The sequence below is a fragment of the Neovison vison genome, chromosome 1 (genome assembly GCF_020171115.1).
Source record: "Neovison vison isolate M4711 chromosome 1, ASM_NN_V1, whole genome shotgun sequence".
Lineage (NCBI taxonomy): Eukaryota > Metazoa > Chordata > Mammalia > Carnivora > Mustelidae > Neogale > Neogale vison.
This window is the reverse complement of record NC_058091.1, coordinates 273,426,494-273,498,582: the sequence shown is the minus strand read 5'-3', so window position 1 is coordinate 273,498,582 and position 72,089 is coordinate 273,426,494.

Genomic DNA, 72,089 nt, shown 5'->3' with positions numbered 1-72,089 from the left:
TATCTCAATAAATCTGCTTAAAAAGAGCCAAATTGCGAACAACAACAAAAAAAGACCCTTAATTGTACAGAACAAACTGGTGCTTATCGGAGGGGGGGTGGTTAAATGGGTGATGGGGATTAAGGAGTATGCTTGTTGTGATGAGCACTAGGTGGTATATGAAAGTGTTGAAACACTATATCATACACCTGAAACTAATATTACACTGTATATTAACAAACTGGAATTTAAGCACATTTTTTAAAGAAAATAAAAAGAGCCAAACTGAGACACAGAGTGATTCGTGCCACCAGAGACATAAATTCAGGGTGCTATGGGAACTCTTAAGAGGCACACTAATTCAAAGAGACAAAGGGCCTCTAGAAGAAGTGATATCTAAACAGAGACCTAGGAATGAAAAAGGGATACCTAGGCAAGGAGCAGGGAAAGATTGATCTGAGCAACAAGAAGAACATGCATAAACATCTGGGGGTAAGTAAGAGCATTCAGGGTCTATATACTGCAAGACATAGAGTGGTTTAGCTTTGCTAAAGCTCAGCTTATGAGGGGGACTAATGAGAATTGAGGTTGGAAGGATGAGCAGGAGTTAAGCATTATGATCTTCTATACCATGAAGAAGAATTTGGTATTTTATTTATTTATTTAGATTTTATTTATTTATTTGAGAGAGAGAGAGAGAACATGAGAAGGGAGAAGGTCAGAGGGAGAAGCAGACTTCCCAAGAAGCAGGGAGCCTGATGCAAGACTGGATCCCGGGACTCCAGGATCATGACCTTAGCCGAAGGCAGTCGCTTAACCAACTGAGCCACCCAGGCGCCCTTGAAGTCTATTTTAAAAGCAGTTGGAGCGCGCTGGCGGCTTAGGGACCAAGAGCGGTTTATCAGACACATGAAAAAATGTTCATCATCATTAGCCCTCAGGGAGATTCAAATTAAAACCACATTGAGATATCACCTTACACCAGTTAGAATGGCCAAAATTAACAAAACAGGAAACAACATGTGTTGGAGAGGATGTGGAGAAAGGGGAACCCTCTTACACTGTTGGTGGGAATGCAAGTTGGTGCAGCCTCTTTGGAGAACAGTGTGGAGATTCCTCAAGAAATTAAAAATAGAGCTTCCCTATGACCCTGCAATTGCACTCCTGGGTATTTACCCCAAAGATACAGATGTCGTGAAAAGAAGGGCCATCTGTACCCCAATGTTTATAGCAGCAATGGCCACGGTCACCAAACTATGGAAAGAACCAAGATGCCCTTCAATGGATGAATGGATAAGGAAGATGTGGTCCATATACACTATGGAGTATTATGCCTCCATCAGAAAGGACGAATACCCAACTTTTGTAGCAACATGGACGGGACTGGAAGAGATTATGCTGAGTGAAATAAGTCAAGCAGAGAGAGTCAATTATCATATGGTTTCACTTATTTGTGGAGCATAACAAATAGCATGGAGGACAAGGGGCGTTAGAGAGGAGTAGGGAATTTGGGTAAATTGGAAGGGGAGATGAACCATGATAGACTATGGACTCTGAAAAACAATCTGAGGGGTTTGAAGTGGCGGGGGTGTGGGAGGTTGGGGTACCAGGTGGTGGGTATTATAGAGGGCACGGCTTGCATGGAGCACTGGGTGTGGTGAAAAAATAATGAATACTGTTTTTCTGAAAATAAATAAATTGGAAAAAAAATTTAAAAAAGCAGTTGGAGCTGTAAAATTTTCAAGGCATGGAAATGTCATGAATAAATTTGTGCTTTGGACAATCAGTCTAGCTGTAGTGAGGACACTTGCTTAGGCAGAGAAAGTATAGAGATAAGATCAGCAATGCAGATAATTTCATAAACTTCATGAGTGGATTTGAACTAACTAGATGAATTTAAGAAAAGGTAGAATTAGAAAGACTTTATGACAAGTTAAATGTAGAAAGGGAGGAGCCTGAAGATGTTGAGGAAGATTCTAGTTTGTATTTGGGTGGCTACAGAGTTGAAATTGCTATTCACTGAAAGGATGAATGCTGGGTGTAGATCAAACTTGGAAAATGTAGAAGGTAATGAATTCAGCTTTGGGCGCTTTAAAATTTAGGTGTTTGTAGGATATCTATCTATCTACCATCTATCTATCTACGGAGAGTGAGTTTCAGGACACAGATTTTTGTGGTTACTAGCACGTATGTGATAACTTAAGTCAGGTGGTTGAATGAGGTTTCTTAGAAAAATATAAACAATACAATATAGCAAGAAGAGAAGAGGCTGAGGATAAAACACAAATGGACATGAAAATTCACTGTGTGGGCAGAGGAAGAAGAAACTTAGAGGGAGTTTTGGAGGAAATATATGGATAACAAGGGAATTATAATGTCATAGATCTAAAAAAAAAAAGCCACTCAAGGATGAACAAATGTTCAATATTGCAGAGATATTAAGGATTGATCTTAGAAATGCTCTAAAATTTGTCCTTTGGATTTAGTAGCGAAGACCATTTGTACCGTTGACAGGTAGTTTCAATAGAGTAGTGGGGGGAAAAGACCATGTTACAAGATGATGAGGAGTGGGTGGGAGAATAGGAAGTTAAAGAATAAAGGTAGATAGTGTAGACGAATCCTTGCCTCCAAAAGAGAAGGGAGAAATAAAATGTTTGATATGGGAGGATAGATTTTTGTTTATTTTTAAAAATAAGACTGGAGAGATTTTTATGTCTAAATGCAGCTAGAATGGATCTAGGAGACTGGAGGTGATAATACCAAAAAGAGAGAGGGGTTACTCAATAGAAAGGGAGGAGAGCATGGAATCCAGAGGCCTCCATTGTCTCTGTGATAGGTGATACAATTGTCTACTTTGAGTGAGGGTCAGGAAGAATGATGGGGTAGGTGGTTTGAGAGGTCAAAGGAGGTTTGAAACATCATCTGCATTAAATAGGAAAGAATATTGAACAAGTGAGTTGGGGGAAATTGGAGGAGACGAACCATGAGAGACTATGGACTCTGAGAAACAAACTGAGGGTTTTGGAGGGGAGAGGGATGGGAGGTTGGGTGAGCCTGGTGGTGGGTGTTAAAGAGGGCACGTATTGCATGGAGCACTGGGTGTGGTGCATAAACAATGAATTTTGGAACACTGAAAATAAATAAATAAAGAAAGAAAGAATACTGAACAAGGAAACAGAAGAATTGCAGACAGCTCTAGGGACAGTGGATTTATTAGTGATTCTAAACTGGAATTTTTTTCTAATAGAGCTTCCTGGATATAGTAGGAGGGCAGGCCAACTGTTGGATTGTTCAAGTTTGAGGATGTGGGATAAGCAAAGATAATTCAGAATCTTGGTCGAAAATCAAGGTTTAAGTGAAGAATCAAAGTCATCATTGGGTATATATAGAGGAAGATATAGGAAGAGACTGGCAGAGGGGATTCCAAGGGCCAGACATTTCAGGAGGAGGAAAAACAGGTATGGATGGAGGCCATGGGGGAACTTGGGGGATCTAGGCATAATGAGGAATGATTGAATTTAATATCATTGTTGAAGCAGTTATAGGAGACAATGCTGGCATGGCTAGAAGTATATGGCTGAAGGAGGGGAAATGAAAGTCATTGTACTTAAGGAGAAAAACACATTAAGAAGGCAGATTATTGGATTATAGTCCAAGTTCTGACCCTTTCCATGTTATCTAAACCAAGGCAGTCAATCAACATGTATGACTTTTTGTCCACTCTGTGCAAGCACTGTGGGTGCAGCATTGCAGAAGATAGAGGCACTGTCCTCAAGGTGTTTACATTCCAGTGAGCAGAAATTTAAAAATATAAACCTATAAATGAGTGAGACATGTCTGGTACTGTTGTGGGCTTTGAAGAAAGTACCATCAATAAATAACATGGAGAGGAGCTACTTGAGTTAAGGTGGTAAGGGAAGGCCTCTCCTCAGAGAAGATAATGTTGAACAAGGTGGCAGCCATGTCAGGAACTGGGGAAATAGTGTGCCAAGCAAAAGAATAGTAAGTGCACATTCTCTACTTCAGGGCTGAGTTCAGTTTGTTTCAGTGACAGGAAGACCAGCATGGCTGAGCTGTAGTAAATGGTAGGAAGAGTGTTGGGCCTTGAGTCAGAGATTGGTTGATTGTGTCATACAGGTGTTTTAATGGCCGTTCCAGGGATTTACATTTTGTTCTATGTGCTATAGGAAGCCACAGGCATGTTCTAATGGGGGATGTGCTGGTTTATGCTGCTGTGAGAAGGATAAACTATAGGGTGCCCAGAGAGGAGAGATAGAGACCGATGAAGAGAAGATTGCAGTTTCTGATGCAAGAGATGATGGTGACCTGCGCCAGGTTGATAACTTGGGAGGTGGTGAGAGAGGGTGAGGTTCAGGATAGATTCTGGAGATGTCACTGATGAAGTTTGCTAATGAATGGGATCAGAGCAATGAAGGATGACTCCTCAGTTGTTGACCTGAGAAATGAATGGATAGAAAGATGGGGGGCAAAATCCCTAATTCTGTTTTAGCCATGTTAAATGTGAGATGTCCATAATCTCCTCATGTGCCTGTAGAGTAGGTAGTTAAATATTTAAGTCTGGATTAAAAGGAAATAGTTACAAAAACTAGAGTTGCAGATTTGAGTATCTTGGAACATTAGATAGTTTTTAAAGTCATGGCACTGGGTAATGTATGAAAATGTTGAATCACTAGATTGTACAACTGAAACTAATATAACACTATGTTAACTAACAGGAATTTAAACAGCAACTTAAAAAATAAAAAATAAATTAAAAACACATATCTTCAAAAAAAAATAAATAAAGTCATTGTACTGGCTAGTTTCACATAGGGAGTGAGAATAGGGAGAAATAAAGAAAGGTCTGATGACTGAATCTTAAAGTACTACATTTAGAAATTAGAAGAGAAGGAAGATCATCAAAGGAGACCTAGAACAGCAAGTGAGTCTGGAAGAAACCAAGGAACATGCAGTATCCCAGAAGCCAAGGGAAGAAAATGTTTCACAACTCTACAAATGAGGTTAATTGTTTGTCCTCTCTGGTTGGAATGGAGGTACAGGTTATGCAGAAAATCAGGGATTTGGGGCTTTCCTCCCTTGTATATTTTTCTGCATTCTCTGTGAACCTGTTCAGCTTAATAGCCAAGGCAGTTAAGAGTAAGCCATAGCCCTCACCTTTAGGAAGAAGATCAACATATATCAAGAATATCTTATGTAGACATACAGAAATAATTCAAAGTGGAAAGTAATGTATCATCAAAGAGCTTCAGATGAAGCACAGTGGGGTTTTGTATTGTCTTTCTGAAAGGAAAGTTAAGGAAATCTTCATGAAGGAGGTTATGCTTGTGTGTACATAGACCTATAGAAGCGGGGTCTCAAGCATATGGAAATCTGTGGGAAAGGTGTCTTAGCCAGAGGGACTAGCGTAAGTAGGCCAGAGAGGAAGAAACTTGTAGCCTATGTGTCAAGGATCCCAGTCAGTTCAGTTTGTTTGGCTCAGAAATTGGTTGGTTGATTGATTCTGTGCTCCACCCATGCCTAGGGCTCACATGGGAGAAGTGCAGTGCCATGTTTCTTTGCCACAGATGAAAACAGGCAGAGAGCCAGAAACTCAAAAGATTATCTTTCGGTTTCTACACTCCTCCACTGGCATTGTTCCCCCTCCGACCTTTTAATCCAAGTTTTTAAAAATCTCTGAAACATCCCTGAAACTTCCCTGGTCTCCAAAGGGGGAGGATAGCAATGAGATTGTATTGAAGTTCTAAATCCCCAATGGCCCAGCTTAATCGAATGGACATATTTCATTAAACAAATGTCTTTGCCATCTGCTATATTCCAATTAGGAATGCATGAGGAACATATTTCTCAATTATGTTGGAGAAGATGTCTGAGCTCAGAGGCCCTGGCAAACAGCCTTTTTGCAGGCTCAATGGGGAGAGCTGCCTCCAACTTGTAGTGGCCCTCGTGTTTTTTTCATGTCTTTTCTCAATTCCACCAGTAACTTTGTATTATGACATTCCCTTCTGGGTTACAATTGATCAGATCCAACACCCCCAAACATGCCGCATGCTGGTTTCAAATCATTGCATTTATTATAACAAATAACACTTGTTGAGATTTTTGTTATGACCAGGGTCTGTGCTCAACATTTTGCATGGATTATTTTATTTAAATCTTAAAACTTCTCTATTAAGTAAGTAGGATCCCCCTTCTATCAATGAGGAAATGAAGGCTTAGTTAGCAGTCTTAAATAATTTTGCCAAAGTTCCACAGATTGTGAATGGTAGAGCTGGGGTTCGAATGACACCAGAGTTCATGTTCTTAGCAGTGAGTGTTACTCACTCACAACGGACAACATGCAGAGTGGGGTGTGGATATTGTCCTACTTCCACGGAGCTCAGAGTCTGATGTGGAGGAAACGAGGAGATTAATCAGGATGGGTGGTGTCAAAGGAAGAGCTGAGTATAAGCGGAAGTGGAAGAAGTTACTCCCAGGACCAGGTCAAAACTCTGGCACAGTATATTCACAGTTTCACATCCTAACCTAGAATTGTTGATGCAGGGCAACTACCACATCCATTTATCCACTTACTTCCTCAACTCCCATGCCTGTTTGTTACTTAACCAGTCAACAGTGCTAACTCTTAGGCCTGGGTCATGCCACTGGGGCTGATGATGATAGAGGAGAAAAATTATATAACACTGTGATTTTCTAGTTCTACACATTTATGGGTACCCATCTCATACTACACAGTGATCCTTCTACATGTCCCTTGTCCCTCACTGCTCAGAGAAAAATAGAAGCCATCATATGGTGCTGTTTCTAGGTATGGGTACTTCTTTTTTTTTTTTTTTTTTAAGATTTTACTTATTTATTTGACAGACAGAGATCACAAGCAGGCAGAGAGGCAGGCAGTCGGGGGTGGGGTGGGAAGCAGGCTCCCTGCTGAGCAGAGAATCTGATGTGGGGCTCCATCCCAGAACTCTGGGATCATGACTTGAACTGAAGGCAGAGGCTTTAACCCACTGAGCCACCCAGGTGCCCCTAGGTATGGGTACTTCTGACCAGCTTCTACTCCTACATTCCCTGCCATCTCTGAGGAATAAAAATTAACCTTTGACATTTATTTAGCATATTTTATAAATTGGAAACTACTGAATGTTTGCATGTATTAGGTCATTCAGTCCTCATCTCCAAACAGTTTGAATCTTCATTTTACAGACAAGAATGGTGAGGCTCAGAAAGGTTAGGTCAACGTTCCTCAGGATTACGTTCTTGTAGCTTTTGTCTTCTCCTTGTATATATTGTCCCAACAAAACTGCATCTTTTTCTATGATGTCTGTCACCATCTATATACTCATGACCAAATCTACATTTCAGGTCTAGAATTCTCCTTGAGCTCCTGTTTACTGAGCTGGTCCAGAGATGTCCACTGACATCTCAAAAGGACATTTACTTCCATTGCCATTATCACCCATCACTGGAATTATTCATTTTACTACATTTCCTATCTTCGTGGATAATACCACTGTTAGAGATCATGGTGAGATTAAGAAAATAATATGATGTTGTTTGATTATGTGGGTAAAGAAGAATCTTACTTTTCAGTGGGCCACCAGTCCTTACAAGATCCTCAAAGGAGATTTATGCAAAGCAAAAGGAATAATCTGATTATTACCTGTGGTTTTGGACCCCATACCTGGCCTAGAACTGAAGGTGAATCAAGCTGGAGTTGTGGAGGATTTGTTTCTCCATCTGATGAATTTGAGTAGTCTTGAAACAAGGTAGTTTGAAAGGTTTGTTCAATTTCTAGCCCTGAGGCCAAGCTGGAATCCCTGTTCTCATATGACAACCCATATATATGGTAGCACAGAAAGCTAGAGAGCGTGTGTAAAAATGTGTGGTTACTTGCCCAGTGCTCTTATAGGCTAGATCCCAGATGTTCTAGATACAAAGGAAGAAAAAAAATACTAATCTGGATTTTCTTCTAGAATAGTCTTCAATAGATATTCCTTTCTGAAGGCTTTTGGGCAAAAATGGATTATCCAGACTCTGGCTGTGTGGAAGGAGATAGAAGGAGAAAGAGTCCATTTGTTTATATAGCAGCCTATCCTATCATTTTGCAAGCTGATACTGGAGAACCATAGGATGTCCTGGAATTCAGCAGTGCAGACCAACATGCCTCCTCTTTGGGGAGGAATTAGCTCATTCCTGATCTCAACCCTATAGAAGTAAGGTGGAGGTTTATGTGAGGAATTGTACGAGACTTGGAATTCCTTCTTTTAGAAATCTTTTTTTTTATTAGTTCTGCAACCTGTTTTTTGTTGTTGTTGTTTTGTTTCTTAATTTCCCCAAGCCTATTTCTTCATCTGTAAGATGGGGATAGTGACTCCACTTGGTGCATAGTAAACCATCAGTAAATGGAACATGTGGTGGTGTGACGGAGTGGGAATGAGACTGTTGGAGCACTGACAGCAAGAGGGGCAGGTATGGTTGTAGTCAGGGTATTGTAGGTGAGATGGTGGTCACAGTGGCGACAGTGATGGTCCTTGTGGTGGGTGATAATCATCTACTGGTTAGAATATGGAACTGTCAGATTTTTTCTCCTCCCTCTTGTTTATCACATTTAACCCATCAACATCTATAAATATTATTTTATGAATTTATTTTAGGCCTCATAGTCATCATCCCAGTTGGAAGCCATGTCATCAATTCTTTTGGCCCAACAGGTGAAATGACTTTCGCAGGGTCACACAGTGAAGATCCAGGGTTGGTATAAGGTCTTCTTTCATACTCTTTCCCCAGGATGACTGGGTTTAATTGTGGTTCCTACTCTATTATCTGGGCAAGTTACTTACCCTTTCTACCCATCAGCAAAGTAGGCAAAGATAGGAACACCTACCATGAAGGGTCGTTAGGAGGATTAAATATGGTAATGGATTTGAAGTATGCATTAGCTTCCCAAGGCTACTGTAACAAAGCACTGTAAGCGAGGTGGCTCAAAACAAGAGACATTTATTATGTCACAGTCCTGGAGGCTTGAAGTACAGAACAAGGTGTTAGCAGAACTATGCTCCTTCCGATGCCTCTCAGGGAGAATCCGTTTTTGCCTCGTATAACTCTTGCTGTTGCCAGCAATCCTTGTCATTCCTTGGCTTATGGATGTCACATAACTGTCCTCTCCCTCTGTATCTGTATGTCATTGTCCCTTCGTTTGCATCTGTCTCTGGGTTCAAATTCTATTTTTTATAAAGTTTACCAGTCATCTCGAATTCAGATCCGCCCTAATTATCTCATTTTTACTTGATCTCCTCTGTAAAGACCCTACTTCCAAATGAGATCACATTCTGAGGCACTGGGATTTAGGACTTCAACTTATCTTTTTTAGGGGGACACAGTTCAGCCCATAACAGTACGTTAACCAGTCTTGGAGTAAATCCTCAATAGATGTTTTTTTTTTTTTTTTCTCTTCTCGCCAAGGAGCCTCTTCTGTCAGAGGAGCGGTCTGTGCTGAGGAACAAGACTGACAGCTTTGGCTCAGCACCTGCCCGCATTACACAATTACACATTCAGCTCTGGAGGCAGAGGGAACAGGCGGGCGGGCGGCCCCTGTGTTCCCAGGAAACATTATCAATATTGTGACACTGCGACATGTGTTAGCCACGGGGTTCTCCAGGTCTCCTTTTTGGGGAATTCTTACAGAGATGGAAACTTAGCCTCCAGTCTTGGGCAGTGTGAGTGATGGCCCACTCAGAGGCAGGAGGGTGAGAGGCTCAGAATGTCAGAACTGCCTGAGACCTTAGATCCAGCGGACCCAACCCCCTCAGTTGAATGATGAGGAACCAGCAGCCCCTCCTTCCCCCACACCCAACCCCCTGGAAAGAGACACTTGCCAAGACCAGAGCCCCTGTCTCCTAATTTCCACTCCATGCTCTTTCAACAAATCCATACCCCACTGTTAGTACTGTCTTTTTATTGAGTGGTTTACTTTGTACGAAAATTCTGAATTTCTCCATCTATGCAATGCGAGAGTTGCTCTAGGCCAGCCCCGTCTAACAGAGATACAAAGTGAGCCTCATAAGTGATTTTAAATTTTCTAGTGATTACATTAAAAAAGTAAAACAGGAGAACTTAAGTTTAATAAGTTGTTTAACCAACAGTATATCCAAAATATTATTTTAATCCACAATCACTGTATGATAATTAATGATACCTTTCACACTTTTGTCTTACTGACTCTTTGTAATCTCATGTACCTTATGGCACCTCTTAATTTCAGCTTGCCATGTTTCAAGTGCTCAGTGGCCACATAGCCAGTGGCTATGGTACTGGAGAGCGGGACTCCAGGACACTGGTTTCCAGTGCTGATTGGAGAGCGGGGCTCTAGGTCACTGGTTTCCAGTGCTTGTTGGCCCATCTATGGTGAAAATGTTAGTGTGAATGGCTAGATGGAATGATCAGGAGGAGCAGAAGGAGGGTACCAGGTACAGGTAAAATGTCTGTGTCTTTGCAGACTAGGAACTGAAAGCAAAAGTACCAAGAAAGATCTACTTGGCTTTGGTTTTGTCAATTGTCGAGCATTTGGACTTTACAGCACTGAATTGAGTGTATTTAAAGGCTCTTACTAGGGCGCCTGGGTGGCTCAGTGGGTTAAGCCGCTGCCTTCGGCTCAGGTCATGATCTCAGGGTCCTGGGATCGAGTCCCGCATCGGGCTCTCTGCTCAGCAGGGAGCCTGCTTCCCTCTCTCTCTCTCTGCCTGCCTCTCCGTCTACTTGTGATTTCTCTCTGTCAAATAAATAAGTAAAATCTTTTAAAAAAAATTATAAAGGCTCTTACTAGGTCAAGCCATCACACTGGACACTGGTTTTCTCTAGCTCTAGGAATGATAATGAAGGGGTACTGAGAAATTCTTTCTCTCTTTCTTTCTTTCTCTCTCTACCTTCCCTCCCTGTCCCTCCTTCCTTCTTTCCTTCCTTTCTTTCTTTAGAGAAATGATCTCTTCTATATTTTATCCTTGAGCACATGAACTCTGGTGCCTTCTGATCACTCCCTGGGGAATGCACCTGATGTGGCTCAGGGGTTGGCTCACCCAGGTATTTCCATATGGGATGAGAGGACTGATGTTCCTTGGGAAGGCATAGTCATGATTAAAGCCTCAATTCTTTCCTGTTAGCTTCTCAGTCGTGCAAACTCTGTGTTCTTCCTCATTGTCATCTCCTCTCTCCATACCTCTACCCTGTTCTCTATTCATGAAGGTATGCTTTGAATTTGTTAAGTTTTCCATGCTTCTTCATGTCTCAGGGTCTTTGTACACATTGTTCCCTCTGCCTAGAAAGCCCTTTCCTCCCAGCTGACCTCTCTGGGCCCATCTTCAGTGTTACTTCCTCAGGGAAGCCCACTTTTATCCTCCAGACTTGGGCAGGTCTCCTGTTACAAACTCCCTTAGCTCCTATACTTTTCAGCATCTAGCCCAATTATAGTTCAATAATTATTTGTGATTGTCTACTTGATGTCTGCCTCTTTGACCAGACTATAAGGTCCAAGGGAAGCTTTTGTTCAGAGAAGTTTGTCTGGCACCTAACTCCATCCTCGATTCAATAAACACTCAATAAATAAATACTGGTCGAAGAAGTGTAGGAATGTTCTCCATGTAGCATTTAATTTGAGGGTAGTCATTTCACATACTGTGAAAGGAACATTACCTTGGACGGCTCCTACTAGGCCAGTCCTGGCCTCTTGGGGTTGTGCACCTTTGGTATTTGGAAGCTCTAGAAGATTCTATGTACTTTCTTCTGGGCATATTTAACAAAGAAGCTGTCAGGTGAGTCTGCCATTATCCTAACACTAGGAATCAACATGGTGTGTCCTGGTCACACCTGCACCACTCATTAGCTAAGAAATCTCGGGAAAGCCACTTCAATTTCAACTCAGTAGACTCATCAGTTCCAGGTTATATTTCCATTTGGTGGCTTCAGCCTGAAATAGGTTTGTCAGAATCTGTCAGAAGTGGAAGGCCCAGATCTGTTCTCTCTGGAGGGCTCATACAGACTTTGGACAATGGGGAAATCTTGTCAGAAACTGTGTTGCTTGTGACTCTGGGTTCTGAGAAATAGAAACTTGTCAGGGGAATAAAGATTACCTCTCTTTTGTCCAAGGTCGTCAGTGAGTCACTGACTGTGCCCAGAATAGCAACTGGCTCAGGAACACAGTTCTGATAATTTTTGAATATCACCCAGATATTTGCTAGACGATAAATATTTTTTCCCATGTTATTATTTTTTAAAAAAATGGATATGGACTACTGGCAGTGAGGAAAGAGGACCAAACCATTGGGGAAGAAGAATCCAAACAAAACTTAAGAGCATCTTGCTGGTCTCTAGTCCCTCTGTCAGGTGAACCAAGCGAGAATGAAGGGAGCCCTGGAATGGGGGCCAGAAAGCCTGCGTTTTTGTTCCAGTCCTAATGCTGATGAAATGTGAGGCCTAAGCTATCTGGGCCCTATCCTCCTTTCCTGCAAAGTGGAAAGAGTCCACTTGAATCACCTTAGTGGAATGCTGCAAAGTTTCAAGTGTTTGTGTTAATTTATTTCATAAACACAAAGTCCTCTACAAACAGAAGGATTCCAGTGATTGTTTTTGTTGCCCTTGAGGCTATCCTACACATTAGATGGAGCCATGTATGCTGTGAAGCCTCTCGGCTTAATCTTTCACAGTGAAGAACAATTCATTCACTTTTCTGAAACTCAGCTTTCCTCTCTGTGAAATGGGACAAACAAATCTTTCTCTGCAGGCTCACCGAGTTGCTACGAAAATGAAATAAGCAAAATGTGTACACTCTGAGAAGTGTAAAGCCATTCTTCTCTTGCTTTCTAATCCTTTGCATTCCTTCCTTTTCTCTCTCCCTGCTACCATCTTTACTGGACATCTGCTGTGTTTCAGGCACAGTATTAGTTATGGAGGACACGTGTGTAAGATGCATGACTCATATCATGCCTTCCAGGGATATTTGAATTTATTTAGAGAGATATGGACATACAGGAGCATAATACAGTGTTTTGTAACAACAGTGAATGAACAATTACTATGTGTAAGGCACTGCTGAAAGCACTTCCAATAAATCTAATCCTCACACTAGCTCAGTAGTACTTAAAGGTCCTAAGAGTTTCCCCAGGTTTGAAGAGGAGGAAACCAATGCTTAGAGAAGATGGGTATCTTCTAGTTCAAGGATACAGAACTACTGTGACTCAGGTGCGCTGCCTCTAGAGCTGGTGTCCTTACCCATCAAGCACAAAATGTACCCAAGTATAGTAGAAGCAAGAAAGAAGAGGGACGTTAGTTGAAAGCTAGAGAATCAGGGGAAGCTTTACAGAGGAAATTACAAAACACAAGTTTTCTAAGTGGCAGGAATGGGAAGGGCATTCCAGGCAGATGGAAAAGCTAAAGCAAAGCCACGGAGGTGTGAAATAACCTGAGAAGCCATGAGACCCTCTGTGGTTTGTCTTCTACCAGCCTTTCTGATCTCCTTATTTCTGCCCTACCAATTCTGCTGTAGCCACACTGTCCCTGCTGGTCCTACTCTGCCAGACTTTTCTTGTTCCATGTCTTTCTGTTTGCTCTTCTTTGCTAGGACTCTCTTCCCCTTCCTTGCATGGCTGTTCTCCTGATGCAGATGTCATCTCCTTGGAGGGCCTCCCCTGACCACCCTGCCGATTACAGTTCATTCCCTTCCCTTGGCTGGCAGCTTTTCCTGCTAACATAATATTACCTGAAATAATCTATTTATGAGTTCACTTTATCTTTGCCTGCCTTTCCTGACTTCGTTAGAACGTCCACAAGGGTGGGAGCATTGTCTTTCCTGCTCACTGGTGTGTCTTTAGCACTTAGAATAGTGGCTGGCACAGGGTGATATCTCGGTGAGTGTCTGTGGAGTCAGGAAGGTAGAGTAGGACACGGGGTATGATGCGATAAGGCTATTCCCATGCACAGGGGCCCTGTGAGGAAGATCTTGAACAGCTCATAGACCATTCTTATGCCTGCTGTCCTGGCAGGGTTCTTCCAGTGCATTACTGCCCTTCCCCACTGGGGGCTTCTGGAGCTGTTGGGGCCATTTGGATGGTCACAACAGATGGGGATGCTGTTGACATTTAGTAGACAAGCGGTCAGTGATGCCATTTTCCTGTAATCTATGGAATAATCCTGCCCTGACAACAACAATAACAAGTTCCATCCAGAAGGACAATACCCCCAACCATTAAGAAACACAATGAATATTTAGTAAGAGTGGCCCTTAGGGGTCTGAGCAAGAGCACCACTCTAGTCTTCATCTTTTAGCAAAAAGAAAGGTGTGAAGTGGAGTTCAGGTTTATTCATCTGTAAAGTACAAGTCTTTTCTTTGTCACTGGGTTACCTGTGCTAATGAAGGAGAGAGAGCATCAGGAATTACAGCATGTTTTGTTTTTCAGTTAATTAGGGTCTCCTATGAAGCGTCTCTTCACAAGTATAAAGTTTATTATTATTACTAGTTCCATGAAAAACATCTCAGCTGTGATTTCATTTGAATCTGATTATTTCTGCTGTGAAGTAGGGGGATGATAAGATAAAACGCATTATGTATCTGTAGGTCTGTTTCCTTCCTCCCTCTCTCTCTTCTCCTTCCTCCCTTCCCCACTTTCTCCCTTCCTCTCACTCCTCCTCCCCTTCCTTCCCCTCCTTCCCCCTCTCCCCCTCCTCCCCCTTTTCCCCTTCCTTCCCATTTGATTTTCATTAGTGCTCTTCCAACCTTGCAACCTTCCCCCCACTTCCCTCCCTCTTTCCCTCCCCCCTTCCCTAATTGCCATGATGAAAATAAAACAGGAGCTGGTGTCTATGTGTGTCAGGGAAGGAAGGACAGTTTTAGATGAATAGAACCCATGCACAGGTAGTTGATGATATGGGCCTAGGAAAAGAAGTTTATTCATTTCAAAGAACAATTTAGATGCTAGCAGGGAAAATAGATAAATGCTATATATATTTTTATTCCAGCTAGGCCTTGGATGGGTAGAGCTTGCACACTGAATTGAAGGTGGCCATAACATTTCTCCACAGACAAGAGAATCATGACATTCATTCAGGATTTCAACAGGCTGTGGGTGAGATGTTTTTAATGAGTGAGGACCATGTAATGGGCGCTACACTGCATGGTGGGAGCAGAGTGGCCTGCAGCACAGAATGTGGCATTTTCCCTGCCCCACCTCCAGCCCCTCTTTCTGCTCTGCAGTGCAGTGCGTGGAATTCCATCATCAGTGCTGCAAGGTTAGACTCGTGGCCAGGATTCCATGCAGTTCTTTTTGTTTTATTTTAAATGTCATCAGATGATTTGAGATTCTCTCTCTCTTTCTCAGCTGAAGAGAGTGCTCCTCCGAGGAGCTAGCATTTTCATTTAAGGGATTGGAAGGGTCAGGGCTTTGAGTTAGATGAACCTGGTTTAAACCTGGGTCTGCTGCTTAAGTCAGGCACTTCACCTTCTAGGAAATCCGTTTCAGTGTCTGTTAAATGAGGCTAATTTGACCTCTGCTTTGGGTTCCAGGAAGAATGAGTGAGAGGACACACTGAACGGTCTTGTGCTATGTCTGACAGAGGAAGGGTGACCAACCTTCCCAGTTTGTTCAGGACTATCTTGGTTTTGGTGGTGAAAGTCAGACATCTCAGAAACTCCCTAGTACCGGGCAATCTGGAACAATGGGTTATCCTAGAGCAAGCAAGTTTTCCAGAAGTGGTAGTTATTAATAGCAACCACAGTAATAATTTCTCTCCTAGTAATGGGGCTGAAATCTATGAGGCCCTTGTTCTCTGTTTCCTCACCTCCCACGGATGGCCAGTGCTCTCATACTCATTTGAGGCATGTTTCTTCTAAAATTTCTGTTCCAGAGCTGGTAAATGAGTTCTGATACCTTCATAATACTGACACATTGGGCAGAAATCATGTCTCTTGTTACGATAGCATTTACAGCTTTTTGATTTAGGCTAACAGCAACATTAGACCCATCTCAACCTTTACTTTGGCTCTAATTTAAGCCTCTGTAGCTTTGGTTTCATCTGTAAAATGAGACTAAGATCCCTGTCTTTGCAGGTTGCAAGGGTACTAGTGAAAATCTAATGAGATCGTAGGAGTGAGTCTGCAGAGTAAATTGAAAAGCATATTATAAAAATAAAGAATTATTTAGCTGTGAATTTGAGGACCAGGACAGAGTCTCTGTATTCCTGGGCGCCAGCACAGCCCTGTCTACAGGAGGTCCTCATTGTGCTTACTTGGTAAATGAATGAATGAGTGAGCGTGCGTAGGTGTGAGCCCACACATGAGTCTCCTCTGGTGTGAGCTGCTCCCTAATCCCAGCTGTCAGACACCAGTCTCACCATGGCCCTGCCTCCCAACCAGAAACAAGTGTGCATCTCTGTGACCTGTTTGTCCCAGGGTGGGCAGAGGCAAAATCTCCTGACGGTTAAAGCTGGGTTAACAGCCCATGAACGTTTTATTTCTCTGCTGGCTGAGCACAGTAACAATTGATGGTAATATCATGTTCTTTCTCATTGAGGGGAGAGTGAGAGAAACAAGAGAGGAAGGATAGACCTTTTAGCTCTGAAAAAAAGAATAATGGGGAAACGGTGGTCCATTGCACATGCGCACTCATACAGTTGGCAACATTTCTGGGGTAAACTTCACTTACTTGATCAAGGGTTTTTTACCTTTTCTGGACTATGGAGATTCTTAGAAGAGTCTAATTAAAAACTCTGGGGCTCTCCCCAGGAAAACACATATGTACACATATATATTAAGTTTGTCATATGATGTCATGGAACTCTTAGACCCACTGAAGAGTTTTTCTAAACTCAGTAAAGACATTTTTAATTTAGTTTGCAGATGTATCTTGTTGGCTTAAAGGTGACTTAAATTGTACTGAATTAGTTGCCAACAGCTAAAATCAGTTTTCCACATAAAAATCCAGGTGTCTCTCTGTGTCTGTCTTCTCTTAAAAAGCCAAAACGTCTGTCATTCTTGGGCTGATGTGGTAGCTATCAGCTGGGCTGAGCTGGGATGGGGTGTTTTTTGTTTTTTGTTTTTTTTAAACAGGGAAAAAGACTTTCTAGTTATTGACAGTCCTTTCTTCTTCCCTTTTTAGCCCTTTGAGTTTTGTTCCCTACTCTAGGAGGGGTTAAGGTCAGAACACCTGTCTCTTTTTTTTTTTTTTTTTTTAAAGATTTTATTTATTTATTTGACAGAGACAGATCACAAGTAGGCAGAGAGGCAGGCAGAGAGAGAGAGGAGGAAGCAGGCTCCCTGCCGAGCAGAGAGCCCAATGCGGGAGTCGATCCCAGGACCCTGAGATCATGACCTGAGCCAAAGGCAGCGGCTTAACCCACTGAGCCACCCAGGCACCCCCAGAACACCTGTCTCTTAAAGGTTCATCTTTTGGCTTCCAGAAAGAGAGCTCTTCAGGAAACCATGAAGTCAAGTATTCTTGGAACCTGCCCTCAGAAGAAATTCTACCCAGTGTATAAAACCAATAAAGGAGAGGGTGGTCTGTTTAAATGGGGGCAGGTGGGCCCTATCTTCTGTCAGTTAGTTTGGCCTCTTCCAGCCTTATGTCACGGGTTCCCAAGGCACCACTTGGGAGCATCCAGGACTCCACAGGGTGAGTTTGAGAACTTCTTTGTATTAGTCAGAATTCCTTCAGTTGCATCTGACACAAACTTGAACTAGATTAGCTGAAAAGATAAATTATGGGCTTAGACAAATTTGGGTGTTTGTCCTCAGACAGGGCTGGGTCCAGAAACCCAGATGGTGTTAATCAGGGATCCCTCATTATTCTTTGCTTTCCTCTGAATTGGTGCCATTCTCAGGAAGCCTCTTCACATATGGGAGACAGAGGGCTACCAGGAAGACTCAAGATTTGTATTATCGAAATGTTTTACAATCCTGTTAGGAAAAAAGCTTCTTTCTAAGAGTTACAGCAGAATCTGGGATATGGTTTCAATGAGCCATTTTGGGTGAGTCAATTGCTAGGCCAGAAAAATGGAACCAGCTCTGGTCAGGCCTTGATGACATGTTCCTGGGATCATGGAGGTTCAGGGACTGGGGTTAGTGTCACGTGAGCCACATGGATGAGTACTAGGGTAGAGCTAATTCTCGAAATAGTAGTGGAGTGTCATCACAGAAAGATGCTAGAGAGGCATAAACATCAAAAGTCTATTCCACAATGATTTAGCCCAAATTTCTTTATACTCCTGAGGATGTGGAGACTTGGAAAGCACAAGGCCTATGGGGCGGCAGAGCTGAGATGCAAACCCAGAACTTTTGTCTCTAATCCTAGTGCTCCTTTCATTTTAGGCGCTGGTCTTTCTTACCTATTTTTCTGTGATCCTGACTGTGATATGTTGTGTGGTAATCATATTTGACAATAAATCAATCCTTGAACTATAGAATTTCAGTGATAAAAGGGGCCTGAGTGGGTTTATTACTTAAATAAGAAAACAGGCCCAGAGAGACTAACTGACCTATACAAGGTCAACTGACAATTTATATAAGACTATCAAAGTGTTCTCACATCTCTTATCTCATTTGACAGTAAGAATGATCCTATGACATGTTGAACGTGGGTTTCTTTTTTTCAAGTATTTTCTCATCAATGAGATCATTTTATCTCCACAACAATCCTGTAAAGTTGGAGAGGATAAGAATTATTCACCTATGTTCATAAAAGGCACAAAGTCATAGAAGGTACTAGCCCAAGGTCCTACAGACATGTAAGGGGAAGACCCAGTTCTTGAATTCATTTGTCTGGCTCTAGGTACTTTTTCTTTGTGACACGTGAACCGAATAGAGAATTTATACTCAAGGACCTTCTACTTAAGATTTAATCTAAAGCAATTGGACAGACTGATCACTGTTAAGGTTTTCAAATCTTACTACTATAAGTTATATTTGTCCTATACCAAAGACAAATATGAGGGCCAAAGTGCTTTAATTCACAAGAATAAAATTTAAATAAAAGAATTTGGGAAAAGTAATATAAATGACAAGATGAGATTAAATTTAGAGAATTTTAGATCTGGAAGGGCTTATAGAATAAAAGAAAGAATAGTTCTCTTCTTTATAGATAAAGAGAGTGTGGCTTAGAGGCACCTGGCTGGTTTAGTTGGTAGAGCAGGTGACTCTTGATCTCAGGGTGGTGAGTTCAAACCCCATGTTGGGCATAGAGATAATGTTTAGAAAAAAAAAAAAAAGGAAAGAAACTGAGGTTCAGAAAGTTGATATAATTTGCCTTAGAGCCTATTTCTGGTGCATGGTAGAGACGAGACAACAATATGGGTCTCCCAACTTCCTATCACCCTGAGGACTTTGGTCATGGTGATGCAGAGGGAATGTATCATTTGTAGGACACTGTACGACTATCTACAAGATTCTGTAGCATTTGAATGTGTGAGGAGCACCAGCCACTGGTGACACTCAAGGTGAATTTTGGTGTCACCCAGACATGGAATTAGGTAACATTGATTTGAGCTCCAAAAAATAATTCTCTTTAGTTTTCTTTCATTCTTCTGATTCCATTAAAGGAAAAGTATCTGTTGGATTCTGATTTGACCTTAACACCTCTCTAACACTGGCTTGGGTCCCTTTTTTAGTAGAATGTACGGGTCTCAGTGTCAGAGTTTTTGGTAGGCAAGAGTCCCTGGCCAGGACTTAATGACACTGTGTTACTTTCCTTGTCTATATTTTGCCCATATGACAAATGATACTCATTTTCAATTCATGAATTGATCTAAAGTTTCTTCAAAATTTTATTTCAATTCTATTTAAAATTTACTTAAAAAATGAGTTGATTTATAAAAGGAATCTTACATATGTAATAGTGCAGACTATGGTAATGGTACACAGACCCAGCAAAATCAAGATGACATTAAGTAAATGAAGTTGGAGAAATACCGCTGCTGTCCTGGGCCTGTTGAAGAGTGAGCCGTCTAGACCTTAGAGGAACACAGATTGACTCCTAGTCCTACCACCAAAGCAAGCTGTGTGACCTTGGGTTAGACACTTCGTATCTCTGAGTCTTACTTAGAGGGTCAAAGTAAACAACAGTGCTTGCTTAGCAAAGCTATCATGAAGGTGAAGAAATGCATATGACTAGTACCAAGCACAGTGCCCAACACTTGGTAGGTGCTAAAGGAATGAGAGCTTTGAGGAGCCCTGTGCTTTAGGTCATAGTGAATGAAAGAGGAGAAAGGGAAAGGATGGGGGAGGGGATAAAGCAGCAAATCCTGTCTTGATTTGAACCTCCCACCTCCTCTTTTGCTTCTCAAGAGGCCAGGCAACATCACAGCTGGTTAAGGACATCTTTGCTCCAGGAGGTCTGTTTTGTCACTTTCTGAAAAGGCAAACTCTAATCCCCAGGCTGCTTTATCACTGGAAGACTGACGGCAAGTTTGCTTGATGGAAAAGCAGCCTTCAGGGTGTGCTGGGAGGTGGATTCATTTGTTATTCCCGCGTAGGAGGCCTTAGCTTCTGGGTTGTTAAAGAACAAACAAAAATATCCCTTAAAAAAATAGGCTATGGTTTGGTGAAGCTTGAAATGTAATCCCGTGCTTCAGCCCTAAGAGAAAATCTTCATTAAGCTTTTTGAGGTTTGCTCTGGTGGACTCTGGTTTCCTGTGTGGGCTGCAGTTTACTAATTTGATTTCTGAAAATACCACATGAAGATATTGTTTGTCTTGCTTACTGGTTTTCCGCCTCTTCATCAGATAGGGCCCCTAAGGCAAGTGCCTCACCTTCTTCGGCCTGGTCCTAGCCCTGTTTCCAGTTCCACCACTGCCAACGGCCCCCCTGCCATGAAGAAGAGAGTGTAGCATGACACTGTGAGGTCCCCTGGTAGGCTTAAATGTAAATATTAGAGAAAGGGATTTTTTTTTTTTTTGTTCAACACAAGCTGGACAACAATGAAATAGTGTGCCTGATGAAATGATGATTGTCCTAATGTAGTGAAAGTACCACCCAGATCAGGCAACTTCATACAAGACAGCTAAGAGTGGAGGGGTTTTTATGCATTGAATGGGCAGTTAGAATGGAAGACCTTCACTTGTAATCCTGATAGTGCCTGAATTGAATCCATTTATTCTTTCATTCAACAAATATAACTTGGAGTATCAGCACCATGCTAGACACTGAACGTGAATACAAATGTAAAGAGACCAGGGTGCCTGGTCTTACGGGCTCAGTCCCTTAAGCATCCACTTTCATTCAGGGTCCTGGGATCGAGCCCCACAGGGCTCTCTGCTGAGCGGGGAGTCTGCCTCCCTCTCTATCTGCCTCTCCCACGGCTCATGCTCTCTCTGGCTCTCAAACAAATAAATAAAATCTTAAAAAACAAAACAAAAAGCAACACAAAACAAATGAAAAGAGATCATGTCACTATCCCAGGAGGTTCCATTTCTCTGCTGTGAATGTGGCAGGGATAGACAACTCTAGTAAAGCAGCTAGTGTAAACTGAACGATAACTATGTCCAAAGCATAGTTGCTGGGTTTTCTACTGGATATTCTACTGGTTTTCTACTGCATATTATATATTTGTTATGGAAATACAACGTACATATAGTGAAACCCCCACATCATATGTGTACAGTTTGATGATTTGCTAAATATATATGTATATATACCCATATATACCGATGTAACATGATCCCAGTCAAGAAATAGAAAACATTTCCATCACCCCAGTAGGTTCCTGTGTGCCACATGCCAGAGAGTCTCCGTGTTCTCAGACTCAGCCTCTACTTCACTCTCTAATACCGTATGATAGTTTTGCCTGTTCAAAAACTAAATCAATGTGAAATCATAGAGTGTTTTAGAATTTGAGTCTGGCTTTATTAAATTAGCATCTATTTTAAAGATTTATTTTAGAGAGTGCAAACAGGAGGAGGGGCAGAGGAGAGGGAAAGGAACATGTTGCCCACTGAGCTTGGAGTCCAATGTGGGGCTCCATCCAATGGCCCTGAGATCATGACCTGAGCCAAAATCAAGAGTTGGATGCTTAACCAACTGAGCCACCCAGGCACCCCTTAAATCAACATGTTTTTAAAGATTCATCCATATTATTGTAAATTTTAATATCTTTATCTTGCTGAGTAGTATTCCATTGTATGAATATGCTACTTTTTTTTAACTGTTCACCTGTTGATAGATAGTTGTTTGCAGTTTTGAGGTATTAGAAATAAAGTTGCTTTGAAGATTATATCTATCTATCTATATCTATGTCTATGTCTATATCTATATCTATATCTATCTATATTTTCATTCTTACCGGGTTTCTTTTCTGCTGAGTCTGGAGGTGAGACTATGTTTAACTTTTTAAGAAAGTGTTGAATAATTCTCCAGAGTGTTTGGACCATCTTATCCTCCCAGCAACAGTACACGAGAATTTCACTGGTTTACATCATTGCCAATATTGGTTGGCGATGAGATTTTTAATTTTAGCCATGCTAGTAGGTATGTACTGGTATCTGTGTTTTTTTCTTTTTTTTTAAATTAGGTTTTAAAGCCACCTGTAATAAAGCTGACTTTTTTCTAGTATATAGTTTCTATGAATTTTTAACTACTATAGATTTGTGTAACCAGCCCCTAATCAGGGTATAGGACAGTTCCATCACCTGAAAAAACTTCCTCTTGCAGTCTTAGAGCTAAATCCCCCTCTCACTCTAACCCTGGCAGCTACTGATGTGTTCTCTCTCCTTATAGCTTTGCCTTTTCCAGAATGTTATATAAATGGAATTATATATTTGATTTTTAAGACCAGCTTTTCTCCTTGTGCAAAATACCTTTGACATCCATCCATATTACTGCATCAAGAGTTTTGCTTATTATGAATAAAGTTACTGTAAGCATTTCCATAGAGGTGTTGTATCTACATAAATATTCATTCTCTTGGGTGACTAAGAGTGGGGTTGCTAGAGTCATATGGTAAGTGTATACCTAGCTTTATAAGAAACTCCCAAATTGTGTCCCCCAAAAGATATGTTAACATCCTAACTCCTGGTACTGATGAACATGACCTTATTTGGAAATAAGGTCTTTGCAGATGCAATGAATTTCAGATGAGGTCAGATTGGAATAGAGTGAGCCCTAAATCCAATGACCGGTATCCTTATAAGGAATGATTTGGAGACACACAAATAGAAGGAAGACACTCATGTGAAGATGTAGGTAGAGCTTGGAGTCATGCAGTGACAAGCGAAGAACACCAAGAATTGTCAGCAATGATCAGAAATTAGGGAGAGGCAAGGCAGAATTCTTCCTGAGAATCCTCAGAAGGGTCATATCTCTGTTAACACCTTGATTTGGGACTTCTAGCCTCCAGACTGTGAGGGAACAGATTCCTGTGTTTTAAACCACCAAGTTTGTAGTAATCTGTTACAGCAGTCCAAGAGAATTAATATACTCCGCATCCTCTCCAGCACTTGCCTCCTTCCCGCACCACCCTCCCGCCCCGCGCCACCCCTAGGGAAAGGTATCATTCTAACAGATGTGTAGTAGAATCTTCCTCTAGTTTTAACTTACATTTCCTTAGTGGCTAATGATGTTGAGCCTGTTTTCATGTGCTTAGTTGTCATCCATATGTCTTCTTGGTTGAAATATCTACTGAAATATTTTGCTCAATTAAAAAAATTTGGCTTGTTTACTTTTATTGAAGTTTGAAGGTTCTTTGTATACTCAGGACAAAGTCTCCTGTCTGGCATGTATTTTACAAAATTTCACTGTCTGCCTTCTTTCATTCTCTTGCCAGTGTCTTTTACAGAGGAGACATTTTGAATTTTGATGAAGTCCAATTTATATATTTTTTTCTTTTACAGATCATATTTTTCTTGCTGTAGCTAAGAAGTCTTTTCCTAGCTCAAGTCGCAAAGAATTTTTCCAATATTGTAGTTTCAAATGTAAATCATCAATTCATCAATTTTCTTTTTAAAAAAATTAGAAGATAAGCTCTTGAATTTTATTTTGACCCACATATTTACCAGTCTGGTATTCCATATTTCTGTAAATCTAAGGTTTCTTCCAGTCTTCATATCCTCTGTCTTCAGCCTGAAAAAATTTCTTTACCACTTGTATGTGAAGATGTACTAGCAATTAAATCTTTCAAATTTATTTATCTGAATAATGTATTTTATTTTGCCTTTAGTTTTGAATGATGTTTTCATAGAATATAGATTTATACGTTAGCCATTTTATTTTTCTCAACTTTAAAGATGCCATCCCATTGGCTTATAGTGCTTCTATTCTCTCTGATGAGAAATCCACCATCATAATATTTTTATCTTCGTATGTAATGGATCTTTTGTCTTTGTTTGCTTTTAAGATTTTTCTCTTTATATATTGATAATACTTGGAGTTTACTGTGGGTTTTGTTTTTCTTTTTTTTTTTTTTTTAAAGATTTTATTTATTTATTTGAGAGAGAGAGACAGTGAGAGAGAGCATGAGCGAGGAGAAGGTCAGAGAGCAAAGCAGACTCCCCATGGACCTGGGAGCCTGATGTGGGACTCGATCCCGGGACTCCAAGATCACGCCCTGAGCCGGAGGCAGTTGTCCAACCAACTGAGCCACCCAGGCGTCCCTTGTTTTTCTTTTTTATCCCTGATCTTTTTTTTCACAGTATCTGGGAAGTTTTCAACCATATTACTTTAATTACATTTTCCTCATATTTCTCTTTCATCTCCTTCTGAGTCTCTAATTATACACATTAAGCAGGCTGCTAAGATCACTGAGACTTTGTTCAGACTTTTTCCAATACTCTTCTCTCTGTCTTTAAAATAAATAATTTCTATTGATCTCCTTCCAAGTTTGTAAACCCCTTTGCCTATAGTTTTCATTCTGCTGATAATTTCATTTAGTGAATATTTCATATTTAATATCACATGTGTTTTTGTTAGAATTATCACTTGGTTCTTTTCTTTAACTTAAATTTGCCTTTTGATAATTCCCTCTCTTTATTCATTATGACTATATTTTTTCATATAAGTTTTTGAACATATTTCTAATATTTGCATTAAAGTTCTTGTCTATTAATTACATCAAGGGCACTCTCGGGGTCTACTTCTATTACTTGCCTTTTCCCTTGATTTTAGATCATGTTTTTCTCTTCTTACATTAGATAATATTAATATTTAAAAAATTTTCCCCGACTAGGAAGTTACTGAGTGATCATGTTGAATTTGAGAAGGATTGGTTTTATATATCTTTAGAGTACATATGTTTCTTTGGTCTTAATCCTTGTAAGAATCCCTTAATTCTGAGTCTTTACCACATATTATAGCTCTTTTGGAGCATTAATGGAAAGACCAAGGCATTTATTTATTTTATGCATTTATTTTTTGTTAAATATTTTATTTACTTAGAGAGAGAGAGATAGAGAGCGAGCACACACACAAGCAGGGAAGCAGCAGACAGAGGGAAAAGCAGGCTTTTTGCTGAGCAAGGACCCCAATGTGGGACTTGATCCCAGAACCCTGGGATCATGATCTGAGCCGAAGGCAGATGCTTAACTGACAAGCCACCCAGGCATCTCCCCAAGGTACTTATTAAGCATTTCTTTTTTTAAAAAAGATTTTATTTATTCATTTGACAGAGAGAGATCACAAGTAAGCAGAGAGGCAGGCAGAGAGAGAGGAGGAAGCAGGCTCCCTGCTGAGCAGAGAGCCCGATGCAGGACTTGATCCCCGGACCCTGAGATCATGACCTGAGCCGAAGGCAGAGGCTTAACCCACTGAGCCACCCAGGCTCCCCTTATTAAGCATTTATGACATGGTTAAACCCTCAAGCACTCTCTCCATATGACGTGAGCACTAGCTGAAATATCACTTTTGGCTGTTGCCTTTCACTATTGATTTCAGCTGGGTTCACTGAGCTGTTTATGTTCAGTGAACATTATGAACAGCCTCACATGTTCTATTCTGGGGTTGGCCAAAGATTGGAGAGGTGTTTGTACTAAGGTTTCATTGCTTCCCACTCTATAGGTTTCTTCTCTCCTGAATCTTTTCCATCAGTTTCCACTGAAATCCTCTGGCACATTTAGCCAATAAGACTCCAGTTTTCTGCTAGACTACTAGAATCTGCACTGTGTGAACCAGAGATGCCCTCAGGAAAAAAGCTAAATAAACATGGATCTTACCCCTGTAGTTTCCTTCTTTCATGGATTGAATACACTCCAGTTACTGCCTGCTTTCGATCACTCTCAATACCTTAAGAAAGTTATGTTTTTAAAGAAATATTTCACTCCCTTTATTATTATTATCTGTAGCTGGGATAGTCCAATACAATCACTCTATTATTACTGGGATTAGAACTTCTCTTTACTCTATGAATTGTTATATTTTTCCTCATAATAGAATAATAATTAGCGGTTATTGTTGCCACCATTTTCCTGTTGAGCAAAAAAAGCTAAGAGATTAAATGACTTTCTCAAAGTTACACAACTTACAAGTGGTAGAGTCTGACTTTAAGCCCTTTGGTTTTAGTTACAAATCTATGGTAATGCAAATTTATAGGAATTTAGGGTAGAGAAGGAAAACAAAAATCATATGACCTTAGGGGAAAACTCAGTTTGTTGGTAGTAGGCACATTCTGTGCTTATTTAGTCCATACCTATCCAAAGAAGGAAGTTATTTTAATGAACCAGGTATTTTACTCATGTCAGTATTAATAAAACATGCACAGCTTGAAGACCTGGTGTCTTCCTGATTTCACTTACCTGAAAGTGTTAAACCACTGATTCCTCTCTCAGAAATAGGACTGCTTACTAGGCAGATGAGCTAGCAATAGGTGACCCAGAGGTAGAATGGCATTTTATAGTCATCAAACAGAAAAACAAAGTCCTGGAAGGAAGGAAAGGAAAAAGACCTTGAAGATTTTGTTGTCAATGTATTCATCAGCATGGGCTGCCATAACAAAATACCATAGACTAATTGGCTTATACAAGAGAAATTTATTTTCTCACAGTTCTGGAGACCAGAAGTCCAAGATCAAGGTTCTGGTCAATTTGGTTTTTGGTAAGACCTCTTTCTGGCTTGCAGATGATGGACTTCTTGCTCTGTCCTCATTTGGCCTTTCACTGATAACGCCTGTGGAGAGAAAGAGTTCTGGCATCTCTCCCTCTTAAAAGAGAGACACCAATCCCATCAGACCAGGGTCCTACCCTGACGACCTCATCTAACCCTAATTTACTTTCAAAGACCCTATCTCCAAAAGCCATCACACTGGGGGTTAGGACTTCAACATATGAATGTTGGGGGAGACAGTTCAGCTAAACACTGGTCTCCATGTAATACCTGTAATGACTGAAGCCACAAGAAGCAGATCTGAGAGAGCTTCTCAACCTTGCTCAGTGCTTTTCCACCAGGGGGTAGTTCACTGACTGAGTTTGTCAATGAGGAAGACTTTTCCTTTGCTTTAACTAGTAAGGTGACTTGTATAAGAATTGTCCTTGCCTATGAGTAGAACAAGATATTCCCTTTCCAGAATATTTTGGCATGCCCTGACTACTCAAAAATATCCCTAACTTTGTCCCTGAAACTTCCATAATGAAAGAAATTTCACTGGATAAATGCATGTCCTTTAATAGCATAGATAGCCTGTTAGAGGTAAGTCATTTAACATTTTAGTATAAATTAGTTGCTATAATCTTTTCTGATATGAGAGATTCTATGGATAAATATTCTTTTAATTTTTATTTTATTTTTAAATTTTTTATTTTTATTTTTTATTAACATATAATGTATTATTAGCCCCAGGGGTAAAGGCTGTAAATCATCAGGCTTATGCACTTCACAGCACCCACCATAGTACATACTCTCCCAAATGTCCATAACCCCACCACCCGTCTCCCTACCCCTCTACCCCCAGCAACCCTCAGTTTGTTTTGTGCAGTTAAGGGTCTCTTACGGTTTGTCTCCCTCCTGATCCCATCTTGTTTCATTTTTTCCTTTCCTACCCTCCAAAACCCCCATATTGCCTCTCAAGATCATACAATTGTCTTTCTCTGATTGACTTATTTTGCTCAGTATAATACCCTCTAGTTCCTTCTACATCATAGCAAATGGCAAGATTTCATTTCTTTTGATGGCTGTATAGTATTCCGTTGTAGATATATACCACATCTTCTTTATCCATTCATCTGTTGATGGGCATCTAGGCTCTTTCCATAGTTTTGCTATTGTGGACATTCCTGCTGTAAACATTCGGGTTTAGTGCCCCTCCGGAATACTACATTTATATCTTTAGGGTAAATACCCAGTAGTGCCATTGCTGGGTTGCAGGGTAGCTCTATTTTCAACTTTTTGAGGAACTTTCATGCTACTTTCCAGAGTGACTGCACCAGCTTGCATTTTCATTAACAGTGTAGGAGTGTTCCCCTTTCTCCATATCCTCTCCAATATCTGTCATTTCTTGACTTGTTAATGTTAGCCATTAATAGTATCTCATTGTGGTTTTGATTTGTATTTCCCTGATGCCAAGTGATATGGAGAATTTTTTAATGTATCTCTTGGCCATCTGGATGTCTTCCTTGCAGAAATGTCTGTTCATGTTCTCTGCCCATTTCTTGATTGGATTATTTGTTCTTTGGGTGTTGAGTTTGCTAAGTTCTTTACAGATTTTGGATACTAGCCCTTTATCTGATATGTCATTTGCAAATATCTTTTCTGAGTCCATCAGTAGTCTTTTGGTTTTGTTGACTGTTTCCTTTGCTGTGCAAAAGCTTTTGATCTTGATGAGGTCCCAATATTTCATTTTTCCCTTGCTTCCCTTGCCTTTGGTGATGTTTCCAGGAAGAGATTGCTGTGGCTGAGGTCAAAGAGGTTACTGCCTGTGTTCTTGTCAAGGATTTTGATGGATTCCTGCCTCACATGGAGGTCTTTCATTCATTTTGAGTGTATTTTTGTGTGTGCTGTAAGGAAATGGTCCAGTTTCATTCTTCTGAATGTGGCTGTCCAATTTTCCCAACGGCATTTGTTGAAGAGACTGTCTTTATTCCATTGGACATTCTTTCCTGCTTTGTCGAAGATTAGTTGACCATAGAGTTGAGGGTCTATTTCTGGGCTCTCTATTCTGTTCCATTGATCTATGTGTCTGTTTTTGTGCCAGTACCATACTGCCTTGATGACGTGGATAAGTCTGCCAGCAATCTAATATTTTTTCCATTGTATGTTACAGACTTCTTGTCCCAGGCTGCTTTCAGGATTTTCTTTTTGTCACTAAGATTTGTAAGTTTTACTATTAGATGATGGAGTGTGGACCTATTCTTATTGATTTTGAGGGGGGTTCTCTGTGCCTCCTGCGATTTTGATGATTGTTGCCTTTGTCATATTAGGGAAATTCTCTACAATAATTCATTCCAATATACCTTCTGCCCTCCTCTCTCTTTCTTCTTCTTCTGGAATCCTAATTATTCTAATATTGTTTCATCTTATGATATCACTTATCTCTTGAGTTCTCCCCTCGTGGTCCAGTAGTTGTTTGTCTCTCTTTTGCTCAGCTTCTTTATTCTCTGTCATTTGGTCTTCTATATCACTAATTCTCTCTTCTGCCTCATTTATTTAGCAGTAGGAGCCTCCATTTTTTATTGCACCTCATCAATAGCTTTTTTGATTTCAGGTTGGTTAGATTTTAGTTCATTTCTCCAGAAAGGGCTTTTATTTCTCCAGACAGGGTTTCTCTAATATCTTCCATGCCTTTTTCGAGTCCAGCTAGCATCTTGAGAATCATCATTCTGAACTCTAGCTCTGACATATTACCAATGTCTGTATTGATTAGATCCCTAGTCTTTGATACTGACTCTTGTTTTTTTTTTTTTTTTTTTTGTGGTGAGTTTTTCTACCTTGTCATTTTATCCAGACATGAATATATGAATGAGAGAATAAAATACAGAGAAGGTGGCAAAGACCCCAGAAAAATGTGCATTAACTAAATCAGAAGAGACCCAAATCAGGGGGAAAAGATAAGGGGTAAAAAGAAGTTCCAAAAAAATTAAAATATATATATATATATATATTAGAATAGTGAATAGAACAGAGCAACCTACTTGATTTTGGGTATATTTTGGTCTCCAAAAATTTTAAAGAAAGAAAAACATACATGTATGTGTGTATATATATGTATGTACATACATATATATCTATACACACACACATACAAATGATGAAGGGATGGAATATGACTAAAGATGATAATTTTTAAAAAATTCTTAAAAAGGAGTTGATAAATTGGTTGGGAAAAGAAAGAAAAACAAAGTGGAGAGAATTTTCTCAGGCTGGAGACTAGAACAAAACCCTGTGCTAGTGGCGCCTGGGTGGCTCAGTGAGTTAAGCCTCTGCCTTCAGCTCAGGTTATGATCTCAGGGTCAAGTGATCCTGACCTCAGGGTCGACTCAATCCCATGATCCTGGGATCGCATCCTGCATTGGGCTCTCTGCTTGGCAGGGAGCCTGCTTCCTCCTCTCTCTCTCTGCCTGCCTCTCTGCCTGCTTGGTCTCTCTCTGTCAAATAAATAAATAAAATCTTAAAAACAAAACAAACAAACAAACAAAAACCCTGTGCTAGATTTAGGGTATATTTTAATCTATTAGAAGAAGTTGTAGGGACACCTGGGTGGCTCAGTGGGCTAAAGCCTCTGCTTTTAGCTCAGGTCATGATCCCAGGGTCCTGGGATCAAGCCCCACATTGGGCTCTCTGCTCTGTGGGGAGCCTGCTTCCTCCTCTCTCTCTGCCTGCCTCTCTGCCTACTTGTGATCTCTATCTGTCAAATAAATAAAAAAAACTTAAAAAAAGAAGAAGAAGAAGTAGTATACCAAAAATTTTTAGAAGAAAAAGCCCTATGTGTATACAAAAAATAAAGTTAGATACAATGAAGGATATGACTATAATAATGAAGGTTTAAAAAGATTTTTTTAAGAAAGGTATTGTTAGGATAAACTAGTTAAAAAATGTTAAAAGAGGAAAGAGTAAAAGTTAAACAAAAATAGAATAAGAAAAAAGTTTAAAAAATTTAATTAACTTTGCCAGACTGAAGAATCATGGGGAGAAAGCCATGAATTCCGGGCTTTGCTTTCATCTCCTCTGGAATTCTGCTGTTTTCCTTGATCAGTGAGCTTGGTCTTGACTGGACGTTCTCAGTGATCTTCTGCCGGAGGGGCCTTTTGCGGTGACTCTCAAGTGTCTTTGCCTGAGGTGGAATTGTGCCGCCCTTGCCAGGGGCCAGGCTAAGTAATCTACTCGGGTTCGATCTTGGGAGCTTTTGTTCCCTGAATGCTTTCCGTAGAGCTCTGGAGGATGGTAATGAAAATGGCGGCCTCCCAATCTCTGGCCCGGAGGAGCCGAGAGCTCAGGGCCCTACTCCTCTGTGCGCCCTCTGAGAAAAGCAGTCAATCACTCCAGTCTCCCTGGTCTCTGGCCACACTCCGAGCTCACCTGGCCTGTGACCAAGCATTTCTGTTTCTTGTTCACAGCCCCTTTTGGAGTCTCCAAACCCAGCAGATCCTGTTGCTGTGCTCTTCTGGCGGATGAAGTTTGGTGTCCCCCGATCTGCCACTTGTGGGGTCCCCACTCAAAGAGCAGAGGCCTTACTGTGCCATGGATCACAGTTTAAGGTAACCCCAAGCTGAGAGCTCACTCCTCAGCTGTCTCTGATACCTGCGAGCTCTACTACACTCAGACACCCCCGATCCTTCTGTGACCCCGCGGGACCCGAGACCACACTGTCTCCACGAGGGCTCCACTCCTGCTTAGCCTCTGGAGCGATGTCCCTCAGTGAAGCAGACTTTCAAAAGTTCTGATTTTGTGCTCCATGGCTCCGCCACTTGCCAGGAGCTGGCCCCTCCCCACCGCGGTCTATCTTCCTGTTGCTTTGGATTCACTTCTCCACATGCCCTACCTTTCAGAAAGTGGTTGATTTTCTGTTCCTAGAATTGCTGCTCTTCTTCTCTTCAATCTCCTGTTGGATTTGTAGGTGTTTGGAATGGTTTGATAACTATTTGACTGAATTCCTGCGACCTGATGTCATCTCAGTCTGCTGCTACTCTGCCATCTTGACTCCCCTCTCCCTCTATGGATAAATATTAATTAGAAACCTTCCATCATGTGTGTTTTCTTCATCATGCCATTAACTGAATCTGTTTCCTCATTTGTCGGTGGGAATAATGATAGCATGAATTTCTTAGTTGCTATAAAAAATTGAGAGAATGTACCTAAACTTCATTCTAGAATATCAGACCCATTGTAAGTTTACAATAAGAGATAGCTGCTAATAATCATGATAAGGATGAGGAAGAAGAGGATGAAAGAGAAAGTAGCTAAACTAGGGGGCACTGATGTTATTACTAAGACAGTTAAGGGCTGGTTGGGTATTCAGGAACTACTGTAAATGCATTGAGAATATGTGATGTGTGAGAGGAAAAGAGGAAGATGGGGCATTAAAAATAGTTCAGAAAGGGGGCGCCTGGGTGGCTCAGTGGTTTAAGCCGCTGCCTTCGGCTCAGGTCATGATCTCGGGGTCCTGGGATCGAGTCCCGCATTGGGCTCTCTGCTCAGCGAGGAACCTGCTTCCCTTCCTCTCTCTCTCTGCCTGCCTCCTTGCCCGCTTGTGATCTCTCTCTATCTCTCTCTCTGTGTCAAATAAATAAATAAATAAATAAATCTTTAAAAAAAAAAAAAAAGTTCAGAAAGACAATCAGAATGGAAGAAAATATTTGCTAATCATATATCTATTAAAGCTTAACATCCAGAATATACAAAGGACTTCTACAACTTGACAACAAAACCAAAATAACTCAATTTAAAAATGGGCAACAGATTTAAATAAACATCTCCAAAGAAGATATATGAATGATCAATAAGGGAAGAAAAAGATGTTCAACATCACTAATCATTAGGGAAATAAAAATGAAAACTGTAATGAGATAGCATACCACACCAATTAGGATAGCTCTTAATATAAACAAAACAAAAGCAATGAAAGACCCAGAAATTAGCAAGTGTTGGAGGGATATGGAGTAATTGGAACCCTTGTGCATTGCTGGTAAGAGCGTAAAATGGTTCAGCTGCTGCAGAAGGCAATTTAGTGGTTCCTCAAAAAGTCAAACATAGATTTATCATATGGTCCAACAGTTTCACTCCTAGTTATATACGCAAAATAATTAAAATCAGGGACTTGAACACTTAGATACCCATGTTCATAGTAGCATGATTCACAGTAGCCAAAATGTAGAAACTGCCCAAATTTCTATCAACAGATAAACAAAGTGTACATGTATTATGTGTACATACAACAGACTGTAATATAGCCATAAATAAGAATGAAATTCAGATATATGCTACAACATGGGGTTTATTTCTCCCAACCTCATGAACTTTGAAACATTATGGTAATTGAAAGAGGCCAGATACAAAGCACAGATATTGTAAGATTCCACTTATACGAGTACGTAGAATAGGCAGATTCATAGGGACAGAAAATCAGTGAGAAGGTACCAGGGCTTGCAGGGAGAAAAAAACGAGGGATTATTGCTTAATGGGTAGAGAGTTTCTGTTTGAGATCATGAAAAATTCTGAAAATGGTTAATGGTGATGTACTAGATTGTACACTTAAAAAGATAGTTAAAATGCTAAATTTTATGTTATTTATATTTACCAAAGTAAAATATTCTTTAAACATAAATTAGAAATTTTAGAGTTAAATTTTATCTGCATAATTTGGCCTGGAAGTGCTACAGATTATTCAGAAATTTGAATTCCCATTTATAAAGTGAAATGATAAAGAGGCCCGGGATAGCAACACAGCATATTGGGATAATCTAGAGAGAAGGATGAGGTCAGTACTCAAACTCCATGTCACTAGTATATGCATGGAGTTTTACAATCTACTAGGTAGTGTTATTAACAACCCATTTGAGCAGATAATTTTGAGCTCCTACTCTGTGCCAAGCTCTGTTCTTGATATTTCTGGGGATTGTCTATAGAAATCTAAAGCATAATTCCTAATTTCAAGGGGTTTGCAATCTGGTTGGGAATCATAGTTTAATTACTTGTGAAATGACTTTTGAGAAATGCAAGATTAAAAATATAAGAGCGGGGTTGGGTAATGTAAAACTGTGAGGATGAGATTCAACAAGGGCTAGTGATGTCTGGACCCTGAGTGGGGTCTTCAATTTGACTAATGTGTTGATAAGCCTGAGAAGTGTCAGATCTCCTGCATTATTGATGGATATCCTCATGAATGTTGAGCTGTTCAGGGAACTGGTCCCAACAAGAGGCTAAAGGATTTATCAAAGCTCCCCCTGAAAGCTGTACTAACTGGATTAGCTGCTAACACGGATTGAAGCTTTGAGTGGGATTAATCCCAATTGCAGTGAATTCGTTTCTCTTTTTTTATCCTTTTCCTGTTTTTCTCTGTAACTTGACTTTTTGGCAGAGTCAAGTGGGACAGTGGATACAATACTCAAGGTGAGTTTCTGAATTTAAAGGAATCTGGGAAAGGAGCTTATTAGGAAGTGACATTTCCCTGGTTTTACACCCTGCTGGGTTCAGTTCAGCAATGAGGAAGATGTACCTCTCAACCTTTCATCATGAGTTTCTCTACCCCCCAACCTTGTAGGCTTAACTACTGCTTTAGTAACCCTAAACATTTGGGGTAGGGATGGAGGTAAAAACAACAACTCCGGATGGTTCAATGTGGTTGCTGTAAAATTGATTTTTATGAAACAGTTCAAGGTTGTTTAATCAATGAAATCTATTTTTAGAGTTTTCCTAGTTTTTTTTTTTTTTTTAAGATTTTATTTATTTATTTGGCAGAGATCACAAGTAGGCAAAGAGGTAGGCGGAGAGAGAGGAAAGGAAGCAGGCTCCCTGCTGGGCAGAGAGCCTGATGTGGGGCTTGATCCCAGGATCCTGGGATCATGACCTGAGCCAAAGGCAGAGGCTTTAACCCACTGAGCCACCCAGGCACCCCAGAGTTTTCCTAGTTTTTGTTGGTACTGTCATGGCTTCATTGATGGAGAATTGTCATCAGAAACTTGTTTTCTTCTTTTGCCTTTTTCTCTTCCTCGACTCCCCTTGTTGATGTTCCTTCCATATTAATTGAGTATTGCTGAAAGATTAAGTTCTGGGCATATAAAAATAAATTAAAAGTTCATAGCTGATCCTTAATAAATGTTTCCAGATTGAACTGAATGTATAAGCATATTCTCTTGCTATTTGGAACCACTGCCTGGCATTTAAGTCTGGCTGTAAAATGATCTTACTCACTCTTCCATATGTACCTGCTCCCATAATGTCTTCTAATCCAAACATATCAGTCTCACCTTTTAAACACAGTGTGATCATTCTATACCATTCCACATCAGCTTGACTGATTGCTGATCTCTCTGTGTGGAATTCCTCTTCTTGATCCCTACTTTGATGTTTCAAATCCCATCACATTCATAGACAGTTTTTCAAACGTAACTCTGCCTCCTCTAGTTCTCTCTGTCTTCTTTTTCCATATTGTTCTCTGTGTCCTGTTAATAATTAGTGTGCACATAGCATACTTTATTATCCAGTCCTGGCCAGTGCTACTAAACTAGAGTATGTTTCCACGTGAGTCTGTCTCTGGCTGTTTCAATATCATTGGGAAATTTTATTGGCTTTTCTGCACATGACCACACAGTGAATGATTGCTTTTGTAGCTTGTCAGGTCTTTATTGGGCACCTAATCTGAGTATTGCCTGAAGTGGTTCTAAGAAGCTCTTTCTATAATTCCTCCAAATTTTTAGTTGGCATGGATACTCAGTCTTGGCTCTGGCTCAGTTTGTGGCTGGAATTAAGACTCAGTTTGTGCCTGGCGGTTATGAGTCAATCTGTGACTAGGTCTTGAGTCTATTTATGTTGGAGTTAAATCATCACAGTAAATACATAAAAAAAAAAAATTGTAATTAATCAACTTTTTGTCAGTCTTGCATGAATATTTTATTACTTTTATATCTCTATGGCTCAGCAGAGAACCTGGCACATTGTAGGCACTTCAATAATTGTTGGCTAGGAATTAATGAATAGCCTCACTCTGTGGCCAATGTGGGTCCAGTATTGGTGGGGGTTAAGGCTGATTCTGTGCCCAGGGTTTAGATGGCAATCTGTGGCTACTTTCAGGAGTAAGTCTGGGTCATTTGTAGCTGAGATCTGGTTTCATTCTGTTAGTGGGAGTAGGACATAGCTTGTGGTCACACTCAGAGGCTGAGTGGGAGGCTAGTGTTGGGAGGCAATGTCCCATCAAGGGACATTGTAAACATACTGGCTTAAATGGGATCAAATTCTTGATGTCAGGCTCATTGTCACTGAGAGCTGAACCTCAGCATTAGCTGTCCATTGGGAATGGGAAGTTTTAACACCGGACAAATCTGCCAGAACACACTATGTGATCACAACCTATGGCAGGAGATGGACTCAATAACATTTATACCACCTTCTGCATGGACTTCAGAGACTTTTCAACTCAATTTTACATGAGGAGATTTCTGGCGTCATCATCTACTAAAAGCTTTTCTTCACAGTTTAGAAATGATGGCCTGATTTCAAGATGTAGAATAGGGATTATCCTACAGGTATGGTTGGGTAGGGAAAGAGTTGATGAATTATAATTTTAAATTGTTTAGTGGTCCTACGTGCTCACTTGCTTACTGTTCTATTTAAATGTCTGTCCCTGGCACCCCTATTGAGGTGTCTCTCTGACTCTGCTGCTGTGTCTGTCTGGAGTTCCTCTGGCTGGCTGTCTCACTGCCCATCTCCAGTTTTCTTTTGTCCTCTCTTGGTTTTTAGCAGTCACCTTGCTAGGTTCTTGCTGAAGCAGCACTGCTCCCAAATGATTAATAACTTGGAAAATGGCTCTGAGTCTGGTGATGAATTAATCCCAGTGGAGAAGGAATAGCTGGGAGACCAGATGCCCTGGAAAGGAAATGACCACTGGAAACTTTTTACCCAGATCTGGGCACATTTTCTCCCCAATGGAGGCCATTGCTTGGATATACAGAAACTTCTCTCTCACTCCTGTATCTTCCTATAGCACCTCCGCTTCCAGGTCCTATCACTATTTCATGATCAAAACTTTCCAGTTTAGGGTCCTATGCTTTGATCTTTCGTTTGAGCCAAAATACCCAGGTTTTGATCTTGGATTTGCCATAAATCAGCTGTTATACTTTACAAAAACCATTTCATCTCTCTAGATCTCAGTTTCCTTATTTGTGAAATGAAAATGATAGTCTGTGTAAGGATAAAAAGGAGGGACACATTTGTCAGTGCTTCAGAAATTTAAAACTTCTGTGCAAATGTAAGAATCAGTCTTATAGATTATCCTCCTGTATGATTTTTTTTTATCTTAGAAGAGAGATTTTAATATGTTAACTTGGAGTCATGAAGAAATATGGGATATTACAGGCAGCAAGAAGGGTCCAGGAGATAGATAGATAGATAGATATGTATATCTATAATCTATATATATATATTTGGCTGGGATAATGGGCACTTTTCATTAATTTTTATCAGAAACTGATTTTTGCCTACATGTGTAGATATTCCCTTTCTTTTGGTTGGACACAAACACATTCATTCATATGGGTCTATATATACACAAACACAATGCAGCCTTATACATGTTGGAAGGAGAAATTTGAGGATAGAATCTTTGATCTTTCCTTGAGAGTACCATGATTCTTAATGAGACAATTTTTTTGCTAGAAATTGATAGAAGAAAATAAAGACCTATTTGGTTCTGCTCTGTCATTATTCTCTTTTAATCTATTTTTTTAAAAAAGATTTTCTTTATTTATTTGACAGAAAGAGACCACAAGTAGGCAAGAGAGGCAGGCGGGGAGAGAGGAGGAGGAAGCAGGTTCTCTGAGGAGCAGAGAGCCTGATGTGGGGCTCGATCCCAGGACCCCTGGGATCATGACCTGAGTCGAAAGCAGAGGCTTTAACCCATTGAGCCACCCAGGCGCCCTCTCTTTGAATCTATTATAAGCAAGATGTTTTATCCATGCTTATTGATCCACTATCTTGGATGAAGAGCCCATGTCACACAGAAAGTCTTTCATGCCTTTGACCCATCAACTTGGATGAGGAATCTTTTTCAGAAATTTCATTCAGCTGATACTCTTGGAGCACCAACAATATTGCCACTGGGGATCAACTAGAGCAAGACAGACTCACCTCTACCCTCATGATACTTAACTTTGCCATTCTGACTACTGACTAGGTGTGGTTCTAATCACTGTGAATGGAGTGGTAAACCAGATAGACAAGGTTCCTGTTCTCATGGAGATAGATAATCCATAAATAAAAATATATCAGGTGAGTTTCATAAAGAGAATCAAATCTAGTGAAGAAGCATAGAGTACCTAGAAGGCAACTATAGATGGTTTGGTCAAGAAAGGCCACCTCTGCGCATGTGCCATTTAAGTCCAAGCTTGCATTACAAGAAGGAGCAAGTCATGCAAAGATTTAGGACAATGAAAAAACAGAAGTTCAGTGTAGCTGGTGCCCAATGGGCAAATAAAAGGGTAGGAGGATGAAATTCATAAGGTTAAAATTGTCTAGACTATTGGAGGCTCTTGATTCTAAGTGTATCAGCAGAAATCTACTCATTTTAAGCAGTTAAAGTGATATGCTTTCATAGATGTTTTAAAAAGAGGGGTTGTTTAGGGGTGCCTGGGTGGCTCAGTGGGTTAGGCCTCTGCCTTCAGCTCAGGTCATGATCCCAGGGTCCTGGGATTGAGCCCCGCATCGGGCTCTCTGCTCAGCAGGAAGCCTGCTTCCCCCTCTCTCTCTGCCTGACTCTCTGCCTACTTGTGATCTCTCTCTCTCTGTCAAATGAGTAAATAAAATCTTTAAAAAAAAAAAAAGAGGGGTTGTTTATAGACAATAGATTATAGGATAGAAGTGATAGCAAACTTAGGGATCTAGGGTAGGAGGTATTTCAGTAACCCAGGTAAAAGCTGATAGAGGTTTGCTTTGGGGAATGAGTAGTGAAGATAGAAGAGGAAGAAGTAACAGTATGTATGTCATATTTAATGGAAAATTGGATGTTGGAGTTAAAGGGAAAAAGGGGAATTTCTGTCATTGTATTTCAATTTGTTTGCTCATCCATCTCTGTAGACTGTAAGCTTCTTGAGGCTAGAAACTGGCTCTTTTAATATCCCTTGTTCTTAGCACAATGTTGGCTATAATGAATATATGTTGAACAAAGGAGTAAAAGTACCCATGCATGGATACAAGAATGTAAGTAGGAACTAACTATCTTAAAAGTTATCCATTTCCTACTTAAATTTTAAAAGTCCTATATTTGTATTTGTTATGTCTTTTGGTTTGTTTTTCCTCTTTGTAACTGAATTTTAATAATACCAGAGCAGCAGGATGATATTTATATTAAAGTCAATGAACCCCTGACTGTTCAGTAGGGATTTAAAAGTCTCAACCAGTGACAACATCACTTCACCAAGGTAGATTCCGTGAACTTCATTTTCCATTTGTCTCTTATCCTGTTGAGGCCTGTTCCTCCTAGAAGCCTAGCTTCTGGGCACAGGCCAGTTGTAATTGGCTAAAATTGATTGCTCATTGAAAAATGACAGCTAAGTAATCAAGACTAGAAATTCGAGCTGCAAGTTCCATCAAGTCAGACCTTCTGCAAAGACGACTTAGCCTAGGGAGCACGACTCATCCAACAGGGCCTGGTGTAGAGAAAGATTTAAATGGAAGCTGCTTTTCCATAGCCTTTGGAAAGCTGCTGATTCATCTTCTAAACTGGGCCAGATCAAAAGCAAAGCTGAAGCAACTTTCTCAGGCATTTGGCCTAGAAGAGGAATGAGAATTTGGCCTATCACATAGAAATAAACTGGTTTGCAGGTTGTATCATCTCATTGAGAGTACAGAGATCCTACTGACTGCCTGTGGCCCTGCCAGGAACCTTGAAATGCCCATTTCTTCCTTTACTTAAAGCACCAGAGATTCCCCTGGAGATGCTAATATTATGATCAGGTTCGATTAGTGTCAATGCTGATATTTCAGAATATTACAATTTTTAATCTCTGAATAGAAGTCCTTGGAATTGTAGATCCTTCTCCCAGTTAAAGAGAGGCACAGGTGAATAAATCCATTCCAAGTTCTTCCAACACCAGCCATGGTTCTTCCATGGTCATGGTCCTGAAACAACTGTTCAGCCAAAGGAAGAAACCTGGGCTTTCTGAGATGTGGAGCGGATAGTGCCTTAGGGTAGCTATAAAACATTCTCTGTGTGTGCATTCCTTCCAGCATTCATTCACGAAGTGCTTATCAAACATCTCAGCTGTTTGTATGCAAAAATCCAGGCCTAGAGAAGGGAAAGAGACATGCCTAGAGTTAGCCATTTGCCACAGATCTAAGATGAGCTAGAAACTAGATATTTTAATTCTGTTTTCTTTTACCAGTTCTTACACTAGCAAAAATTGCCCCTTTTGTTTAATGCATATTTTCATCATGATGTAACCATCTTCCTAATCACAGAACAAGGATGTACCAGCACTACTTTAATGAGGAAAAGCCATTTTATAGTCGGTCCCCCATCATTGGCTTTGTAGAAGCTTGGAGAATTAACAGTAAATCACTTTTGTTTACATCTGGTGGGTTTAGGAACATCAGAGTAAGAAGCAGTGGAGACTCAGAAATCTGGAGTTAGCTAATTCAAATTCGTACCTTCCATGGACGTATGAAGAAACAGTTTGCTAAGGTAGGGAACATCATACTTTAATGCCAGGACTCTTCCTCCTCTAAAGATTTTTTAGAGCAGTTTCACACTAAATGAGAAGACTAGCCCAAATTAGGAAACACAGAGACTTGCAGTTTTCTATTACCTACTAAAACCAGTCTAAATAAGTGGATATCCTTGGTTGATTTCAATGAAGTAACAGATGAGAATGTTATAGAATGAACACATAATTAAAAATATAAGTGCATGTGCACCTAATTTGTATGAGAATGTGTGAAAAATAATTTTCTTTATGGTTTCTTAAGCATTTCCTCTGAAAACCTTAAAATGCTATTTTGTTTTAAAAACTTGGCTTTTATACAGGAGGCATTTTAGCTTATGACTTAAGTTAAATGGAAATCAGAATGATCCTGTTCCAACATTTACCAGCTATTTAGCCCTAGGAAATTTCATCAATATTGTGGAGTCTCTGTTTTTTCCATAGTAAAATTGGCATAATAATACTAACTTTAGTATTTTAGATATTTTGCCAACTTTGTAGGATTTTTATAAGATTTTAATTAGGCGATACATGGTAAGTGCTTAGTGCACTGCCTCCACATAGGTGTGAAACAGTGCTCAATGAAAACCAATATTATTATTATACTTATTAACACTAATATCAGACATTTCACATATTGACTGCCCTCTTTCACACTATCACACATTTCCTAGTAGCAGAAGGTGACAAGAGCAAAGTAAGTAAAGGATACCACCACAGTAGATACTGATAATGGCGAGCCTTGTTAGGAAAGTGACATACCGATGTTATATACCACCCCCTATCCCTAGCCAGGTCTGGAGCAGTACTCACTAATTAAACAGAAATATATCTTAGCAGATACAAATCCAACTCTTTAAATGAGAGACTGGGTTTTCATTCCCAACAAAGCTTCTATGAAATTTGAATTATTTAAAACCACCTACCTGAACGGGCATGAGTCCCTCGTTGACATCTTAGGCCATTATTTTGATATATGGCTCTTTCCAAAGCTCTGTCTCAGTGTAACCTGTGTCCCCGCCAGCCTGCAGGTCGGTCACACTCTCGCCCTATTGACTTGCCAAGGGGAATTATTTACTTGGCACCAATTATATGCTCTGCACTATACGCACTTGGTGATAATAATAGCTTGGGTTTATTTGGTAACTTACCTCCAAGGAGTTGAGAGGACGTTCAGATGCACAGATAAACTGCCATATTTTCTCCTAACTTATAGCCCTTGGCCTCCTACAGACCACTTCGGGGTGCTGATAATGTGGAGATGTACATTGGAGAAAAGGACAAAGAATGGAAGAAGAGAAAGGAAGAAGAGAATAGACAAGAGGAGCAGGGAACAGACAAACAGGGAAAGAATTCTATTTTCACTGCTGCAGGAAGGCAGCATCTATCTTTGACTGATGTTACAGGGAACCTGCAAAGTTAGAGATACCTCCACAATATGTCACCCTTATTTCCTCTGGGATCCAAATCCTCATCCTGGCATTTCAGTTTCATCCAACCTATATAACGTTCTCTCTTTTGTCTTCAGTCTTGTTTGAATTAGACCAACTCCAGGACATAGAATTCCCCGTCTTGCAAGGAAAACTTGAATTAAAATGAACTCCTGAGTAAGTCATCATAATCGTAATTATAAAGTCTGGGCCCTGGAAAGGATGAGAGTGGGTGGCAACAGTCTTGTCACCGCCCCAAACAACAATGGCTTCTCTGATAAGTATGCCAGTTGGTTCTTAAACACCTGTGGCTCTAGTGATCCCCGTTAAGAGGCTCTGGCTGTAAGGAAGATCTTCCTTATTTTGTACTTCAAATCTGTTCGTTTTCTTGTAACGGCTAGTGTTAGGGAACACTTCCTGGCCCTGTTCTGTGTGTTTTACATACCTGATTTCCAAGCCCCCGAATAATTTTGAAAGATAGATCTCTTTACCCTTTCTTTACACAGAAGAAAAGAAGGTTCAAGGAGGCTAAATGGCTTGTCCAATCTCACAGTTTGTAAGTGTTAGAGCCATAGTCAAAGACAAATCTATAATTCTATATTATCTTGCCACTTTTTTCCTCTTCAGATTTTTATTCAAATTCTAGTGAGTTAACATGCAGTGCAATATTGGTTTCAGGAGTAGAATTTAGTGATTCATCACTTACATGAATACCCAGAGCTCCTCATAGCCGGGGCCCTCCTTGATGCCCGTCACCCATCTTGCCTATCCCCCCCACCCTTCCCTCCATCCACCCTCAGTTTGTTCTCTATCTTTGGGTCTCTTAGGGTTTATTTCCCTCCTTTCTCCCCACCCCAATATGTTCATATGTTTTGTTTCCTTTTTCTTAACCTGTTTTGTTCTTTAAATCTTACATATGAATGAAATCACATGGTATTTGTCTTTCTCTGACTTGTTTTGCTTAGCATAGTGAGCTCTAGTTCCTTCCACAGTGTCACAAATGGCAAGATTTCATTCTTTTTGATGGCTGGTCATGTTCCATTATCTATGTATCACATCTTCTTATCTATTCATCGGTTAGTGGACATGTGGACTCTCTCCATTGTTGATTATTCTAGATATTGCTGCTATAAACATCAGGGTGCATGTACCACTTCAAATCTGTATTTTTGTGTCCTTTGGGTAAATACCTAGCAGTGTCATTGGTGGATGGTAGGTGGTTCTATTTTTAACATTTTGAGGAACCTCCATACTTTTTCTAGAATGGGTGCACCAGTGTGCATCCTTACCAACAATACACCACTTGTCACTCTAATTGATGGCATTCCCTTCCTCTTTAGCTATCATAACCCCACTTACTTTTAAGTTTACCTTAAATCTTGATTTTTCTATGAAACCTTCTTTTGACTATCCCATCTTGTGGTGGTCAATTTTCTATTATGAGACACCTCAGCAATTTAGTTCTATAAAAATCTTACGGCAGTTATCCATAAGATCCTGCATCATGGAATCTCTTCTACAACAAACTTAAACTTTATTTAAATACTGTTTTATTATTTAGACTCATGGAACACCAGAAGCAGAAGAGACGTAAGGGATAATAAAAACGACAAGAGTTGGTATTTGTGAATAATTACTATGAAAGATTACTCTAAGTGACTTACTTGCATTAATTCATTTAATCCAAACAAAGCCTTGTGATGTATGCACATATATTATTTTCGTCTAACAAATGGAAAGAGAAATACAAAGATATTAGTTAAATTTCTCATGATTAACAGCTATGGATTCAGTTCAGTTGAAACAGTCTTGAAACAAAAAGTTACTTTTTTCTTAAATTTGTCAGCAAAACCTCATCTAACATGTACCGATTTTGTGGCAAAGCTTGGTCTGAAGTGAGATCAGGCTATAATTATTATATTTTACTCAAGGTTAATATTCATATATTTTGCTGCAGCGATATTTGTGTTTCATTTTTGAATACTGTTCCAGACTTTGCTAGGGTTGGGGGACGTGTGTGTTATATTTGTATATTACTTTCCTAACTCTTCCCTCACAGCCATGCTTATCTGATATTTGGAAACACATCTGCCCCTAAAGCCTTTTTTAATTTTTTTTTTTTTTTTCTGTGCACAAAGGTGTTTTTATTAAAGCATGGGAACAGGACCTGTGGGCAGAAAATGCTGCACAGGGATTATGAGGAAGGATTGATTATATAGTTTTAAGTTGGGGGGTGGGTGGGTAGAGATAAAGGAAGTTTCCAAAAATGATTTTCATATGTTAAAAAGACTTAAGGGATCCTGGAGTTCTGGCTATTGTTCAGCTAATGTTGCTTTTTGCCCCTGAAGGATTTTGCAGAAAGAATTTAGATCTCTAGTTAGTGGTAAAAGAGCCCTTTCAAATCTATTAGATACTAGAGTCTGGATTCATAACAGGGACATTATCTTTTTAACCCTTCCCTGTAAAATATAAGAAAACCAAAAGTCAAGGAAGAGCAGTGAATGGACTAATATACAGGTGATAAAATATATTTTTCATATTTCAGCAGGCTCTCAAAGGGGATACTCTTTCTGTGTTCATGTCTTTTCTGTCTCCCATCTGAATTCTTTGCTCTTTGGGGAGCAAGGCAGTAATGGAGATGCAGACATTTCCTTCTGGGACCCACCATGGCACAGTTGTTAGGGAAACCCAGGCTTCGTGGTCACAGGAACCTGTGGTTCAATGGTGGCTTCACCACTTACTGTCCACTTTGTGTCTGGGGCCGTGTCCCCGACCATAAAACACCGTGAAGACAGCACGATAGGAGCTGAGGGCACGATGGATTTAAAATGTAGACAGAGTAAAAATTAAACAAATGGAAATTTTTCTTCTTAATGAATTTTTATTGGTTGAGTGACCCTAACCGGCTTTGGGATTGCCTTCTCTTATACTCTCCTGGTATTAGCAGGGACAACCAGAGTTAGTATTTAAGTTATTAATTTGTTATTGGGCCTTATTCAGGTCTTGCCAGCTTTAGTTCTTAGGTTTCTTGTTTGTCAAATGGGAGATTAGTTAGCCTGTCTCTTAAGTTTATTCTAGTGTTGGTGGTTTATGATTTTATTCCTGGAAGCATAGCAATTATAATATATGACTCTAGACTTCTTTGAAAGATTGCTTTTGTTGTTATTATTTGCCAAGATAGGCATTGTACTTTAACATAGGACATAACAAACTGTGGATAATTGATCCCAACAATGGGAAGAACAGTGGAGAGGGCCTTGCTTTGTTTTATTTTGTGGGTTTTTATTGCTGTTCTTTTTTAACTGTGGTAAAAAGCACATGACATCTACTCTCTTGAATTTTAGAGGGAACAGTGTTGTTAACTACAAATACAAGGTTATACAGATCTCTGTAACTTTCCATCTTCTATGATTGAAACTTTGTATCTACTGAACATCATCTCCACTTTTCTCCTTCCTCCCAGACCCTGGCAACCATTATTCTACTTTCTGCCTCAATGAGTCTGACAACTTCACATACCTCGTAGAAGTGGAATCATATGGTATTTGTCCTTCTGGAGACTGGCTGGTTTGGCTTAGCATAATGTCCTCAAGGTTTATCCATGTTGTAGCACGTGATGAGATTTCTTTCCTTTTATGGCTGAATAGTGTTTCATTGTATGTGTTTGCCACATTTTCTTCATCCATTCATCTGTGGACGGACGTTTGGGTTATTTCTAGCTCTTGGCAATCATGAATCATCCTGTTCCAAACATGAGAGTGCATAGATCTCAGGAACTTGTGTTCAGTTCTATGGGATAAACACCCAGAGGTGGGATTGCTGGATCTTATGGTAGATGTATTTTTAATTTTCTGAGGAATCTCTGTACTGTTTTTCATAGTAGCTGCACCATTTTACCTTCCTACTGACAATGCACAAGGATTTTCCTTTTCTCTACATCCCCACCAACACAGGTTATTTTTGTTTTTGTTTGTTTGTTTGTTTGTTTGTTTTAGTGGCCATTATAACACATCTGGAGTGATACATTATTGTGGTTTTGCCTTGCATTTCCTTGATGATCAGTGTTGACATTTTTCATAGACCTACTGGCCATTGGAGAAATGTTTATTTAAGTCCTTTGCTTGTTTTTAAATTGGGTTGTTTTTTCACTATTGAGTTGTAGGGGTTCCTTATACATTTTGAGTATTAACCCCTAACTAGAGATGTGATTTGCAAATATTTCCTCCTGTCCTATAGGTTGCCTTTGAGGGAGTCCTGGTTTTGAAACAAGAATACTTAATCTTGTCTTCCTTCTTTCTCTAAAACCTTATGGTTAGTAGTCAAACCCTTAACCTTTGTTGCCTCAAACCTCATATCTGCCAAAAGGAATAATAGCACCATTCTGAGTACCACATGACTTAATATATACTAAAATACTCTGCACCATTCACTTAAATTATTGGCATTTTATTTACCCTTATCACATTTCCACCCATGTCGTAGAGTTGATAGAAAGCTAGTTTATCTTAAATTTCCCTATAACAAGAGTTACAGAGAAGATCTTTTCACATTCTCTATTAGATAGTAGGGTGTGTGTGTGATTTTTGCAATGCCCTATTGTTCATCTCTCCAATTATTTATCTATGCATCCAACCACCCATTTGAGGATATTTAACTTATCATAGTTATTATCATCAAAATAATCACAATGGAATTTTAAATAATTATTATAATTGTAATAATGATTTACATGGACATGGTGCTTTACAGTTTACAAAGCACTGTAGTCTGCATTATCAAAGCAGTCTCGAGAGACAGCTGTTTTTCCCTATGATACGGCTTTTTACTGAAGGTGGCCCACATAGCCAAAGTTTGAGCTGTAACTTTGCTAATGAGAAACAGAAATGGCTGTCTTAAGTAATTATTTATCTCTCTCTAACACATTTATCATCTAACTTATATCCTCATGTTAATATCATCTAGGTAGTTAGAGGAAGTGGTTAATTACTTAGGAGGTACCCGAGGCCCACAGAAAGTCTATGACTTGACTAAAATTACATAGAAATTTCATTGCCAGGCTGGATCTCACGTCTGAGTCTCCTGATGCTGTCCCTCTCCAGACTCTGAACCCCTCTACTGCTGATGAACCCCAGCATCCCCCGTCACAAGGCATCCTTGTTTACCTCATGCCAGAGAGCTACCAGCACTGGCTCCTTGCCACCTCTTCCCCTGCAGTGCCTCAGATGAAAAAAAACCATGTCACTCTTCTCCATGTCCTAACCCCATTCTGTCACTCCTGCCTGCATGCTGGTGAAATATGCTTTTGGCTGGGGGAAGAAAATTTGCAAGCCGCCAACCCAGAGATGGTCCAGTTTGGGGCTGGAGCAGGCATTGGACCAGATTTTTTTGGGGAGGGGTGGGAATTGTTCTCTGGGGAGAACCATTGCCTTCGTTGTCTCTGTACCAAGAAAGGTCACCTTCTTTTCTATGACAGTTTCCTTAAATCCATTTGATAATGGATTTTATACACACACAGTATTTATATATATTCACAGGTACCAAAGTCAGTGTAGTAGCATATAAGGATCATAATGAAATGAAGAAACAGTCACATGCATGAGTGCAGTCTTACCATTTCACACCTAGGCAAACTGAGGCCTCATAAGTCTGAAGGGACTTGCCCAGTAGAATAGTCATATCTTTAACCCAGGGGCAGAGCCATCTCAGACCTCAGGGAAACCTTGGTTGATTCTGCATAGAAAACGTACACCTACTAGACATCTTCCCAGCAGCTTATGTGTCTCCTCGAGAGCACTTACAAAAACTGAAATTGCATATTCATTCCCATTTGGTTTATTGTTTTTCTCTTCCACTGGATGAGGAGCTCCTTGAGGGGATGAACTGCATTGGTCTTGTTTACTGTACCATACTTAGTGTTTAACATGAGATACCTAGCGTACAGGGACCTCTTACTAAATACTTGTTGACTGGGTTAACAAATCGATGACTATATTAATGATAAATTAATAAACCAGCTAGGAATGGAGCCTGAGTTTGGAGATTTCAGAGTAGTAGCCTCCCCTTAGAGCAAACTGTCCCTCCATATTTTATATCTTGTAAGATATTTTATATTTAACGATGGCACAAATGCATTTTTCATTCATTTTGTGTGCAAAAGCAAAAGGTCCCCTTGCTTTTAGGATGACAAATACAAAGTGATTTAAGATTATATAGTATATTCAGGACTGGAACAAAACCAAGGATGGTCCAAAGCTGGTGACAGGGTCTGACAGCACAGCTGACTGACTCAGGAAAGCTGGCTGTTCCCAAAGATTTTTTTTTCTATACTTCATAAAATTATGTTGGGTTAGTGTTCACCCTAAAGGCCTCATTTTGACTTAATCACCTTCTGAAAGATTTTATCTCCAAAGACTTACATTCTGAAGTATTGGGGATTAAAACTTGTGAGTTTTGAGGGGACATAATTCACCCCAAAGCACTGTTCTAGGCCTGTGGGGTTGAGAAGAGAAGTGAGAGATCAGGCCCTGTAATGGGTAAATCTGAGTGGTAGATGTAGAGAGATGAGGAAGGTGGTCCTAGGGATGGGAAAGTAATCTTGCTTGCAGAATTTAAGGATTCTGTATTCTTCTTTCCCCTTCTTGGATGATGGGCACACTTTGAGTCCTCCTGTGTTTCCCTGAAATGAGATAGTATTGAATGTAAGCCTTTTAAGCAAGGTCAAAAAAATCAACTGAACAGATACATATTGAAGACATAATGGAAGATCATTATTGTTTAACTTTCTCTGAGGCAGCCATGAATAGAATAGGGGTGTACAACAAGAAATCTAGACTGAAGTCCTTGCTTCTGCTTTTTTACTGTGATGTGGATACACAGAATGCCGACAGAGAAGAGCGACCAAAAAATTAAAACTGATAAAACAGTAATAGACACTTAAATGTACGAACTATGTGCCAGGCATTCTTCTAAGTGCTTCACATGGTACAGCAACCTGTGTGGCACACACTGTTATTATACTCATCGTCCAAAGAGGAAGTTGGTACAAAGAGGTTGAAGTTACTTCGCTGAGATCATCCAGCTAATTCAGTAGTACATCTGGGAATTGACCCCAGGCAGTCTGACTTTACAGCTCTGCACTAAGTGAAAGAGTTCAGGAAACTAGAGACTTTTCTAGAAACATCAATTTTCAGCTATGCCTTAAGTTACCATTTGGAAATGTGCTCCTTCTGCATGAAGCATCCAAGTAGATCTAGACACAATGGCTGAGGAGATGTGGTGTTAACCCGTTACAAACCTAGTATTATGAGGTACTTTGAAAAAATTCAACAAAGATCAGGCTACCGTAGCAGCCAGAGTTGATTGCCTATACCAAATAGCCATGTTCCCTTTTTCTTTGCTTATAAAAATATTGTTTGGGGGTACCTGGGTGGCTCAGTGGATGAAGCCTCTGCCTTTGGCTCAGGTCATGATTCCAGGGTCCTGGGATCGGCCCCGCATGGGGCTCTCTGCTCAGTCAGGAGCCTGCTCCCCCCCCCCCGCCCCTGCCTGCTGCTCAGCTGCTTGTGATAGCTCTCTGTTAAATAAATAAATAAATAAATAAATCTTTTTTAAAACATTAAAATTAAAAAATTAATAAAACTATCCTTTGTTCAGAGACAGTGGTCCAGCTCTAAGGTGGGGCTCACAATTGGTCAAGGCCAGTTTGACAATCCTATACTCCTCCATTAGTGATTGGTTTAAGGATGGGCATGCGATCCTTTTCTGACCTATAAGATACTTAGAGAAGTCTTCTGGGGCCTGGAGAAAGTTTTCCACCTTGATTAAAAGGGAGAGTCACATGAGGAGAAAACCTCTGGTGTGTACCACTTTTCTGTTTGCTTTGATAGTATCAGATGAAAAATCTGAGCCATTAACCAACCCTGGTGCCACCTCACTCAGGTTTCTCGTTAAGTGAGATGTTAAAATTCGTGGTGCTTAAGTATGCTGTTACTTGTGGCTCACATCACCCTGATATAGCTAGCTTGGAAGATGATGAGCAACATGTCCTTAGAGATCTGCAAGCAGAATCTGGAGGCCCACTTATCACGGATATTGTAGCAGGGCCTCAGGCTTTAGATGAGGTTTTTACCAGAGGACAATTAAGGTCACTTTCACGGCAAACAGTCTGTGATTGTCTTCATGACCCTACCCAACCCGGGCGCAAGTCACTCTGCGTGACGCCCCAAGTCTGTACGCGTTGAGCCGGGCTGGCAGCCACGGTTGACATTCTCTATGAGTCACTTGGAGTGCCAGGCCCTTGTAAAAAGACAGAGGCTGTGATGTCACAGCTCCTCCAATGACACAGCATCAGGGGACAGCCAGAAATAGACATGTAGAAGCCCTTGCCACTGGCGCTCTCTTGTACTCTGACACAGTCACATTTCTCTTAGCTCAGATACCAGGCTGCTGGAGAATGGGAGAACCAAAATAGACTGGATGTCCAGTCACCCTCCTAGAATTCCCCATCTGCTCTGACGAAGTTCTGGAGACACCCAAGGTGAAACTTGTCCAGCAGAACGTTGAGAATATGACAGACATTTAGCTGGGCTTTGGTTCCTAGTCATAGTGGCCCATTCCCCTACGAAAACCCCGAGAAAATGTCTTGAGTCAGCTTTGTCCTCCATGCATTCCTGAGATCTGATGTTGGGAAGTTGGAGACTATGGTCAGTTTCATCTCTGGCTTCTTGGTGCCGTGGGCTGTTGGTTGTCACTGCTGAATGGAGCAGCCAAACCCTGTAGAATCAGGCCAGCCGTTTGATGGAATGCAAAGGAGCTGTAGACCTCTGGCACTTCTGGTTAGAAATAGTTTTTACGTAATACTGATAATTGTGGCGGCATCTAGTATTTATTGGGATTTCGGGAAGTCAGTAGATAGTACCTAGGTTCTTCCCTAAGGCTGAACCAACTAAGATATAGGTGTAAGAATCAGAAAAAAAACCGGATCTGAAAATGTCGTAGCTATTATTGAGGAAAGTTAGTTTGGGGGATTTGGCTTAGGAATGAGACAACAATGGATATCTTAATACTACACCCTAGAAGAGAACATTCTGAGACTGCTGTGGTTGGACGACCATGGGCCTCTTCTTTGTAGAGCCTCATGCGTGGCTGAAAACAGACCCCAAAGGACTGTTCCAAGTGCAGTCTGATCAATCTCTCCCTTGGGAAGTGTGAGAGTGGGAAAAGGGCCCAAGAGCATTGGTCTAGCTGATGTCCTTGCCCATGGAATCGTGATGCATGGGAAGTGTTTCTCCCATTCATATTGGCTGAATCCTTAATATTTGCTAGGTACTGTGCCAAGGGTCTGCAGAGCCTATTTAGTTTAACTGTCTTTCAACCTTATGGGGAAAGTACCTAGGACTATCTTCATCTTACAGATGAGAAAAAGGTCAGGGGCTCTCTCCTCAGGTGACGCAGCCAGTATGTGGTGAGATGGGATCCAGACGGAGGTTGGGATGAGGCTGGAGCCTACCTCGTCAGCATCATGCCGCAGTGTTTCCTTCCCATTACTGCTGTGAGGAGATGGAGGAGCACAGAGTTCTTGATCAGGAGATTTGGGTTCTGGCCCAGGCTCTGCCACTTTTTAGCCTCCACAGCTGTGGTGTTTTCACCTGCAAAATAGGGATTGTGGGGCCTCTTCTGAGGAGCAAAGCAAATCCCTATGAGGGTCGGGTGAGATCATGGGCATTAAAGGATGTTGTGACCGGCCAGCCCAGAGCACAAATGTCATCAGGGTGCAGGATAGCTGAGTTCATTCCTGCCTTCCATAAGAGTGTCCTCAGGCATGTGGTCCAACCACTTGACTTCGGGTTCCTCAGTTTGGTCATCTGTAAAATGAGAGCCCTAGTCCTCGACTTACTAACCTCTCAGGTGTTGTGGTGCTTAAAGGAGGGTAGTGCAAAGAAAATGCTTTCTTTGTGTAATGTAGAAATGCAGAAGAAAGGTGAGGGCTGTTACTTTGTGTGATGTGGTGTTGTGGGCAGTTTTATTTTTGTGATAAAATTGTTTCCTAGATTCTCATAGACCCATTTGTCTAAAGAATTTAAATATGGACACATTTAGCTTTGCATCTCAGAAATTTAGCCTTGAAAATAAAATACTCAAAAAAAAACCACTTCAGCTAATTCGAATAATTCCACTTGGAAGCAATAACAAATACCAGCTTTGCACTCAGTCTTACGTGCTAAGGGGCATAAAGTTAAAATGTCAAACCCATGCGGCACTTACCATGTATCTAGTACTGTTTTAAATGCTTTAAATGTATTAATATATTAGTATATTTAATGTTCACAGCAAACTGTGAGTAGGCATGTTTCTATCTGCATTTTAGAGGCAGAGGCAGGGGAACAGAAGCTCAGGGAGGTTAAGTGACATTCTCAGGCTCTCATGAGCAGAAGAACCACAAAATCTGAACCTCAGTGGTCTAGATCACAATCTGTGTTCTTCACTAGAACAGGACTTTAGAAACATAGTCCCTGCTTTCACACAGCTTGCAGAATGGCTCACAGACTAGCGGAGAGGCATGAGTTGCATAGAGAAATTAGAAAGCAAATACAAGACGTTGCTGTACTAAATTATGTGTCAAAGGATGCTGTCTAGACTACAGGTTAATTAAAAAAAGATACAAAATAGAGCAAGGTAGTGGAAATGTTATGGGAGAGGGGATGTGTGACCTGGGCCTTTTAGGGCAGTCAGATCTGAATAGGTAGGTGAAATGGCAGGGACCATCCCCGTGGTCCTAGGCTTTAATAGGACTTGTTACTCGAGAAAGCATTGGTTAGAAAATATCACTAAAACAGAAGAGAGATATGTATTAAAGAAGACAGCTCTAGGAATAAACAAAGGACCCTATTCCAGACCACTTCCTTAATCATGTGGCAAATTTGTGCCTCAGTGTCTTCCTTTGTGAGATATGGCTAGGAATTCCTGTTTGGCCTTCCTTACAAAGTAAAGGCATGTTGGAAATCAGCATGTATAAATTATTCATAGTTTTATCTTTTGCCTCCCCAACGATATGAGCTTTGCCCTAGTTGCCCAGAGAAGGAAAGGGGGAGGGGAGGGCTGCCAGAGGAGGGATACTGACCAAAAGGAGCATCCCCACCAAATCAGGTTGTCAGTCTTTAAAGCAGATTGCTGAAATTCCTTCAGCTCCTGTTTAGCATATCAGGGGCAAGCTCTATGTCAGGAGGGCCACTCTGGAGGAGGCTGCTCCTTTCTGGCTTCAAAAGTGAGGGAGATACAGGAGAGTGAGGAGACAGGGTCCTAAGCATCTCATCTACGTGCTGGCTTTGGCGCAGGAGGCAGGAAGCTCAGTAGATAAACTGGGACAACACTGAGTATAAGTTTGCTTTGTCACCAGCCTGGGACACAAGATGGACCTGCTCATCCTTCACGGTACAGTCTGTTTCCCAAAGTGCCTGGTAGTGTCAGGGTCTTGCTCCAGTGGATTACGGTGGTTGGGGCCAGCTGGCCCAGCCATGAAGACCTCAGGTCAGACCTACCAGGTGGGGAGAGTGGAGTTCCAGCCAAACCATAGAAAAACCTGCTGCTAGCCATAGGCAAGAGGAGGCCCAGGTAGGCAGGGTCCCCCCATCTGAGTCCTGGTGGAGGCAAGAGAGCCAACGAGAGTAAATGTCATGGCAGCTTCCATTTCTGTTGTGCAAGCCAGGGGGGCAGGTGGAAACCATGTGGACATGGGATGGGATCCCTGGACAAGAAGGAGCAGGAGGCCATCTCCCTACCCAGCAAATCATCACAAATACTTCTAAGTCACACATCCCTCTATGTCTCCATACCCGCCTTACACCCAGAATTTATCTTGATGGAGAAGCAGGGAGAGGTTATTTGAGAGATAAAAAAATTTTTATTCTAGGGAGACAGACATTACCTGAAATGACTGTTTAGATAATAAGAAAAGACAGAATTTAAACTAGATTGATCATTTAGTTCATTTTTCTACCAACTGTCAGATGGGAGTTATAGACCATTGAAAGCTCAGTTACAGGCAAAATAAATTCATTTTCTGTCTTTATCTAGGCTGAAGTGTGAACCAAATTTTGTGATCCAATTACGTTCAATGTTATTGTTGTTAAACATTTCTGATGAGAGTAGCATGTCTACATATTGTGTTTTTAAATATTTAAGTGGCCTTAACCTTTGCCTGGAACAAGATAATATATGTAAAAGTGCCTGGCATATATTAAGTGCTCGTGAATATTAATTATTTTAGTGTTGCTTAGGGTCAATGTCAGGAAACATAACAAGCATGTTCTTTGGATCACAGCTCTTGGTTCTGCATTTAGAGCCTGGATGTGGAGCAAAAGGGACCCAGCAGAGCATTGGTGCTTTTCCTCTGTGTGATGATGTAAGGAAGTATGGTCCAGAACAACGGTTCCTAAACATGGTCCTGCATCAGAATCATCTGGACAGCTTATTTAAAAATATAGATTATTTCTCCTCTGTTTCTCCTTGTGATTATGAATCAGTATTCCTAGGGAGGTGCCAAGTCATCTTTGGTAAACCATTTAAAATCTGTTCAGATGGCATTGTTAATGCCAAGAGGTGCTACGGTACATCTTTGGTTATTTCTTCTTTCTTTGCTGTTGACTCTTACACATGTGTGGGTAGACTAGAGAAAGTCAGGTTTGATTGTTTTTTTGTTTGTTTGTTTGTTTTTTAAGTTTCTGTCTAAAATAAAGTTCTGTGCCTACCCAGCTATGTAAATTCCCCAAATTTCAAAACAGAACAGATGAAAGAGATGACGAGGGCTTTCGTTTGTTTGTTTGTTTGTTTGGTTGGTTGGTTGGTTTTTTTTGATGGAGAATAGGGGTCAGATCAAAGAAAATGGCATCTTCTCTTTACTTGAGCAGGACACTGCATCTCTAAGCCAAAAGCAAAGATGAGGTGGGAGTGAAAATCCCTCATCTTGGCAGAGCCATTTCCTTATTTTTCTCTCCTTCTTATTCCTGTTTTCAGGTCCCACAGGTATATTGCTCCTATCAACTCTCAAACAGAGCATTTTTACTGCAGCACAAACTGCAAAGCAGGCAAGGTGTGTGTGAGCATTCCTATAAGAAAATCTTCTTTCTTTGGGGTCCTAACACTTGGATCCCCTTTTTAGGGTGCTGTTGCCGGCATGGGGCCTCCCAGCACTTTCTGAGTCATCCTTTTCTGCTGGTCACCTGACCAAACGATGCCCTGGCTGAAGCTGGCAAATGGCCATTGTGCTGAACATAATCGTTCCAGTAAAACATGGCTGATTAGCATAGAAATCTCCATAAGCCTTTCTATTCTAATTTTGCTGTTAGAATTCTGGCCCCTCTCAGAGGTCATGCTAACCTAGTTAAGGCTCTTGGAGAAAATACTGTCTTTCCGGCTCATTGCATTTACATTAAAATATATTGTCCTTCAGTTGACATGCTAACCAGCAACCCATCATCTGCAACTTTCTGCAGAAACTAAACCGTGGGGGCATCATCCATTGTTTAAGCTGGAATCCAGAGAGCTCAGTGGAAATATATGACGGAGCACCAGAATTTCAAGGTCCTTGAAGTTCTGGCTGTGCCTACTTCATTCTGGATCAAGTGAAAAGATTTGATGAAAAGCAGGTTATTGCAAAGTGAGGGATACTGACTGTGGGGGTCCCTCTGGTGTCACACCCCACAGAGATAACAAGGTATTGTGAAAGCATGAATGCCACAGTCAGACTGTCTGGTTGAAATTCCTGCTCCACTGGGTATGATGTTTGGAGATTTGGGCAGGTTACTTAGCTTTTTCATGCCACAGTGTATATTCCTGTAAAACAGGAGTGATAATAAAATAGTACATATCTCACTGGGTTGCCGTGGAATGATTTCTACCTCTGCCAATAATAGATTCCAGAGAGAGAGCCTGGAAGTTAATGAGTTACCTATGACTGAAGGTCCAAAAAGACGGTGGGAAATTGTTTTTCAAGAATATTCTAGATTTGTTTTTATTGGTTGGGAGGTTCTAAATTGCTTAGAACAATACCTGACACCACACAAAAAGTGTGTAATAGTGTAATTTATATTGTGATTATTACTATGATTTCCATTGTACTAACTTGTATTATCTTGCTTAAATCTCGTGATGACTTTTTGAGAAAGTTATTATGATTATCCCATAATGAGGAAATTAAGGCTGACAGAGGGTAGCTAACTTCCTCAGTGTCACCTAGCTTATGTGTGGCAGAAGCACAGTTTGAATCAGTTACATAGGCTCTAATTCTTATTTGCTTGACTTGATTTGTCATAGCCTGTGTCTCTCAAAGCAGTTGCAGAACTATGAGAAATCTGCTGGTCTGTCAGTTGATTTCTTTTGACTTGTACACTTGAGATCACTTTCTTTTCTTTTTTTTATTTTTAAGATTTTATTTATTTATTTGACAGAGAGAGATCACAAGTAAGCAGAGAGGCAGGCAGAGAGAGAAAGAGAAGAGGAAGCAGGCTCCCCACTGAGCAGAGAACCTGATGTGGGGCTTGATCCCAGGATCCTGAGATCATGACCTGAGCTGAAGGCAGAGGCTTTAACCCACCGAGCCACCCAGGTGCCCCTCATTTTCTTTTCTTAAGGGAGGATTGGATCTCTCCGATGTTTAGACGTGGGCAGTGGTCCTTGACTATGACACATTGCAATGAACTGAAGTTTTGTATCCCCCTCCCGCCCCAAATTCATTTATTGTGCTCTTAACCCTTGATATGATGGATTTGGAGGGATAGGACCTTTGTGAGCTGATTGGGTGACAAAGGTGGGGCCTGAATGGACTTAGTGCCCTTAAAAGAGAGACCCTGAACACTCCTTCACTCATTTAGCCACTTGAGCTTACAGTAAGGAGACTTTTATCTGTGAACTAAGAGATGGGTTCTCACAAGATCTTGAATATTTGGTGCCTTTATGTTGAACTTTCCAGCTTCCAGAACTATGAAAAATGAACATTTATCACTGAAGAGTCCCAGTCTGTGGTATTTTAGAAGATCAGCCTGGACTGACTGAGGCACATAGCCCGGTCCCTAGGAATTCCCTGAGTTTAGCTGTCACTCATTATTTCTTGACCTTGAGAAGGTCTCCACTTCACTTTCAGTTTCAGGCAGGAATGTGTCTACTAGTTCCTCAAGAAAGCATCTAATTTAAAAATATTCTTGCAGCCGGGGCGGGGGGTGCTGGGTAGCTCCGACCGTTGACTTCAGTTCTGGTAATGATCTCAGGGTCACAAAACCTCACATTGGGTTCCATGCTGAGCATGGAGCCTGCTTAAAACTCCTCCCACCCCAATTGCACACTCTTTCTCTCTCTCTCAAAAAAAAAAAAAATTAATAAATAAAAAATAAAATAACAAAACACATTTAAATAATATTCTTGCAGAAAAGAGAAAATCTATACTTTAAATAAAATTAAGCTTAAAAAAAGATCAGAGTTGGAAGAAACTGTGAAGATCATTTAAGCTAACTCTTCCGCTTTGTATCTGAGGCAGAGACGAAGGGAAAGGATGAAAATTGTCAGCGTTTACGTGACTAACTATTGTCATGGTGGCTAAGAGTGTAGATTCTGGAGCCAAATGGCTTAGGTTTGAATTCCAGGTCTATCCCTTCCAGCTTTGTAACCTCCTTATGCCTCAGTTACTTCATCTGTAAAGTGGTGGTAATAATGGTCTTTACTCTTGGGGCTGTGGTGAGGATTAAGTTGACAACACTGGGGACTGAGCCCAGATAGCCTAACTCCTTGACTAGTCCTCTTTTTATTTCCCTAAATTTCTTTCCATTAAGATCTTCTTTGTGTCTATCTGAGGTTCATTTGGTTTTAGTTTGACCCAGGCCCACTTGTTCTATTTTCAGTCTGGATGTATATGTAGTTATACATCATGATCATGGGATTCTAAGATCAGATCAGGTAGACTGGATTTTGAATTCCAACTTTACCACAGATAGTTAGTTAGCCTCCTTATACCTCTGTTTTTTTTTTTTTTTTCATTTGTAGACTAGGGTTAGAAAGTCATAGGTACCAAAGCTTCTGCATAGCAAAGGGAATAATCAACAAAATAAAAAGGCAACTTGCAGAATAGGAGAAAACATTTGCAAACCATATATTGGATAAGGAGTTATTATCCAAAATGTATAAGGAACTCCTACAACTCAGTAGGAAAAAACCCAAATAACCCAATTTAAAAATGAGCAAAGAAACTGAATAGACATTTCTCCAAAGAAGATATACAAATGGCCAACAGGTACGTGAAAATGAGTAATCAACGTTACTAGTCATCAAGGAAATGCAAATCAAAACCATAATGAGATATCACCTCATACCTGTTAGGATGGCAATTTTATAAAGATATATATAAAATTTTATGTAATTATATATAGTATTATAATGTAATATATATGGTAGAGAAAAGGAAACCCTTGCACATGGTTGGTGGGAATGTAAACTGGTAAAGACACAATTTATAATAAATTTAGGATACAGCATGGAGGCTCCTCAAAAAATTAAAAATAGAAGTACTCTATGGTCCATCAATGCCTCTACTGGGCATAGTCCCAAAGGAAATTAAATTAAGACTTCAAAATGATATCTGTGCTCACATATTCATCATAGCATTATTCATAACAGCCAAGATATGGAAGCAACCTACTTATCTGTCGACAGATAAGTAGATTTTTTAAAATGTGATCTATACCATGGAATATTATTCAGCTTTAAAAAAGGATGGAAACCTTGCCATTTGTAACAATATGGATGAACCTTGAGGACATCATGTTAAGTGAAGTAAGCCAGTCACAGGAGAACAAATACTACATGTTACCATTTATATGATGAATCTAAAAGAGTCACATCACAGAAGCAGAGTGCAGAGTAGTGGCTGCCACAGGCTGTGGGCAGCTCTCAATGAAAGGATATAAAGTTTCAGTTATAGAAGGTGATGAAATCCTAGAGATCTGCTATACAGTGTAGTCCCTGTCTTAGTCCCTTCAGGCTGTTTTAACAAAGCACCACAGAGTGGATAGCTTATAAGCAGCAGCAGTTTATTGGTCATGATTCTGGAGGCTAAAATTCTGAGATCAGGATGCAAACATGGTCAGTTTTAGGGTCCCTTTCTGGGTCACGACTTCTTGTTGTATCCCCATGTGGTGGGAAGGACTAGAGATCTCTGAGGGATCTATTTCCTGAGAGTGCCAGTCCCATTCAAGAGGGCTCTATCTTTGTGACCTAATGACCTGCTCAAGGTCTCACTTACTAATACCATTACTTTTGGGGGTTATTTCAACATATGAATTTTGGGGGGGACACAAACAGACCTAAGCAGTTCTTACAGCTAATAAGATTGTGTTACTTACTTAAAAATTTGCAAAGAGGGAGATCATATATCAAATATTTTTATCACAAAAATACTTTGTTATTAAGAGGGTGGGAAGCTTGGAGATGATGGATATATTTATGGCATAGATGTAGTGAATATAGCACATATACAAGTCTATAATTATCTCCAAATTCATTAAGTTGTATACTCTTAATGGATACAGCTTTTTGTATGTCAATCATACAATAAATGTTTTTCTAACATTTGTTTAATAAATGTTTAATATTTAACAAACGTTAAATTTTTTTTAACAGAACTCTTATTTGGTTGCCAATAGGATTAAATGAGCACATATTCATAAAAGGACTTAACAAAATTCCTGACACCTATTAAGTACTTAATACATGCCAGTACATTATTAGTATTTATTACAGCTCCTTGTGGAAATTGCCAAGTTATAGAAGTATTTTCCATTTGTAGGTTATTTGAATAGTCTGAGCCATCAGTGAAAAGAGAGGCTTGGAATCTCTCATCACAAGTAGGACACTGGAGAGTGGGAAGCCTATGTGACATTCAGGTGAGTTAGATTTATAAATCCCAAACAGATGTTTAGGCATCTTGTGGAGGGTTCTGGGGGAAACTCATTAAAATCTGGATTACTGGGTCCCATCTCATAACTGTTGAATCTGGATGCAATAAGGAAGCAGGTCCCAGGAATACATATCTTTCAAAGCTCCCTAAGTATACTTTATGGGCCACCAGATTTGGGAACCACAGGGTTAGGCAGCCACCTGAATGGAGTGATTTAAGGAGGCCCAAAGATTTTCTTTCATAGGATTCATTCTTCTCAGGACCTTCCGTTTATAAATCTGTTCAACCTTCTGTCCCTACCCCCCACCCCCGCACCAGCCAAACACCTGTTAGTGCTCAGTGTTTGCCTGATGACCTGCTGCTGTTGTGATCGGTGTAGTAATGAATGATCAATGTTCTTAAAGAGTGGATAGTCTGAAAGAATGGATAAAATAAGTGTAAATGAGATGCGATGAGCTGCAGAGTGAGATGGGGAAAATGCAACAGCCCCTGCAGGGTGTGGTGGGAGAATCAGGAGAGTTTTCATTGTATCCAAGGGCATCACCTCTCCTTGGGATGCTTCTCTGATGCAAGCTTCTTTCGCTTCTGACTGCATTGGCTACCAATCCTATGGGTTTCAACAGCTTTCTGACTTGCTCTTCACATCTTAGATTAGAGTTACATGGTTGCTTATATGCTTTCTTAGGAGCTGAGAACTTGATGGAGGTGATGGCTGCATCTCAATCATCACCTCCTCTTGCCCTCCACCTCCTAGCTAGGGGCCTGGCTATGACTCAGTATGCAGTGAGTGTGCAGTAAATATTGAAGAACTTGAGTGGTGGTCCTGGTTATGTAAAGAGAGGAAGTAGTTGGGATTAAGCCTGGAGGGTTAGTGCTGGGACCAGATCATGGGGCATGTGGAATTTGAATTAAGTTTGGGCTTTAGTTTCTAGGCAATGAGTCCAAGACCATTAGGGAAGCCACATCTATTGTCTACAAAAAAGGTGAAAAGGGCAAGAACTGTATCTCAAAGTGGGGGAAAGTACAGAGATAATTTTAAGTATAAACTATGATGGTGTACATCAAATTAGGAAGTGAAACAATTATTTCCTTTCCAGTTTCATTTCAGGCCACCTGATTCCTTCAATGAGAATTTCTCAATTAGGTGCTAGCACTTAAAAATCTCTCTAATACTTTCTAATCCGCCTTTTTAACAAAGAGAAAACACACTTCAGGCTCAGAGCCTTGGCGGGTGTATTACTCTTCTGCCATATTAATGCATGTAATAAACATTCAGAAAACATCAGTGCCTTTCAGCAATAAACCTTTGTTTAGCTCAGGAGCCTACAAGTCAGCCGTTAAGATCAGTGCTTCCTTTGGACTTGGACTGGATTTGCTGTCAAGTTTAGGGTTAGACTCTCCGCTGACCCTTATTGGGGGTAACTGGACTCTGCTTCGTGCATTTCTCACATTCTTCCAGCAGCCTAGTGTGGCATGTCTTCACTGCAGAGGGGTGATCCCAGTCATACAAGAGCTTTTCATGCCTCTGTGTGTCTCAAGCACACAATGCAACATTGGCCAGGGCAAGTCCAATGGCTGGATGCAGAATCCAAGGAATGGAGAAATGAACTCTGCCTACTTGGAGGAACTCCATCCTGTGGCAGAGAGGCATGGGGACAGGAATGGATGAAAGAATCATTAATGGTTTCAGTGTATATAGTATAGCAAGCAAGATTATCTAGCTAGAGTTTAGTAGTATGTTTTTCCTTATTATTTTTAAAAACCATCTTTTCATGGCAAGTGATATAAGTTTTCTGCGATGGTAGTGCTATAAAGTCTTCTTCTGAAACCAATGTATTTGAGACAAATAGAAGTGGATGTAAAGAAGAAGTATTTTCTCAAAAGTAGCCCATATGGTACACAGGTTAAGGCAAAAATCATCAAAGGAGATGGCAATTTTGGAAAACTCTGAGCTAGGATGATTGCAGTTGGGACTCTGAACAGAAGATGCATCCAAAAAATGCTGCAGGCTCAGCAAAATAAATTTAATAACCACATGCGCTCCTTCAAGTTCAGTTAAATAAGCAAATGTTATATACATGTCAGCAAGCTGCCTGACATGATGGCAGGAACCAGGGATACAGAGATGAAGGGCTCCAAGGCTAAAGCAATCCACAATTTAGTGGGTGAAAGATGCATGACAGATAACTTGGACACCCTTGAGTAAATTATATAGTCAGTTGATGTGTTCTAGGTACTCACAGAAAAGGCACTACGCTGAGGCTGGGAATGGGCATTGGAGAAAGGCTCCCAGCTAGCCCCCTGGAGGAGCCTCGGAAAAGATGCGGAGAGGTTCCCCTGGTGAGAAGGGTGAACAGAGGCATGGAGAGTGTGAAATTCTCCTTGGAAAAGCTCATTCTTATTGAAGCCTGATGTTCGAGACAGGAGAGGAGTCAGAGGAATTGGGGACAGCCTGGTCATAGACAGCTTCGCAAAGCTAGATGGTTTAGAATTTACCCTGCTATGGACAAAGGTGTGTGTGGGGGGCATCAGCGAAGGTTCTTAAGCAAGGAAAATACCTGTATATATATACATACATATATGTATTTCTATTTGTATAATATACACACAATATATACACACTTTTCCTTCTTCTCTATAGTAATTCCTGCCAGGTGGTTTTGCCGTTTCTGTTTGAAAACCTTCAGGGACAGAGGGCTCATTATTTCACAATTGAGGCTGTCATATACCTGATCATAACCAGATGCAAATAGACTTGGGGGACACGCAACCGGAAATAGGAATTGTGCTGCAATTTAGACGAGGGACACGAAGGGGCTGGATGAGTAGGGAGAGTGCAGATGTAAAAACAGAGAACTTCTTTGGTTAATGCTAAGTGCTATAAAAATGTGAACTGTGGTTGTGCTCACTTGAGTACCCAAACTTACTGCACAAACAACTCCCAAACCACACAAAGAGCTAGTTTTCCTTGTAATTGAACAAAGCAATGCTGACACCCAGTGGCTGATTCGGATGGCCCACAGCTCCCAGACAGGATCCCGAGGGAGGGAGGTAGAAGTCAGCTTGCCCAGCCTGGCGGTCAGAGCATCCCAGGATCCTTAGCTGAAAGGGCAAGTCTAAATTCAGCTAGAAACGGCCGACCATGTGATGTGCTTGGCACCACACAAAGGATAGTTCCCAGTGAGTTTAACGCAGACAAAAGAGCTAAATTAAACCCGCAGAGGAGAACAGCATTGCATCAAAGTCAGTCCCTTCTAAAGCAGAGGCAAAAGCAATTACCCTCAGAGTTCCCCCGAGAGTTCTTAACCAAAGCACCAATAAGAACATAGAATATTTAAAGGTCAGTTTCTTAGTCAAATCAATATTGTATCTGTGTGGCTGTGTCCCAGACTCCCTTCTTCGGACGGAAGTTACTCAGCCCCTATTCTGACAGGGTCACAACATGTTAGAGCAACAAGGAACTTGACAGATCAGGTGAGCAAACGGATCCAGGGAGGAGAGACAAGTTTCACAAGGTTTCAGAGAAAACTAATAGCAGAGCTGTCTGGCCGGGCTTAATGGCTGGAGCTCCTGCAGCCCTCCTGGACCATGTGATGGGCTGTATTCTGTGGACAGTAGAGTAGAAAGGTGGACGGAATCTGGACTGCAGACCTTCAAATTTGTGTGAATTCTCATTCATTCCTGCCTTAGTTCATTTGGGCTGCTGTAACAAAACCACCAGAGACTGAGCGGGTTAAACACTTATTTCTCACCATTCTTGAGGCTGGGAAGTCCAAGATTAAGGAGCCCCGATGAGGGCCTGCTTCCTGATTTGCAGATGGCTATCTTCTCAATGTATCCTCACATGGTGGGAGGGGCAAGGGAGTTCTGGGGTCTCTTTTATAAGGACACTAATCCCACCCCACTGGGGGCTGGGATTTCAACATACCAATTTTGGAGGCATATAACATAGTCTGTAACAATGCCCCCGACTTCAGTTACTGTCTGTATATGGTTGACGCCTGTCATCTACTCCGTAGGACTATCTGAGCATCACAGAGAAATGCATATTCAGAACCAAACTTAGGATCGTCTCCCCACAAACTCGGTTTTCCTACAGTGCTCCCCCTCTCAGTAAATGACACGTTCATCTGTTGCACAAACCAGGAAGAGAATAGCTCTCCTGACTCCTTCCTTCTGCTCATCCCCATAACGAAAGCATCACAAGGCTTGACTAGAGATTCTTTATACTAACCCACCTCTTAACACCCTTCCCACCATTGCTCTGTCCTCTGCATACTTCATTTTTGACTGCGGTGCTCCTTACCTCTTGATACACATTCTGCTTGTTTGCTTACTGTCTCTTTCCTTCCTACCAGCTTCCATGTCTGCCCAAGTTTATGTCCCACTGCCCCTCTCCAAATACTCTCTGTTGCCTCATATGCCATTATTTTCATCATAGCCCTTACCCGCTTCTGAAATTGTATTTGTTTACTTATCGGAGTAGGAAACTTGTGTGTCTTATTTGTAGTCATTGACTGTTTTAGCGAGGAAAGAATTTTATCTGTGTGGTTCCCCACTATATCACCAGTACTTAGACCGGGGCCTCGTACAAAGTAGGTGTTTAGTAAATGCTCCTTGAGTGAGTGAATATATACACATGTATGTGTCTCCCATCCCTGTAGTTCTGGGGTAGTGGCTGTTTCTATCAGGGGATGCACAAGGTTAGCAAGGGCCTGGTTATTGCCTAAAACTCAGCTACCTGTGCCTTGTAATTTTTGTAGTTTACAATTATGAAAGCCAATGTGGTCTCTCTGACAAGGACTTAAAAAGGCTATCTGGGCTGATGGAGAAGAAATTATTTCTTTTCAACCTGGCTTCTGAAAAGGGAAGTAGGATATTGTGTGGAGGATATTGTCTCAGGCATTATAACCCGACCTGCTACTTTTATTTCTGCTGCTTTTCGATATAGCAGACACCTGTAAGGAGGATGGTTGGTTATGGGTTCATACCATGGTTTAACTGGTCCTTGACTGTGTCCTCTTATTCACTTAAAAGAAATTACCCAACTCTGTTCAAAACCCTGTGAGGGACATAGACGGACGGTCTCCTGCTTCCGCTGCTCATTCTCTGACTCTTCATGTATCTGCAGGGATATTCTCTCTCCCTCCCAACCCTTTTTCTCTTTCCCTCTCCTCTTTCCCTCCCTCCCTCTCTCACTGGCTTAATACATAATGCTTATTTTTACTCCCTAACAATCCAACATTAGTGTTTCTGGTCCCAGACACCTATGAGATTATCAAGGGACCCAGACACCTTCTATCTTGTAACTCTGAGCCCTTCTAGGGCCTGGGGGACTTTGACAAATAGGGAAAGAATAGGAAGGATCGTGCTTGGGAGGTTTTAATAAGCCAAGTCCATGATGGCTTTAAAATGCAAATTCTACAGTGTCTTACCCTGCCTAAAACCTTCTGTGGCTTTGCACTTGCCTTTGAATAAATTTGAGTCCTCACTGTGGCCTACAAAGACCCTATGTGACTGGACCCTGCCTAGTCTTTGATCTCATACCCCATGCTTCCTCTCTCCTCACTTCCTCTGCTCCTAGTCGCACAGGACGCCCCCCCCCCCACTGTTTTTAACAGTGTGGAGATTCCTCAAGAAATTAAAAATAGAGCTTCCCTACGACCCTGCAATTGCACTCCTGGGTATTTACCCCAAAGATACAGATGTCGTGAAAAGAAGGGCCATCTGTACCCCAATGTTTATAGCAGCAATGGCCACAGTCGCCAAACTATGGAAAGAACCAAGATGCCCTTCAACGGATGAATGGATAAGGAAGATGTGGTCCATATACACTATGGAGTATTATGCCTCCATCAGAAAGGACGAATATCCAACTTTTGTAGCAACATGGACGGGACTGGAAGAGATTATGCTGAGTGAAATAAGTCAAGCAGAGAGAGTCAATTATCATATGGTTTCACTCATTTGTGGAGCATAACCAATAGCATGGAGGACAAGGGGCGTTAGAGAGGAGTAGGGAATTTGGGTAAATTGGAAGGGGAGGCGAACCATGAGAGACTATGGACTCTGAAAAACGGTCTGAGGGGTTTGAAGTGGCGGGGGGTGGGAGGTTGGGGTACCAGGTGGTGGGTATTATAGAGGGCACAGCTTGCATGGAGCACTGGGTGTGGTGAAAAAATAATGAATACTGTTTTTCTGAAAATAAATAAATTGGGAAAAAAAAAAAAAACATACTAAGCTTTGATCTGCCTCAAGGTCTTTGTGTTTGTTATCCCCTCCGCCTGGATGCCGTTACTCAGCAGGGCTGGTTTCTTCCTTGATGGGGAAAACTCAGCCCAGAGAGACCCTCCCCATCTGCCCCAGTTAATTCCCTTTTACCCCTTCCTGAAAGACATTCTATTTTATGACATGCTGTTATTTTCCTCACAGTGCTTATCAGCATCTGAAATTATAACGTATGTTGTATTTATTCATGAAGAAAGAAATCGAAGCCTAGAGAGGTTAAGTAACTTGTGGAGGGTGACACCGCTAAAAAGTTGGAAAGCTGGAATTCTGATTCTGTGACTTTAAAGCCAATCAGAAGGCCAGCTTTGGAGTAGAATTCACTGTCCTCTGATGATCTCACCACCATCGGATGCAGAGATATGCTCTGTGACCTTTCATTGGAGGATCCCTGACTTTTCTTCAGCACTCTGGGGCATGGTGCCCACTTCCTCTCGAGTGAACTCACTCTGTTATGGAATGCTAATTTCCCTCTTCATATTGAGATACTATCTGCCTTCCTATAGATTCTTCCCAAACGTTCAGTTTCCACCTGCTCCCTGTGCCTGAGGGAAGCCCATCGGCGGTGATGAGGTCTTGCTCCTGACCCTTCTCTCCTCCCAGGTGGATGGTGCCAGGTTCTCCATGGGTTTCTCTTCCTTTCCTTGCAAGGGAGTGGAAAGCTTCTGTCCAGACAATCTGTGGCAGAAACCATTCTTTGCTCCTGGACCTCTTCTGAGTCAGCTGTGTGTTAGCGGGGTTTCGGAACCCATCACATTTGATTTCTCTGAATCTCATCTCACAGCCAGGATGGTAACAAAAAAACCCCATCTGGCACTAAGGCAATTCCTCTCTTGGACCGTGGGAGCTGTTATCGGCTGCTCCTTGGACGATCCTATTAGCATTACTTACAGCTCCCATTCCTCCTTCCCCAGCCTGAAATCACAAGCATGCGAGCGGCAGATAAAGAAACTGGCTTACAGACCCCTTTCCTTTCATTGCTGATATGCTTGTCCCTTGTGGATTTCTTGCCAAATAATGGAATTGTGAAATGAGGAGAAAAGTTATCACTGGGTTGGGAGTATGGAGATCCATTGTGATGGGCTTTGGTGGGGGGGGGGTGGCGGTTACCGATTCAGGGGATGGAGGTGGGCAGCATTTATAGGCAGAATAAAACGTTTGCAAAAAAAAAAAAAAAAAAAAAGACAAAACCGAACAGTAGATGAGACTGGCTGACTTAAGTATAAACACCAGCTCTATTTATTTGTTGCGTGACTCAGGCAAGTTACTCTACCCGAGTCTCCTTAAAATAGGGAAACAATAACTAGCTGACACAGCTGTTAGAAGCTTAATTACACTTCTGTGCTTTATATGAGGTAGGTCCCCAGTATACGTTCGTTCAGATCAGTTGGACTCAACTGGGGTTTCTTTTATTTGTCAAAATTCTGTGTTCGTGGCATTTAAATCTCCATGCCAGGCATCTGGCTAAATCTGCATATTAGAGCAGTAAGAAGAATTTCTAGTAAGAGAAATTGAATATGCTGAATGCTTCACAGTTTTGTAAAATGCTTCCCCATATGCTGTTTCATTTAATTCCTGTGGCAGCCCTGTGAGGTGAGCATAATAATTCTACGTCTTACAGATGAAGACACTAGAATACAGGGTGGTTAAAATACAGGGAGGTTATTTAACTTGCCCAAGATCACAGTTGGTGATAGATTGGTCACTATTATTAACCCAGAAGACCTGGAATCAGGACCTTGCCTTGATTTTTTTTTTAATTTAAATTTTTTTGGTAGTTAATACACAGTGCGATATTGGTTTCCAGAGTAGGACTCAGTGATTCATCACTTACACACAACACCCACTGTTCATCATAGTAAGTGCCCTCCTTAATCCACATCACCCGTCTAGCCCATCTGCCATCCACCTCCCTCCATCAACCCTCAGTTTGTTCAACGAATCTCTTATGACTTATTTTCCTCTTTCCTATTTCCTCTTCCCCCTTCCCATATGTTCATGTTCTCTCTCTTAAATTCCATATATGAGTGAAATCATATGGTATTTATCTTTCTCTGAGTCATTTCACTTAGTGTAATATACTCTAGCTCCATTCATGTCATTGTAAATGGTAAGATTTCATTCTTTTTGATGGCTGAGTAATATTCCATTATTTATATCTATATCTATATCTATATCTACGTCTGTATCTGTATTTGTATCTATATCTATCTATACACACACATACCACATCTTCTTTATCCATTCATCTGTCAGTGGACATTTAGGCTCTCTCTCTAGTTTGGCTGTTATTGAAAACGCTGCTATAAACATTGGGGTGCATGTACCCCTTTGAATCTGTATTTTTGGATCCTTTGCATAAATACCTAGTAATGCAATTGCTGGATCATAGGGTAATTCTATTTTTAACATTTCGAGAAACCTCTACACTGTTCTCCAGAGTGGCTGCACCAGTTTGCATTCCCACCCACAGTGTAAGAGGGTTCCCCTTTCTCTGCATCCTTGCCAACACCTGTTGGGTTCCTGTGTTGTTAATTTTAGCCATCCTGACGGGCGTGAGACAGAATCCCATCATCAGGGAAATACAAATCAGGTTTTCTGATTTAAACTCTGTTCTGGATTTCCTTCCCTGAACATAGAATCCTTTGCTGGGCTTATAGAAATTAACTTTGTGTTACTCTTCTCTGTATCTTCTGGTTTAGTGCCTGGTATACAAAAGGTACCAAAAAGGCATTTATTGAGTTTAAAAAAGTTTTGTTTTTTTTTTAAAGATTTTATTTATTTATTTGGCAGAGAGGCAGGCAGAGAGAGAGATAGGGAAGCAGGCTTGCCGCTGAGCAGAGCCTGATATGGGGCTCGATCCCAGGACCCTGAGATCACGACCTGAGCCTAAGGCAGAGGCTTAGCCCACCGAGCCACCCAGGTGCCCCGAGTTTAAAAAGTTTTAAGCAATTACGGATAGTGAATGAATTTGCAGGAATGGAGCTTGTTGGAGCCCAGGGTACTAAATAAGACAGCTTTTTTTTTTTTTTTTAAGATTTTATTTATTTGACAGACAGAGATCACAAGTAGGCAGAGAGGCAGACAGAGAGAGAGAGAGAGGAAGGGAAGCAGGCTCCCTGCTGAGCAGAGAGCCCAATGATGCGGGGCTCGATCCCAGAACCCTGGGATCACGACCCGAGCCGAAGGCAGAGGCTTTAACCCACTGAGCCACCCAGGTGCCCCAATAAGACAGCTTTTAAAGGAGACCCTCTCCACCCACCCCAAACTTTGTAAAGGTTAATTCTGCTCCCATTTCTTAGATTAATTTGTGTCTTAGACTGGAGCATTTTGAAACATCTATTATGACAACAATTATGGGCAAATGTGTCTAGTCCAGAGAATCTGTGTTTTTACAAATAAAGGAAGAGAATGCTGTGAGGATGAGATATTGCTTAGAGGAGTAGCACGTAGTAACAGCAAAGGTGTGGGTTTGGGGACCAGTTCTGACCCAAGCCATATAGATCTTTTTGTATTATATATTTTCATGCATCTATCCATGATTTGAAAGCAGTCAGCCCCCTCCTACACGGTGGGCCTAGCATGCCCTTAGCTTATTATCTTAGTTATTTTCTTTTTTCTTCTTGATCTTCCTGACATTTTATTTCCTTATCTTTTCCTAGTCTCCATAGTGCCTGGCCCCTGGCCTCATCTCCCATTCGTTCCTGGGCCTGGCCCTTCGCACTGCTTCTCTGGTTCCGACTTCTGGCTTCTCTCATTGACTAGGATAAATTCTGTTTTGTTTGTTTTGTTTTCCCTGGCTGCCCTGAGCAACACACACTCTCGTGGGGATAATTCCCTCCAATTAGCCCCATTACTTCAAGTAGGAATTGACCCCCCAGAATCTGTTTATTCATCACTGTACTCCTTCATTCCATCTTGGTCCATTTGGGCTGCTATAAGAAAGGACAATAGACTGACCACAGAAATGGGTTTCTCACAGTTCCGGAGCCTGGAGGTCCAAGCTTAGAGTGCCAACGCTTTCTGCTGAGGTTCCTCTTCTGGGTTGCAGACAGCTGCCTTCTCTTTCTAACCTCACATGAGGTAAGGGGCAAGGAAGTGACCTCAGGCCTCTTTTATAAGGGCATGAATCCCGTGCTAAGGGTGCCATCCTCCTAAAGCCATCATCCCGGGGCTTAGGATTTCAACATTTACATTTTTGGTGGGGGACACAAACATTCAGTATGTGGCACCTTCCTTCAATCAACCGATTCACCTTGAGGATTACTTGCCTGCCCAGTATACCACTGCTGGAACGTGTGAGTAGCACCTGGCCTGTGACCCCTGGAGTCCAACACGGGGCAGGGGTTATGAAATAGCCTGACGGTTAAGGGTGTGTGGGTGGATCTGGCTTCTAAACACAGCTCTGCCCCTTGCTAGATGCATAACCCGTATTACCTTGGTCAAGAGGCTTGAGCCCGTTTCTCCATTTGTAAAACGGGGATATTGCCTTCTACAATTATTGTGCCATTAAGCGAAATCGTATGTGTTAGACGCTTCGTGTGTGCCTCCCACATATTCAACATTTAGTTGACACTGGCTGCTATTTTTATTAGGGAAGGACAGATAAGTAAAAACACAATTTGAATATAGCATGATCAGTGCTGGGACAGGGAAGGTATAGGAGGCCCTTATGCAGGTTTGAGAAGCCTTTCTGGAGGCTTCCAGATCACACCTTATGGGTGAGTATGAGTTAGTCATGTTAAGCAAATATGGAGCAGTCCAGGGGGGAGAAACAGCATGTGCAAAGATCTGGATAGAACCAACAAGTCACTTAGTATGGCTAGAGAAAATTTTTGAGAATAAGCGGTGGGAGATGAGTCTGCATCAGGCTTACTTCTTTTTTCTTGACTCGCTTCCCCCTGTCCCCTTTCCAAGTTATAGCCTCATCTCTTTACCTTACTTTTCCTCCTTGCACAGCTGTGATTTGCTGGGGGCAAAGGATGCCCGAGAGAAAGTTGCTTCCCCTCAGTGCCTTACTTACAGAATTTTGCTGATGCAGGTACCCCATGGAAAACTTGGAGCCATATTCTATTTAGAGACATTTCAGCCTTACACAGCAGATCCAGCTGCCGCCAGTTTGCCTCATTACCCATTAAGGGGCCATTTGCATGGAAATAAATGGTTTCTTCACTTTGTTCTCTAGGCGGAGTCTGTCCTGCAGAGGGGAAGTTGGGGGAGTGAGCAAGACGTCACTGAGGTGTGCTTCCAGCTGGCCCCTGGTAGGAATGTCAGACTGGAGGACACTTTATCAAGCATTTCTGCTTTTCTGTGACACAGAAAACTGTGAACATTCCTATCCTTGACCCCTGGAATGACAGGGTGTAGGAAATCGGTGGGGCTGGTAAGAACAGAGGGATGGTGGTGTTGACACTGGGAGGGTAGGTGGGAGACTGTGAGACTGGCCTCTCTGATGTGCCATCAGTGACAAACGTGTGGCAAGCTCGGCCCCATCCCTCCTTTATGCACCCACGGCAGGCATTACTAGCTGATGGCAGCACATTTCCTTTGACCCCCCCATACAGCCTCTGAATCCTTCTAAACATAGTGCTTTAGGGATCCACTGCTTTGTATGGAGTTGGGACTACTGGTAAAAACAGTTTTACTGG